This window comes from Anomaloglossus baeobatrachus, unplaced genomic scaffold (genome assembly GCF_048569485.1).
Source record: "Anomaloglossus baeobatrachus isolate aAnoBae1 unplaced genomic scaffold, aAnoBae1.hap1 Scaffold_412, whole genome shotgun sequence".
NCBI lineage: Eukaryota > Metazoa > Chordata > Amphibia > Anura > Aromobatidae > Anomaloglossus > Anomaloglossus baeobatrachus.
In genome coordinates this window covers 214,484-283,558 of record NW_027443456.1, presented here as the reverse complement: position 1 = coordinate 283,558, position 69,075 = coordinate 214,484, and the positions used below count along the sequence as shown (strand labels likewise).

The 69,075-nt window shown below is 45.6% G+C and overlaps 1 protein-coding gene across 1 annotated transcript; it reads right to left on the bottom strand.

The window, feature by feature from the left end:
• Positions 1-8,522: 8,522 nt before the first annotated feature.
• Positions 8,523-54,196, bottom strand: LOC142277656 (carbohydrate sulfotransferase 8-like). Its single transcript, XM_075332645.1, has 3 exons — positions 53,794-54,196; positions 26,293-26,330; positions 8,523-10,226 (listed from the first exon to the last, which is right to left on the bottom strand). The coding sequence occupies exons 1-3, from the start codon at positions 54,194-54,196 to the stop codon at positions 9,093-9,095; spliced, it is 1,575 nt and encodes a 524-aa protein (XP_075188760.1). The 3' UTR covers positions 8,523-9,092.
• Between the last annotated feature and the right edge of the window lie 14,879 nt (positions 54,197-69,075).

The following is a 69,075-nucleotide window of genomic DNA, read 5'->3' as shown; positions in this document are numbered from 1 at the left end:
ACGGGTTCTCCCGACATACACACAAAGCCGGGGAGCGGACTACCGTCGCTGAGGCATAGGCAGTCAAATTCTACAAAACGAGGTACAGGAGAAAGGCGGTAACCACCGAACTGGGTGGGGGACCAGACACAGCCAGCTGCGGGCACCGACCACCATCCTTTTGGTTTACCAGAGACTCCGGTGTATCTTTCATAGTGAGTACAACAGTGCCCTCGGGCCGCGCATCGCACCACACTAACGCACCTCGCAACCACCGGGCCCTGGGACCATCACCCCCTGCCCACGGAGGGGTCAACACCGGGCTGCACAACACCGTCCCCAGGAGCCTAGTTCATGGCAGCGGTGGTGCCCACATTCACCACAACCCGTGGGTGGCGTCACGAATTTAAATTCCTAAACACCACGGCCCCAGCCGTGAACCTCCCCACCGAAACCCCTCACGTAGCGCCAGCCTCCCTTCAGAGCGACGTGACCCCCGGGTCCGGAGGCGCTCGCCACCCACCAAACGAGCCCTCGGCTGCGGCTGAGCGCGGGGCGGTACACTCGCACATCGGAATGCTACAAGACAGGTATCATTTCTATTGTTGTGCTGAGATTTATACCACCATTTCCAGCAATAAAAACATCCTGACAATCTCACTGTAAGAACAGTAATTTAAGGCTGATAGCAGCGGAGATAATGAGCACTTACACATGTATCCATTCTATGCATCACATACAGTGACTTCTGACGTTTTCACACTGGAATCACGGTGGATTTTGGAATGTGCAGATTTCTGGTCGGTCCATGGCGTCTCTTCCCTCACGGGTGGCAGAGAAATTAATGTATACACTTGATAGGAGAACTATTCTTTCTTAAAGGGCATGTACACTTTTAGCATATTTATTGCTTCAATGCATCTAACACAAATGCAAAAGAAATTTAAAAATAGGTATTGATCATAAAATGTACTATTTTATGTATGCACGCTCTTATCCAACACCTACGTGTCTCTGTGGATACTGTATAGTGGAGTCTGACTCCGCAGTTATGCATTACACTTTTCCATCCGCTTTCTCTTCTAGGGTCAGTAATTTAGCAAAAAGGAGCAGTGCTCGGTGCTTGTAACTAGTCATGAGCGGGTACTACCATGCTCAGTACTCGTAACTAGTGATGAGCGGGCACTACCATGCTCAGTACTCGTAACTAGTGATGAGCGGGCACTACCATGCTCGGGTGCTCAGTACTCGTAACTAGTGATGAGCGGGCACTACCATGCTCGGGTGCTCAGTACTGGTAACTAGTGATGAGCGAGCACTACCATGCTCTGGTGCTCAGTACTGGTAACTAGTGATGAGCGGGCACTACCATGCTCTGGTGCTCAGTACTGGTGACGAGTAGTTGGACGGGCTCGACGCAAGTACCCGAGTATAATGGAAGTCAATGGGAACTAGAGCATTTTTCTCGATGATCTTACGGGCAAATGCTTACGTTTCTGTAAGGCCTGCAACACACATCCGTTTAAAACGTGCGTGTTTGGTCCGCTCCGTACATACCGGAGATACGACCAAACGTGCACATAAGTTTTTTTATGTTTAAAGGCACACGTGCGTGTTATCTGAACTTCCGTGTGTTCGTGTGCGTCCCACGTTTTTTGCTCCGTTTGGCACAGAAGCATGTTTGTTTTTGGGACGGAGCACGCACACACGGACATAATGTTAGCCTATGGGAGTCCAAATAAAACGTTCCTTGCACGGATGTGTGGTTATGTTGTCCGTGAGAAATGTCCGTGTGTGATGCAAAATGTCGGTACTACATGTCGGAAGACAGAGTAGCGGGATGAGAATGAACTCGGGTGAACTTCACCCGACTTCATTGTCATGCCGCGGCTCTGTCTGTGTGCCATGTACTGATTAGCGGTCACCTGTGAAGGATTCACCGGTGACCGCTAATCCCCCAAGTGACTGAAGTGTCCCCCCCTTTCTCATACTCACCGATCACCGGCGCTGCACGGCGTTAACACTGCTCCGGCGGCTTTTTCTAATTTGAAAAAGCTGGCCGCTCATTAAACAATCTCGTATTCCCTGCTTTCCCCGCCCACCGGCGCCTATGATTGGTTGCAGTGAGACACGCCCCCACACTGAGTGACAGGTGTCTCACTGCACCCAATCACAGCAGTCGGTGGGCGTGTCACTATGGAGTATAGAAAGAAATAAATAATTAAAAAAATGGCGTGCGGTCCCCCCAATTTTAATACCAGCCAGATAAAGCCATACGGCTGAAGGCTGGTATTCTCAGGATGGGGAGCTCCACGTTATGGGGAGCCCCCCAGCCTAACAATATCAGTCAGCAGCCGCCCAGAATTTCCACATACATTAGATGCGACTGTTCTGGGACAGTACCCGGCTCTTCCCGATTTGCCCTGGTGCGTTGGCAAATCGGAGTAATAAGGAGTTAATGGCAGCCCATAGCTGCCACTACATCCTAGATTAATCATGTCAGGCGTCTCCCCGAGATACCTTCCATGATTCATCTGTAAATTACAGTAAATAAACACACACACCTGAAAAATCCTTTATGAGAAATAAAAAACACAAACACATTCCCTGGTTCACCAATTTAATAAGCCCGAAAAAGCCCTCCATGTCCGTCGTAATCCAGGATGGTTCAGCGTCGCTTCCAGCTCTGCTGCATGAAGGTGACCGGAGCAGCAGAAGACACCGCCGCTCCGGTCAGCTCCACGCAGCAAATGAAGAGAGCCGCGTGATCAGCTGAGCTGTCACTGAGGTTACTCGCGGCCACCGCTGGATGCAGCGGTGGCCACGGGTAACCTCGGTGACAGCTCAGCTGATCGCGCTACTCACCGCCGCTCCTGTCAGCTCCACGCAGCAACTGAGGTGAGTAGCGCGATCAGCTGAGCTGTCACTGAGGTTACCCGCGGCCACCGCTGCATCCAGCGGTGGCCGCGAGTAACCTCAGTGACAGCTCAGCTGATCACGCGGCTCTCTTCATTTGCTGCGTGGAGCTGACCGGAGCGGCGGTGTCTTCTGCAGCTCCGGTCACCTTCATGCAGCAGAGCTGGAAGCGACGCTGAACCATCCTGGATTACGACGGACATGGAGGGCTTTTTCGGGCTTATTAAATTGGTGAACCAGGGAATGTGTTTGTGTTTTTTATTTCTCATAAAGGATTTTTCAGGTGTGTGTGTTTATTTACTGTAATTTACAGATCAAACATGGAAGGTATCTCGGGGAGACGCCTGACATGATTAATCTAGGTTTTAGTGGCAGCTATGGGCTGCCATTAACTCCTTATTACCCCGATTTGCCAACGCACCAGGGCAAATCAGGAAGAGCCGGGTACTGTCCCAGAACAGTCACATCTAATGTATGCAGCAATTCTGGGCGGCTGCTGGCTGATATTGTTAGGCTGGGGGGCTCCCCATAACGTGGGGCTCCCCATCCTGAGAATACCAGCCTTCAGCCGTATGGCTTTATCTTGCTGGTATTAAAATTGGGGGGGGACCACACGCCAGTTTTTTTAATTATTTATTTATTTTACTGCACAGTATAGACACGCCCACCGGCTGCTGTGATTGGGCGCAGTGACACAGCTGTCACTCAGCGTGTGGGCGTGTCTCACTGCAACCAATCATATTTGCCGGTGGGCGGGGAAAGCAGGGAATACGAGATTGATTAATGAGCGGCCGGCTTTTTCAAAAGAGAAAAAGCCACCGGAGTTTAGAGAACAGCCGTGCAGCGCCGCACCGGTGATCAGGGAACGGTGAGTATGAGAGAGGGGTACTCCATTCAGTCACTCAGGTGATTAGCGGTCACCGGTGAGTCCTTCACGAGTGACCGCTAATCAGGACGCGACACAGACAGAGCCGCGGTATGAGGATGAAGTCGGGTGAAGTTCACCCGAGTTCATTTTCAGCGCGCGACTCTGTCTGCTGTCAGCCGGCATGTATCAACGACATTTCACACGGACAACACACACACACACACGTCAGTTAAGTTTCACACGCACACGTGGTTACCATACGCCGGACACACAGCCACCACACGTGCGTTATTTACGGACCAAAAAACGGATTACGGACATGAAAAACGGCCCGTATTACACGTGCGAGGTTATCAAGGACATGTGTTTTAGGCCTCACACGTAGTTTTGCACAAACTTTGCCGATTGTCATAGCGGCATTGGATCCTGTTCAAATTGCAGATTCTGACACTCCAGATTATGGTTTCGCTGGTGTCTGGGATCAACACATACAGACTCGGGCGTCGACCTGCTGTGTGCTGGCTAGCTACAGGTAATCTCTGCTGGTCTGCTTGCTCCTTTAATCACATGTTGTGGGGAGGCCTATTACATCTGCTCCCCTCCTATTTTATGGTGGTGGAATCTGTGCCCACATGCCAGCTATAGTTTATTCTATGATGGTCTGTGACGTGTGGTTCCCAAGAGTGTCTGGTGAAAGTTGTGCCTATTGCTTGTTGTGGTTGTGGAGTTTAATCCCTGTTGTTATGTTTCTTCCTTCCTGCTCTTGTGTTTCCCGCCTGAACCTCTTATGGTCTTTCCCTTTGTATGTAGTGTGTGACAGAGTTTTGTTTTTTCCCTTATCTTTCTTCATCTATGGCTTTCAACAGACTCTTGTCCCGTCCCTCCCTGGTTGGAGTGGGAATCAGATCAGGTCTGGTCAGGAGCAGGGTCAGGAAGGAGACTCAGACATCTCCACCATCAGGAGTATCCCTGAGGCTAGGAATAGCATACGGCCATCTAGCCAAGAGCCCCTGTTCCCCAATATCCCAAAATCAGTGTGACCGTTTCTAATTGACTTTCATTATACTTGGTATACAAGTTGTGCCTGTCCAAGCTTCCAACTGCTCTTCACCAGTACCGAGCATGGTGGTGCCCGCTCATCACTAGTTACGAGTACTGAGCATGGTAGTGCCCGCTCATCACTAGTTACGAGTACTGAGCACCTGAGCATGGTAGTGCCTGCTCATCACTAGTTACGAGTACTGAGCACCCGAGCATGGTAGTGCCCGCTCATCACTAGTTACGAGTACTGAGCACCTGAGCATGGTAGTGCCCGCTCATCACTAGTTACGAGTACCGAGCACCTGAGCATGGTAGTGCCTGCTCATCACTAGTTACGAGTACTGAGCACCCGAGCATGGTAGTGCCTGCTCATCACTAGTTACGAGTACTGAGCACCCGAGCATGGTAGTGCCCGCTCATCACTAGTTACGAGTACTGAGCACCTGAGCATGGTAGTGCCCGCTCATCACTAGTTACGAGTACCGAGCACCTGAGCATGGTAGTGCCTGCTCATCACTAGTTACGAGTACTGAGCACCTGAGCATGGTAGTGCCTGCTCATCACTAGTTACGAGTACTGAGCACCCGAGCATGGTAGTGCCCGCTCATCACTAGTTACGAGTACTGAGCACCTGAGCATGGTAGTGCCCGCTCATTACTAGTTACGAGTACCGAGCACCCGAGCATGGTAGTACCCGCTCATCACTAGTTACGAGAACTGAGCACCTGAGCATGGTAGTGCCCGCTCATTACTAGTTACGAGTACCGAGCATGGTAGTGCCCGCTCATCACTAGTTATCACCTATTCTGTGCATAGCAAATATCTTGTTTTCACTGAACAACTCCTTTAATATTCCAAGTAGATTGGAAAAATATACATAAATATTGCGATTATGGACGTACCTTTAAGAAATTACATTCATTCCTTTCCACGGGATATAAACCACAGTAAAATCTCAGCTTAAAAAAAAACTGTCAAACAACTCCATAGAAAAATCTAGCCCTTTTATTGTATTTTTAGAAACACTTTTATTTTTTTATTTTTATTTTTTTTTTTTTGAAACCAGCAAAAATAATATCTATACAATAGAGAATCAAATATATTCTTTTAATCTCAGAATAGAAAGAACGGGTTGAGGGAATTCGGAAATGTGACTGTCACTGTAAATGTATCTGATGGGTCTGCCCCATGATTTATTTGCCTTAGTGCAATCTGATTGCAGGTTCAGGGGATGGTCCCATGTTCAGGTTTTTGAAGCCAAAGTAAAAAAAATAAATAAAAAATAGTATATATATATATATATATATATATATATATATATATATATATATATATATATACACACACTATTTTTTATTTGTTTTTCACTTTAACTTCAAAAATCTGATCTCCCACCCCCTTCATATCTCAACTGGAATATATATACACACACATATATATATTATATATATAAAATTATAATATACATACATACCAGTATGTGTGTGTATATATATATATATATATATTATATTTTTATATATATATATATATATATCTATCTAAATATAGAGATATACATATATATATATATAAACACATACACACACATACTGAGTGTGTGTGTGTATATATATATAAATAAATAAAATACACACACATACATACACCGGTATGTGTATATATATATATATATGTATATATATATATATATATATATATATATATAAATATAAATATATATTCCAGTTGAGATATGGAGGGGGTGGGAAATCAGTCATTCAGCTTTCTGCCATATATTAGTCACAAATATTTGCACAATGCATGGTTGTGGAAAATGGTGACTTTTAGGGCTTGGGTTGCTCTTATGTGGTCCAACAGATTCACTATAATGTATATCATGTAATCCAACTCTTAGGTGCAGATTTCATTTTTCTGGAGTACAGACCCCCCACCCCCTCAAAAGGTGCAACAAATATATTGCCAGGTGTGCACCTTTTAAAGGGGATGGATGGGGTTGGTTAGTGGAGACAATGATGTTACCACCCTATATAGCTATCAACACACAGTTCCTGATGATCGTAGACACATGGTGACGATGTCTGGGGTCATAACATCATCGACAATACGGCACTCGGTCTCCCACCCACAGACTTCTGGTTTAGGACTGATGTGAAAGACTCTGCTTAATAAATTTCCCCTTCAGTGTTTTCTGTATGATCCATTTGTCTTCAAAAACCTGAACATGACCCCCCCCCCCCAAAAAAAAAAATATCTGTACGGTGTCTTTAGAAGACTTGATTATGACTTGTTTCAACTTCTGGAGTTACCGGAATGGGTCATTTCTGAACTCCAAAACTTAGGGTAGCTTCAATTTTTATGGCAGTATTTGCAAGCAAAGTCAAAGCCAGACATGACTGTGAAAGGAATAGGAAACTTTCCCGTTCCTGCTGGATTTACTTCTGGTTTTGGCTCAATAATAATGCATCAATGTTTTCCCATTTAACCAATGCGTGTTGAAGGGATCATGTCACCAGATTTGGCAACCATAAGTTGTGGCCACCACCAGTGGGCTCCTATATACAGCATTCCGGCTGCTCTCTAACATAAAAGACACTTTTAGAATACTCAACTAGAGGGCGGTCTGGTCCAATGGGTGTCGCTGCTCTCCGGTCCGGCGCCTCCTCTCTGCAGTGATCTCCGTCCTCCTTCTAACCAGCCCAGGCCAGCATTGCGTTCCTGCACATATGCACTTTAATCTGCATGGCTCAGGGCAGGTCAAAGTACTGTAAAGCGCAGGCACAAGGAAATGACAAAGATTACCCGCGCATGCGCACTACAATACTTTGATCTGCTCTGAACAGGGCAGAACAAAGTGCACCTGCGCAAGAATGCAATGGAGGCATCTGTGGATAACGTTGGATGTGTCATGCACATGAGCCTCAGAAGAAAGAGGACGGTGATCGCCTCAGAGAGGAGGCGCCGGACCGGAGAGAGGAGGTGCCGGACCGGAGAGAAGTGACACCCATCGAACCGGACCGCCCCCAAGATGAGTATAATAAAAGTGTTTTTACGTTCTACAGAGTGGCCTGGGCTCTTATATAACGTATTCTAGAATGCTGTATATAAGAGCTCACTGGTGGTGGCCAAAGCTCGTAGTCACCAAAGCTCGTAGTCGCCAAATCTGGTGACAGGTTCCATTTAAAGGGAATTTGTCACCAGGTTTTTTGCTACACCATCTGAGAGCAGCATATTGTTGGGGTTGATACCGATTCCAGCGATGTGTTGCATGTATTGACACATCACAGGAAACAGGGAATCTTTGTGTACATCAGTGATCCTGAACCTGTGGGTTGCGAGCCCGTGTTGTGTGGGTTGCAAACTTGTGTTGTATGGCTCGCGTTGTCTGGCTCGTGAGCCCGTGTTGTGCGGCTCGCGAGCCCGTGATGTACATGCATCCAGATCTGCTCTTCTGTACGGGCAGACTCAGGAAAGTCACCATCTGTAGACCTTTTTTTCTTCGTAGCCATTTGCTAGACCTGGTGCTTATGTACCCAGCTGACAGACCTCTGCGAGCCACACATCATGGGCTCATGAGTCCTTCTCTTCGTAGCCGTTTGCTAGACCTGATGCTTATGTGCCAAGCTAGCAGACCTCCGTGAGCCACACAACATGGGTTCGCGAGCCACACATCACGAGCTCGCAAGCCTCTGATGTGTGGCTCACGGAGGTCTACTAGCTTGGCGCACAAGCACCAGGTCTAGCAAACGGCTATGAAGAGAAGGTCTACAGATGGTGACTTTTCTGAGTCTCCCTGTACAGAAGAGCAGCTCTGGATGCACATATGCCGGCCATGGGGGTGGAGAGATAAATATGGTAAGCTGGAGCTTGGGTGCTAACACCAGTTAGATGGGTGCTTGAAGCTGGATGAAAGAGTGCTTGATGGATGAATACTGAATAGGAGTAAAGTGGGAACACCTGAATGTAAGTATGCTGTCTGTAAGGCAGGGTGACACAAGGTCTTGGTGTTACGATGTCAGACAAAGCTTCACCCAAAAAAATAGTGGTAATGGGGGGCTCTAATAGGGGAGGATGGAGAAACTGGATGTCATCACCAGGAGAGCTTGAGATGTGGCTCGCGACCATCTGTCAGAGGTCAATGTGGCTCTGACAGGTTAGGGACCACTGCTGGCATCTTGGGTGGCAAAGTCCTGGTGATAAACCACCCTCAATCAGGTCACACATTATACCACAATACTGCTCCCAGTGGACGTTTCCTAGAAAACACATTCCCTCATTATCCACGTGATCAATACAAATCCTCAAACGGTTTGGAGTAATTGAACATTTGATAATCCATGTAATAAAAATCATAGGTGCGCTGTCTTTCCAGCGGGGACAATTGTGCAAAATATTGCTGTGTGATTTTACCAGTGGTCCTTTCCTCATTGGAATGTCTGTCTTTAAATCTGGGAAACGTCAAGTTTTGAGGAGCCCCTATGAGGTGCAGAAGAAAATTAGCATCATCTTCCATGCTCTCAAATTTACCAATGAAATCGTAGTCTATCAAGCACGGACTGCAAAGTTTACTAACGTGGTCCCAATGGATATCCATGCCCACCGGCCTGTGAACATCCAGCAGGTATTGGATAAACTCTTTGAAATGTACGCCGGAGCCTGTCCTCAATGCTTCCCTTGTGGCGTTTCGTCTGTATTTAGAAATGATCGCTTTTCCAAACACCGGATGGTAATAATTATTGGCGTGCTCAAACTTGTCCCGGAAAGCGGAGACCAACCTCTCGAAAGGTTCTCGGACAAAGATCATCTTCTTGTACGTGTTCAGCCGGTTGAAGATTCCTTTGCGGTCAAAACTGTCCAACCTTTTCAAGTAGTTCCCGTAGTGAACGGTATTGTGCGGAATATCCTTGGTGGAGGAAGCCAAGCCGTTAAGGACCATTAATACCCGTTTCCAGTTGGAACAACCGGCCTTTGGAACCTCGCAGTAGAGTATCTTGTGCTTGTCTTCTACGAAGATTCGGGAGACGTGATAAGGGGTGATAATCCGCCGGCTGCCGCTCTTGTACTTCAGGCAGATATCGTGCATAAGCTTTTTGCGTTGCCTTTGAACCTCGTACAGCTTTCTCCATTTGCCGTGGAGGTCCTCGTAATCCGGCGGCATGAGGTCCACGGCGGAACCGTTCAAGGGCATCAAGATGGGAGTCTCTTTCAATAGGAAATGCTTCCTCTTCTTCAAAAGCTTTTTCTCCGCGTAGATCATATTGTCTCGCCTTAGAAAGATGGTCTTTTTCTGCCTGCGACTTGTGCTGTGTAAACTAGCCGGGTACTGATAAGGAGGATACAGCGGCACGTCTTGGTTTATGTTCAGGAGCTGTTTGGCAGCGGCTTCTATTGAAGTCCCATATTGATTGTTGGATGTACAGTCCTGTGAACAGAATAGAGAATTATTCAGGATTCGGCGGCACAAAAGCTTACAAGACACACAGAAAAGAACATTGCTCATCTTCTCTGACAAATCTAAACACCGCTCCGGCAAGCGGAGTGTCAGAGCGCACCGTGTTGTTATTTGTGTATTCATGATACGGGGCAAACAAATAGCTATTTTTTTTGTTCATATAGAACTAAGCAGCTGCCGCCGATGACAGGATATGGAAAGACTGCATAAATAGACCAGGAGCGAACATACCCTGCAACAAAAGCTGCCAAAGCATATTATGATACGTAGGTATCCAGACTGCATCCAAACACATTGGGGGCTTATCTTTGTCAATGCGTCCTTAGAGACGGGGAAATCTGACCCTTAGGACCCACATCTAAACACATTAGGGGCTTATCTTTGTCAATGCGTCCTTAGAGACGGGGAAATCTGACCCTTAGGACCCACATCCAACACATTGGGGGCCTATCTTTGTCAATACATCCTCAGAGATGGGAAAATCTGACCCTTAGGACCCACATCTAAACACATTAGGGGCTTACCTTTGTCAATGCATCCTTGAAGAGGGGGAAATCTAACCTTTAGGACCCACATCCAAACACATTGGGGGCTTATCTTTGTCAATGCATCCTCGAAGAGGGGGAAATCTAACCCTTAGGACCCACATTCAAACACATTGGGGGCTTACCTTTGTCAATGCGTCATCAGAGAGGGGGAAATTGGACTCTTAGGACCCACATCCAACACATTTGGGGCCTATCTTTGTCAATACATCCTCGGAGATGGGAAAATCTGACCCTTAGGACCCACATCTAAACACATTAGGGGCTTATCTTTGTCAATGCGTCCTTAGAGACGGGGAAATCTGACCCTTAGGACCCACATCCAACACATTGGGGGCTTATCTTTGTCAATGCGTCATTGGAGAGGAGGAAATCTGACCCTTTGAACCCACATCCAAACACATTGGGGGCTTATCTTTGTCAATGCGTCCTTAGAGACGGGGAAATCTGACCCTTAGGACCCACATCCAACACATTGGGGGCTTATCTTTGTCAATGCTTCATTGGAGAGGAGGAAATCTGACCCTTTGAACCCACATCCAAACACATTGGGGGCTTATCTTTGTCAATGCATCCTCGGAGAGGGAGAAATCTAACCCTTAGGACCCAGATGTAAACACAATGGGGGCTTATATTTGTCAATGCATAATCGGAGAAGAGTAAATCTGACCCTTAGGGGTGCTTCACACACAGCGAGCTCACTGCCGAGATCGCTGCTGAGTCACGCTTTTTGTGACGCAGCAGTGACCTCATTAGCGATCTCGCTGTGTGTGACACTGAGCAGCGATCTGGCCCCTGCTGCGAGATCGCTGCTCGTTACACACAGCCCTGGTTCGTTTTCTTCAAAGCCGCTCTCCTGCTGTGACACACAGATCGCTGTGTGTGACAGCAAGAGAGCGACAAATGAAGCGAGCAGGGAGCAGGACCCGGCGTCTGACAGCTGAGGTAAGCTGTATCCAAGATAAACATCGGGTAACCAAGGTGGTTACCCGATATTTACCTTAGTTACCAGCCTCTGCAGCTCTCACGCTGCCTGTGCTGCCGGCTCCGGCTCTCTGCACATGTAGCTGCTGTACACATCGGGTTAATTAACCCGATGTGTACAGCAGCTAGGAGAGCAAGGAGCCAGCGCTAAGCAGTGTGCGCGGCTCCCTGCTCTCTGCACATGTAGCTGCATTACACATCGGGTTAATTAACCCGATGTGTACTGTAGCTAGGAGAGCAAGGAGCCAGCGCTCAGTGTGCGCGGCTCCCTGCTCCCTGCTCACACTGGTAACTAATGTAAACATCGGGTAACCATACCCGATGTTTACCTTAGTTACCAGTCTCCGCAGCTTCCAGACGACGGCTCCGTGCAAGCGCAGCGTCGCTTGCACGTCGCTGCTGGCTGGGGGCTGTTCACTGGTCGCTGGTGAGATCTGCCTGTTTGACAGCTCACCAGCGACCATGTAGCGATGCAGCAGCGATCCTGACCAGGTCAGATCGCTGGTCGGATCGCTGCTGCATCGCTAAGTGTGAAGGTACCCTTAGGACCCACATCCAACACATTGGGGGCTTATCTTTGGCAGTGCATCCTTGGAGAGGGGGAAATCTGACCCTTCGAACCCACATCCAAACAAATTGGGGGCTTATCTTTGTCAATGCATCCTCAGAGAGGAGGAAATCTGACCCTTAAGGCCCCGTCACACTAAGCAACATCGATAGCAACATCGCTGCTAACGAACAACTTTTGTGACGTTGCTAGCGATGTTGCGGTGTGTGACATCCAGCAACAACCTGGCCCCTGCTGTGAGGTCGTTGGTTGTTGCTGAATGTCCTGGGCCATTTTTTAGTTGTTGCTCTCCCGCTGTGAAGCACAGATCGCTGTGTGTGACAGCGAGACAGCAACAACTAAATGTGCAGGCAGCAGGAGCCGGCTTCTGCGGAGGCTGGTAACCAATGTAAACATCGGGTAACCAAGAAGCCCTGTCCTTGGTTACCCGATATTTACCTTCGTTACCGGCCTCCGCAGCTCTCACTGTCAGTGCCGGCTCCTGCTCTGTGCACATGTAGCTGCAGGACACATCGGGTTAATTAACCCGATGTGTGCTGTAACTAGGAGAGCAGGGAGCCAGCGCTAAGCATTGTGCGCGGCTCCCTGCTCTGTGCACATGTAGCTGCAGCACACATCGGGTAATTAACCCGATGTGTGCTGTAACTAGGAGAGCAGGGAGCCAGCGCTAAGCGGTGTGCGCTGCTCCCTGCTCTCTGCACGTGTAGCTGCGTGCACTGGTAACCAAGGTAAATATCGGGTTGCTTACCCGATATTTACCTTAGTTACCAAGCGCAGCATCTTCCACGCGGCGCTGCTGGCTGGGGGCTGGGACACTGGTTGCTGGTGAGCTCACCAGCAACTCGTGTAGCGACGCTCCAGCGATCCCTGCCAGGTCAGGTTGCTGGTGGGATCGCTGGAGCGTCGCAGTGTGACATCTCACCAGCAACCTCCTAGCAACTTACCAGCGATCCCTATCGGGTTGGATCATTGTTGGGATCGCTGGTAAGTTGTTTAGTGTGACTGGGCCTTTAGGACCCACATCCAAAAACATTGGGGGCTTATATTTCTCAATGCATCCTCAGAGAGGGGGAAATTAACCCTTCGGACCCACATATAAACACATTGAGGACTTCTCTTTATCAATGCATCCTTGGAGAGGGGAAAATCTGACCCTTAGGACCCACATCCAAACACATTGGGGGCTTATATTTGTCAATGCGTCATCGGAGAGGTGGAAATCTAACCCTTAGGACTCACACCAATCACACACACATGCACAGATGAGTGAGGCATGGTGCAATATTATCAAGGATAGGCAACAGCGGCTTACATGTCCTGCTGATTGCTGGAGCATCAGACACCCACCAGTCCCACACTAACGAGCTATCACTTTTTATGGAAATTCCCTTTAATTCAGATTATAAAAAGGATCCAACCACAGGTTAGCTGTAAATCATTGTTCACATCTTCTTCGGAGGCTGCATACTTTTTACTGGAAGAAATAGCGTAACCTAGTGTACAAAGAAAGAAAATCATGCTGGAAGCCTGACAGCCCGAACTAGTCAATGAAGTGTTTTTCATTTTTTTATCCAGTGCATTTCAATTCTGGGTGCAGGTTCACAGATTTCACCTTTAACAATGAAAAGAGTAAAATCGTCTCTAAATCCACGTGTAACGAGTGTTGATTTTGCTGCAGAATATCTGCAGACAAATCCACACAATAACATCCAAGCTACTGGTCCAGTCCTGTGCACAATGACTATTTTTTGCTTCCACTTTTGACTTATATATTTTGACTTATATTCGTATGAATATTTCATAGAATGGTAGAGTTGGAAGGGACCTCAAGGGCCATCGGGACCAACCCCCTGCGAGTGCAGGCTTTCCTGAATCATCCCATTCATATGTTTATCCAGCTTCCGCTTGAAGATTTCCATTGATGGAGAGATCACCACCTCCCGTGGTCGCCTGTTCCACTTCCTGACTGCCCTCACTACCTCCTGTGGTCGCCTGTTCCACTCCCTGACTGCCCTCACTGTCAGAAAGTTTTTCCTAATATCTAATCTGAATCTCCTTCCTTTTACTTTCCTCCCATTGCTTCTTGTACTTCCTTGTGCTAATGAGAATAGGGTGGTTCCCTCTGCTCTGGACTCCCTTTCAGATATTTGTAGACCGCTATTAAGCCTCCTCTCAGCCTTCTCTCTAGTTCTTTTAGCCGTTCTTCATATGACATGGTTTGCAGACCTTCTACCATATCGGTTGCTCTTCACTGGACTTGCTCCAATATATCGATGTCTTTCTTGAATTGGGGAGCTCAGACCTATACACAATATTCCAGGTGGGGTCTGACCAGGGCAGTATATGTGTATATTTACCAAAGGTCAAGTTATCATAGATCAGATCTTATCTGGTTGAAAGGAATTCCTGCTAATTTTTAGGTTTTTCACACTTATGGGCCTCATTGAGATGTCCGATATTCTCATAGGAGTAGTATCCATGGTTTTCACAGATAGCACTCGCAACTGTGATACGTCTATTGGGCCCTTTACATGTCCGTGATTTTTCACAGTATGAGAGGAGATCAGCGGAAAATCTGGGAGACATATCTGGGCAATGCAAGTGTCACGGGTGTGTCACGGTTGAAAGACAGCCTTATGGTGTCCAGCTGTAGAAAGTCGTAGAGTTTGCCTACACAAATTGCTCCCTGTGGTGTAAATCGTATCCTATGTATCTTCTCTGCTTAAAATTAATCCCTTTCCTTTTAGGACCCTGTAGATATCCTCACCTTTCAGCTGTTAATTATCATCACTTCCCCTTGTGTCCTTAAATACCCACATTTCCCCTTGGTGTTTGCTGGTGATAGATTTATATTCCTATACAGGCCTTGGATGCAATCAGTCAGCTTGTATTCATCTGAAGAAATGTTGTTTGTTGCTGTACCTCTCCTTGAGACATCTGGAGATAAGTTGTTTGTATATGTAGTGCCCCTGAAGCCATCAGGGAGCTACAAGGTACTGCATCCCCACCAGGATGCAGTACCTACCCCCAGGAACCCAGAAGACCAGTGCCGGTAACAACCAGACATTCCAGTAAATCCCTGTTTTTCCCAAATTCCCCACAGACTGGTATCAGGCTAGGGCTGGACCTATGATGGACACTTAGAGGTGGAGCTGATTCAGTCCATTAGACAACCAACTGGGAGGGGCAGACCGTGTACAGTGAGAAGAGACAGAGTGAGTCGGTGAAGGGGGAAGCAAGTGGGAGCTCTGACAGGAGTGTTATAGTGACCTGAGGGCTCAGGCAGTTGGTTGCCGGTGGAGTACTCTCGGAACCACGCACCAATGGGGTACAAAATCCTAGGTCAAGCAAACGCTCCAGGCAGACCTGATAAAATCTTCACAGTGAGGGGACCATCAAGGACCTCACTGACCTTGAAGTTCGGGACACAGTAGCAACAGGAGAAGCGGGGACAGGACCAGAGACGCCAACCTCACAGAGTTCACGCTACCGTCATACGGACTACCGTTGAGAGACTACCAGAAGGGGACCCCCAGCCGCTCCAAGCCACGGGTACCCACCAACCAAAGACAGGTGCAAGGGAAAGAAGCCACCAGGTCACTAAACCGGCACTGGGACTAAGGGGACCTGCGGTTGAGACCAGCCATCCTCGGGTGACCAGTTTCCAGCTTACTGTGAGTAAAGGAACCAGTTACACTGCAACCCCTTGTGTGGCCTACCTTCTTTCAACACCCATCTACATCACCTATCCTCTGGGGCCTGGTCCTGCTTGTGGAGGGGGCTTAACATCCAGGCTGTCACCAAAACCAGCCCCAATAGCAAGAACTGTGCAGTGGCAGCTCCATCCCCATAGCCGAAAACTGCAAGTGGCGTCATGTATAAACTTTCATTTAAACTCCCATGTAAAAAAGAACCCCTTTTAAAAAACACCCAGGGTACAGAACCGGGCAACGACCACTAAGTGACATCTTCCCAGTTATACACTGCCCGGGACCGAGTACCCCATAACCCTGGGTGACACATATACTTTCCCCTGGGTGTTTTCCCTGTGTGTTCTTTAGAGCTTAGTGGGGTTGACTAAGCGCTCATCCCATCCATTCCTTACCTAAGGCCCAGTTCAGGGTCAGCTAGGGCCAGGTATCCTGCTCGGCACATAGGTGCGAAACCTATATAGGGTGGTCACGAGAGCCAGCTAAAGTTTTTGGGAGGGGTCACCATCTTCCCTTTCCCTAGACATAGGGTTTCCCTTCTTTGTCGCCGTACGCGTGGTACTTTCCCCACACCTAGTGTGACAGCAAGGCTATAAATCGGTCCGCACTCGGGTAACATCTGGGTAAAGTCTGATTTTCATGGACTGCCAGAATGGAGAAGGTGAAGAAACCTTTTTTTCTCCACATTCCAGAAAATCTGGTGACACGGACCACACTCTGATCAATATACACTGTTTTGTCATGATTGACTCCTGGCTCAGCTGGAGCTGAGCCTTTTTTTTCGTTTCACTTCAGATGCAGGTCACGTTAGGGGTTAATCCTTCCTGCCTCGTTCTGGAGGTCAGGCTGCTTTATTAGGGCACTGCTTCTCTTGGACTTCGCCAGTGATACTTCTGGCTCTGCTGTGTTCTGCTCTTGAGTGACCTGTTGTCTGCCCTGCCCCCTCCTGACCTCCGGGTTCACCTGACCTGGTAACCTCCTCTGTTGTCTGTTTCCATCAGTGTCTCTCCCGCTGTCTCCCTGTTCGTTCCTTATCTGTTTACCTTTATTCTGTCTTGTCTTCCCACTCCCCCTCGCTTCTAGGCTCTGATTTCCCGGCTACTGACTATTGGCTTCCCTCTGACTACGTTTAGACTTTGCCCTTGTGTACTTACAAGACCTCATGTTGTGACACGGCTTTCTGACAATTCTACTGCCATCTGGTGGGCTTGACTAGTATTACCTCAGCTAGGGAATTCCCTGCTCATACGTTTCCTCCACTTTTACGCCCCCTAGTGGATTACCAGCTAACTACCTTCTCAGATAGTTTCAGGAATCCTCTCAGTCCCACATTACTGCGCTGTACTGCTATTGTACATCTTAGAGTACAGCGTGACAGTTTTTCTTGTATTTGGAGAAATGGATGTCTGAAAGTTAGGAAAGGGCCCAACCCCGAGACCCCCAACAATGCTTCCTGGAGTACCACCGCACCAGCAGTGCTTTTCCAGGCACAGAGGGACAAATACTGGAAAATCTTTTTGCCATAATCTTTTTTTATTATTTACAGCAAAGATGGAGCTTCAGCTGTACATTGCCAAGGCCAAAAACTACTACTCTAGCAGGATGCAGCCAAGCCCCCACTAGGTGGAGGCATCACGGGTGCAGGAGGAGCAAATCACACACACGCTTCCAAAACATGGAGGGGGCGATTGCTGGATGGTAAAACTGCACACTGATGGCTTGCATAGAGCGCTGTTCACACTTGCAAATGCACAGTCACAAACCCGCAGCCTATTAGGTGACGCCCATATTATTAGATCAGGCGGGCTGCCAAGCCGTACTCCATTTCTGCATCATACAGGGACAGGAACTCTAATATGCAAGGCGTAACAGAAAGGGGCCTAGCTGTATCCTGTACAAAAAATATGAGGGTTTTTGTTGGTATTATGGCCATAAGACGGAAGTCTACAACCCTCTTCACGGGAACCTCAAGCTTGTAGGTCCCTACCCTATATATAATGTAAGTATACATTATATAGGTAGTAATGATATGCAAGGCCTAATAGAGAGGGACCTGGTTGCATCCTGTAGAAAAAAATAATGAGGATTTTTGTTGGTATTATGGCCATAAGACGAAAGCCTACAACCCCCGTCACGGGAACCTCACGCTTGTACGTCCCTACACTATATATAATGTAAGTATACATTATATAGGTAGTAATGTACTAGGTAATGTACAGCTGCCGCTCCATCTTTGCTGTAAGTAATGATATTTATTCGGGGTTGGTTTTTTTTGCTTTTTTATATCAATCTTTTTTAGTATAACCCTTGCATTTCTAGTGGCTGATCTAGATGCACAGTGTAAGGTGCAGATTTTGTGCCCCCTCCATAGTGCCTCCTGGCAGATGCTCTTTATATGATTTATTCCATCTTGTATCAGATGTCTTCGTCGGGTGAACTGCGAACGTGGAGGTCACTAAAATGACATTACTAAAGATATTAAATAAGAAACCTGCAGCTGCAAAGAGCAGGATCTTGAAATTGTGCAACACGATAGCTCGGCGTAACCACATTTTTCTCTGCAGGTCTGTGAAATGAAGACTGATCTTTTGTGTGTGACCCTCGTGTCATCCTAACAAGAGTGGGCTTTTAACTTGCGCCGTTCAGCTGCACACGTGCCGCGCTCTCCAGCCGCTCGCTAACTGATAAAACGGACGAGGATTCGTGGGCCTGCAGGACCAGGCACAGATCCCTTCACCTTTTTTTTTCGGGTTTAACTCTTTGATCTGGCAATTCTTTTTATCTACCCGGCTGCTTTATATGTGGAAGGACAAGGCTGGAGAGTCTGGGTCATCTACGTTTGCAAACCGACACTATTAGAGAAGTGAGGATAGCTCAGTGTTTATATATGATACATAATATAGCACCAAGACAGTACTAGGCCAAATTGGACAAAAGGGGGGGGGCTGCAAAACCACCCCCAAAACTAAGAGTCTCGGGGTGTTCCTAAATTTTGCTAGGTTTGCTGAGTATTGTCAAATGCACAAGCCCTTAGAACAGTGATGGCTAACCTGTGACACGGAGCCATTTTTGCTGACATGCACGGCAGGGGGCCGCATCCCGATCTATAAGACAAGCCGTGGCCACCGGTCATTTAACTAGAACTGTATGTGCGACCTGTAAAATGACCGGCCCCGGGGGGAGCACATGCAGTTCTAGTGCAATCACCGGCGGCTTGTCTTATAGATCGGGATGTGGCCGCCGGTATTTTGTGTTGTGTATCTTTAATCAAGGTCCTAAGTGAGGCGTGCTTATGTACCACGCAGTACGTAACACACCTCTCTCTAACCCAGGGGTGTCAAACACGCGGGCTGCATGCGGCTCCTGAGGCAGCTTCTTGCGGTCAGCAGGCCCCCTGAGGATCGCGGCCCTATGTAGCCACCGGTTAATCACAGGCCAGCATGTGACGTCGTTTTATGACATCAGCTGCTGGCCTCTGATTGGCCGGCGGCTGCCATTGGTGAATCTCTGCAGAGCTTTCCTCTGAAGTAAAGCGCAGGTGGCTGCAGCACCAGACATAGGGCCGCGATCGTCAGGGGGACTGCGGGCCACAAGAAGCAGGACACCGAGGGAATGGAAGACAGGAGAGAAGAATCCTTGTTTGATGTGTGTATGTGAAAATGGCATAATGTGGCATAAATAGGGGAAATTACTACAGGATGGGGCAGTACTAAATGAAGCAGACAAGGATGGGCACAAGAATGGGCACATTACTACAGAAGACAAGGATGGGCACATTACTACAGAAGACAAGGATGGGCACATTAATACAGAAGACAAGGATGGGCACATTACTACAGTAAAGGGCATTGCTAAAATATGGGGACGAGGATGGGGGGATGTGGCACAAGAATGGACACATTACTACAGGATGGAGACAAAATGGGCACATTACTATAGGGGACAAGATGGGCACATTACTACAGGATGGAGACAAAATGGGCACATTACTATAGGGGACAAGATGGGCACATTACTACAGGATGGGGAAAATATGGGATCATTACTACAGGATGGGGACAGAATGGGCACATTACTACAGGATGGGGAAAAGGTGGGCACATTAATACAGGATTGAGAAACGATGGGATCATTACTACAGGATGGGGACAAAATGGGGTCATTACTACAGGATAGGGACAAAATGGTCATTGCTACAGGATGGGGCACATTACTACAGGATGGGGAAAAAATGGGGTCATTACTACAGGATGGGGACAAAATGGGCACATTACTACAGGATGGGGAAAAGATGGGCACATTACTACAGGGGACAAGGATAGGCCCATTACGACAGAGGACATGACTGCTGGGGGGGAGGAGAGAAGATAATGACTGCTGGTAGGGGAGAGGAGATAATCATTATTTATTTGCTCTCCCACCAGCAGTCATTATCTCCTCTCCCCCTGCCCCTCAGCAGTCAATATCAGATAACGTTTTGTAATTAAAGCTACAAATATCAAAAAATTATGAACTTTTCAAGAAGTGACACACTACCTAAGTTATGCTCATTTTTTTAATGAATTTTGACACGCCAAGCTCAAAAGATTGGCCATCACTGTCCTAGAGGGTTAGCAAGTTTGGATAACCCCTATCAAGGTATATAAGGGTCCCTGATGGTGACTCTCTTTAATTAGCCAGAGCAACACAAAAAAAAAATACAGTTTCCACTCTGGAGGGCTGTGAGCGTCCATGCACTTTATGGACATCAGGTAATGCTTTATTTTCGATCCACCATCCCAGATAGCAAGATATAAGCCTAGTAGAGAGAGGTTTACAGCGTCCTGAAATTAAAGAGAATCTTTCACCAGGTTTTTGCTCCCCCATCTGAGAACAGCCTAACGTAGGGACACAGACACTGATTCCAGTGATATGTCACTTACTGAGCTGTTTGCTGTCATTTTGATGCAATCAATATGGCCTCTGCTGCAGATGTAGCAGTTATACAGAGCTCATGGATATGCTGGACTACCTGCAGCATGCCAAGTAGTCCTGCAATGATAAAATCACAGTTTAATCAGCAGTAGATTATCAAAACTGCACTAAGCAGCCCAGTAAGTGGCACATCGCTGGAATCAGGATCTCTGTCCCTACATTATGGTGTAGTAGTAGATGCTGGAGAGACAAAAAGGCACAATATAGGGCCTTATCCCATTGGAATGGGATATAAAGTACAGGGTATTGCTCACCTGGGGTAGTTGTGTAAGCTGTTGTTTTCCAAATGGTGTTATGTTTGCATCAAGAATTTGTTGAAATTTCATTGAATCCATTCTTCCCTCTACCCGTGAAATGTTCCCTATTCTATTGGCTGCAACACAACCCCAAAGCATGAATGATCCACCCTCATGCTTTATGGTTGGCGAGATATTCTTTTCCTGAAATTCTGTTCCCTGTTTTCTCCACACATGCCTTTGATTATTGTGGCCAAAGAATTCTGTTTTAACCTTATCAGTCCACAGGACTTGTTTCCAAAATGCATCAGACTTGTTTAGATGTTCTTTTGCAGACTTATGATGCTGAATTTTATGGTGAGGACGTAGGAGAGGGTTTTCTTCTGATGACTCTTGTACAAAGACAATATTTGTGCTAGTGTCTCTGCTAAATCTTCCTGAAGGTCTTTTGCAGTCATGCAGGGGTTCTGATTTGCCTCAGCAATCTTACAAGCAGATCTCACAGAAGTTTTGCTTGGTCTAATCCTCCACTGTTCCTGGTAACGGACATTTCTTAATTACATTTCGAACTGAGGAAAGGCTTTGCTCTCTTCTTATAGCCTTCTCCAACTTTGTGGGCCTGCTCCAATTTCTGAGTGCTAGGCAGCTGCTAAGAAGAAGCCATGGCCGCTGTTTTTTGACACAAGGTTAGAGGTGGCCGGGTTCCTATAAAGCTGTGATATTTGCATCCTCCCACCTCTCCTAATGATGATAGTGAACACGTCATAACCCTAACAGGCTAATTGAGGTCTGAAACCTTGGTGAAAGTTATCTCAGCATGCAAATCTCCAAGGGTGCCCACACTTTTGCATTGGCCCATTGTCCTTTTTTTGTTAATTTTTAAATGTAAGCTCTTGGCTTGTAATTTGCAGGATTTTAATGCTCCTGATATTTTCTGCAAAGGACCCCAGCGGGAGAAGAGGGGTTAATGGCGGCTCAGTGAATCCTTATAGCGGCTCTAGACGTGTCTGTCCGCACTCGGAGCATCTGGTGTATAGTTCAGCACTGAGGAAAGTCTTGGAAAATGACATTTGCTGTGATAAGAGATGGCTGCGCTCCAGCTGGGCCGAGACTCAGCTGATGTCTACAAAATCTGTTATCATGCAAAATAAGCCGTTGTGTTCAGATCTGCACTGGTACAGCCAGACAATGGAGCGCTGACAAACCGCAAGCTGACGCTCCAAGAACAATAACACCGAAAACTCCCAAACAGGCCGGACCCGCAGCAGCCGCCAAAGGATGGAGCTGGAAAATACACAATGGCTGAAGGCGCCGGCTTATATGTAAAATATCTATCAAGGACATTCCCTAACTGTATAGAGTCCTCTCCTGTAGCTAAAAATATAAAATTGTGATATGCATTTGTATTCAGCCACTGTGTATATACATTACTGATCCTGTGTTATATCATGTATATACACAGTGACTGCCCCAGCAGAATAGTGAGTGCAGCTCTGGAGCATAATACAGGAGGTAACTCAGGATCAGTAATGTAATGTATGTACACACTGACTGCAGCAGCAGAATAGTGAGTGCAGCTCTGGAGTTATAATACAGGAGGTAACCCAGGATCAGTAATGTAATGTACGTACACAGTGACTGAACCAGCAAAATAGTGAGTGCAGCTCTGGAGTATAATACAGAAGGTAACTCAGGATCAGTACAGGATCAGTAATGTAATGTATGTACACAGTGACTGCCCCAGCAGAATAGTGAGTGCAGCTCTGGAGCATAATACAGGAGGTAACTCAGGATCAGTAATGTAATGTATGTACACAGTGACTGCAGCAGCAGAATAGTGAGTGCAGCTCTGGAGTTATAATACAGGAGGTAACCCAGGATCAGTAATGTAATGTACGTACACAGTGACTGAACCAGCAGAATAGTGAGTGCAGCTCTGGAGTATAATACAGAAGGTAACTCAGGATCAGTACAGGATCAGTAATGTAATGTATGTACACAGTGACTGCACCAGCAGAATAGTGAGTGCAGCTCTGGAGTATAATACAGAAGGTAACTCAGGATAAGTAATGTAATGTATATACACAGTGACTGCACAAGGAGAACAGTGAGAACAGCTCTGGAGCATAATACAAGTTGTAAGGTATTTTAATACATAGCTTCGCTCACCATTCTGCTGGTGCAGTCACTGTGTATATACATTACATTACTCATCCTGAGTTACCTCCTGTATTATACTCCAGAGCTGCACTCACTATTCTGCTGGTGCAGTCACTGTGTACGTACATTACATTACTGATGCAGAGTTTCCTCCTATATTATACTCCAGAGCTGCACTCACTATTCGGCTGCTGCAGTCACTGTGTACATACATTACATTACTGATCCTGAGTTACCTCCTGTATTATACTCCAGAGCTGCACTCACTATTCGGCTGCTGCAGTCACTGTGTACATACATAATATACCTCAGTATCAGTACAGGATAAGTAATTATGTGCACAGTGATTTAAATACTTTAGCAGGTGTATGTAATGTGATAACCGTATACAAGAGAAATTATAATCACACAGAATGCTAGACATTTTTATTAATATAAAAGTTAATTTATCCCCTTGCCCACACATGTATGAAGGTCATTGCTAAACCCTGGGGAGCAGCTCTGCTCTTTACCTGCAATGATCCCTTCATTATTAAAGAAGCTAAAATGTAGCTATTACCACATGCAGCCATATTTTTTTATAACTTATAAGTGTGTGATATCATGCAGTGGTGTATCATGCTATGGGGCCCGATGCCAGTGCTGGCAACTGCCCCTCCCCCGCTCGCTCTACTGCATCAGCATCCTCAATGCGATATAGTTGAAAGCAATAATTAAAGAGGGCCATCTCCACTCCCTCATCCATCATTCTCCCTTACTGTCTAATGTCTCTAAGAGCAGCGGGTGCGAGGATGTCACTACAGCACCCCACTATCACTACAGCGCCCCCACTATCAGTACAGCGCCCCCACTATCACTACAGAGCCCCCATTATCAGTACAGAGCCCCCACTATCAGTACAGAGCCCCCACTATCACTACTGCGCCCCCACTATCACTACAGAGCCCCCACTATCACTACAGCACCCCACTATCAGTACAGCGCCCCCACTATCAGTACAGCGCCCCCACTATCAGTACAGCGCCCCCACTATCAGTACAGAGCCCCCACTATCAGTACAGCGCCCCCACTGTGCTGAGATGAGAATTGCAGACCTCTCACCAAGGAGACCGGAACAGCGGGGGACAGCGGGAGGTGAGTATTTATTTATTCTTAGTCAGTGAGTATACTGGTGGCATTCTATATGGCGGATTATGGGGGTGCATTACATTATATGGAGGACTATAGGGTGTGCATCATAATATATGGAGGACTATGAGGGGTGCACTATATTATATGGAGGACTATGGGGGGGTGCATTATTATATATGGAGGACTATGGGGGGTGCATTATTATATATGGAGGACTATGGGGGCTGCATTATACTATATGGAGGGCTATGGGGGCTGCATTATACTATATGGAGGACTATGGGGGACTATGGGGGTTGCATAATTATATATGGAGGACTATGGGGGGTGCATTATTATATATGGAGGGCTATGGGGGCTGCATTATTATATATGGAGGGCTATGGGGGCTGTATTATACTATATGGAGGACTATGGGGGACTATGGGGGTTGCTTAATTATATATAGATGACTATGGGGGTGCATTATTCTATATGGAGAACTATGGGGGGTGCATTATTCTATATGAAGGACTATGGGGGGTGCATTATTATATATGGAGGACTATGGGGGCTGCATTATACTATATGGAGGGCTATGGGGGCTGCATTATACTATATGGGGGACTATGGGGGTTGCATAATTATATATGGAGGACTATGGGGGGTGCATTATTATATATGGAGGGCTATGGGGGCTGCATTATTATATATGGAGGGCTATGGGGGCTGCATTATACTATATGGAGGACTATGGGGGACTATGGGGGTTGCATAATTATATATGGATGACTATGGGGGTGCATTATTCTATATGGAGAACTATGGGGGGGGTGCATTATTCTATATGAAGGACTATGGAGGTGCATTATACTATATGGAGGGCTATGTGGGGGCTTTATGGAGGCCTATTTCAGGGCCATCATTCTGTGCGAAGGGCAAGTACGAATCTTCATACAATGTGGAGTGCTGTGGAAGCCTAGTCCCATTATACTGTATGGATGACTGTGTGGGGGATTATACTGTGTCACCATACTTTGCCAAGGTAGTTGAGTGGGGGGGGGGGAATACAGTAGGGTCACTATACTACACATGTAGAGGGTACTATGGAGGAACTCACTGCAGGGTATCATACAGTGTTTGAGGGGCACTTTTATTGGCATCATACATTAGGGGTGCAATGAAAAAGTAACCTAGGGGCTTCAATAGGAGGAAAATGACATGGGCTGCAAAGTTGTGAGATAAGCTCTTCTGTGACCCAGCCAATTTTTTTTTCCTTTTTTTGGGGGTGGGGGAATGTGGAGAGTTGGGGGGAAACAATTAGAATTTCTGCTATGGGGCGCCATCACTTCTGTGTTCACCCACCCTTAATGATATGAATAACTTGTGACATTGATGAAGGTTTACAGTATTTCAGAAGCTGCAGTTTGTATTTCAGCCACTAGATGGAGCAGTGTTTCTTTCACAAACTTTCATCATGTCCAACCAAAAAAAAGAAAATGAATTTGCAAATCAAAGAAGTTCATCATTCTTTCAGGAATTTAAAATCCCCCTGTGCTTATTTTTAAAACTGAAAACAACAGTTTATAAACCCTGGAACAGCAGCGATATAAACCAGCGGCAGAATGACTGATAAATCCATTCTATTGGCTGAAATGAATTACCGAAAACACCATACGCTGCCCCAACACACGCACTTCATCACAGAGAACAGTCGTCTAGCCGGAGAGTATTAGACATCAAACATACCTTCTTGGATTGGTGTAATGCAAATTCAAACTTTACGCCTGTAAGTGAAAGATACAGAAGAAATTAATGTCATTATACTTTTTTTTTTTTTTTTTTTAAATTTCATTAAATCGTATTGTTACATAATCTGCATTTTTGAGCCTGGATAGAAATTAATGCATAAAAGGAAAGAAAACTAAAACCATGATCAAGGCAGCCAATAAGGGAGCACCCAAAAAATGTTAACCGTGCTTAAGGCGGCCAATAAGGGAGCACCCAAAAAAAGGGGTCAACCATGCTCAAGGCGGCCAATAAGGGAGCACCCAAAAAAAAGGGGTCAACCGTGCTCAAGGCGGCCAATAAGGGAGCACCCAAAAATAGGTCAACCATGCTCAAAACGGCCAATAAGCGAGCACCCAAAAAAAAGGGGTCAACCATGCTCAAGGCGGCCAATAAGGGAGCACCCAAAAAAAAGTCAACTATGCTCAAGGCAGCCAATAAGGGAGCACCCAAAAAAAGGGGTCAACCATGCTCAATGCGGCCAATAAGGGAGCACCCAAAAAAGGTCAGCCATGCCCACGGCGGCCAATAAGGGAGCACCCAAAAAAAGGGGGTTTTGTATACACATTTAAAGCAGCTTTTAAAAGAAGAAAAGATGATTATTTTACTACCCGGAGTCCAAAATTTCACCCTTTCCTTAAGGGAACCTGTCAGGTCCAGTATGCATCCAGGACCACGAGCAGTTCTGGGTGCATAAAGAGATTATAAACATTTTTTTATAATATATATATATATATACATATATATATATATATATATATATATATATATATAAAATGTGTGTGTAAACCACAAGCCTAATCCTAGCAATTCCTTTAAATATCATCCGAAATCTAATAAAGCAAAGCGAGCGGCAGCCGCGGAGAATATTTGTATTTTCATGTCATTAATTTTATGACAGCAGCGAGGCTCAGCTGCAAGGACTGAACATTTACATTCATTGTCAGAAATATCAACATGTGCAAGATGGAAATTTCCATATGTAAATATGCATTATTTCACCAAATGGCTAAATGGATTAAAAGGGAAACTAAGCAAGCGCCACGTTCTGGGAGACGAAGCAAAAATCTGTCTTCAAGATTAAACACTCACCTGAGCGTTCTCACTGCAGCTGCGTACATATAGTACATGGGCAGGAAGGCTTCCATATGCGTTAAATAGGCAGACAGGGCAAGAAGGGTTTCCTACGCGTTAAATAGGCAATCAGGGCAGGAAGGCTTCCCAATGTGTTAAATAGACATGGCAGGAAGGCTTCCCGATGCGTTAAATAGGCAGGGCAGGAAGGCTTCCCAATGTGGTAGACAGGGCAGGAAGGCTTCCCGATGCATTAAATAAACAGACAGGACAGGAAGGCTTTCCGATGCGTTAAATAGGCAGACAGGGCAGGAAGGCTTCCCGATACATTAAGACCAGAACTACTGGACTCGTGACACCTATATAGAAATACATGGTGCAAAGTAGTCAAAATGACTACTTCAGTAGTTCTAGTGTTAAATAGACAGGGCAGGAAGGCTTCCCGATGCATTAAATAGACAGGAAGGCTTCCTGATGCGTTAAATAGACAGACAATCCAGGAAGGCTTCCCTACGCGTCAAATAGACAGACAGGGCAGGAAGGCTTCCCGATGCATTAAATAGATGGGACAGGAAGGCTTCCCGATGCATTAAATAGATGGGACAGGAAGGCTTCCCGATGCATTAAATAGACGGGGCAGGAAGGCTTCCCGATGCATTAAATAGACGGGGCAGGAAGGCTTCCCGATGCGTTAAATAGACAGACAGGCAAACACCCATCCATTCATTTGATAGAAGCAAAAGTGTGACATGTTGGCCAGTATACACCAGTGTAGACAGAGGATCCACCCCATAGTGATCGCCCCCAGTAATCAGGCTTGATTTATCGAACTATAAGGAGCTATGCACATTCATATCATCGAAAAGTCTTTTATTTGCACTTAATTTGTATCTACTCTATAGAAGTGTTAAAAGCATCCCGGCCCAGGGAAAAATAGAATAAAATCTGCGTGTCCCACTGATATTTAGTATTGCTTGCCAGATATTCTAGCACAGGATCAGGGTGATTAAAATTAAGGGAGTGAATACCTTTTCAAAACACCAAAAATTCAGGATATGCAGGCAGTCTGCGCCATTTTTATACCCACTGTATCCCTCGCCGGAGCACAGATTGTAAAAGGTGAAAGTCGGAGAAAGTGCTGCTGTAAAGAACTCATTACCTGGGAAATTTTTCACCTCGTGTAACATGCTAAGATCATCATTTCCTCGGTGCATATTCGCGGGGACAACATAAATTACCACTTCTCCTTTGCTCTCTGTGATCAGATTACCTCACATGGAAAATGAGGCAAAATGTATTTTTAGCAGAGCACAGACGCAGCATTTACACCGGGGAATAACCGCCTCATTGTCCGTCGCCTGTGATTTGTGAGATGAATACTTCCAGCTTGTGTTCATTGTGGACAGAGGGAGCGAAAAACTGGAAATGGACACTTCATGGAGAACCTCGGAGGCTACACACACTGTGCTGTGGGGGGGTAACACTCAGGAGGGTGGGCCTAAGAGTGGCTCCAGAAAAGTGAACGACCACTACTAGATATTGTTTTATGAGCCTATTGCCATTATTCTGTCAGCGTCACTGTCTCGTACCCCCGGTGTCAGCATCACTGTCCAGTAGCCCGGGGAATCAGCGTCATTATCTCATCCCCCCAAGTGTCCTCCCCCCAAACCCAAGGGCTATCAGTGTCATTATCTCGTCCCCCAAGTGTCGTCATCCTGAACCTTGGCCATCAGTGTCATTATCTCGTCCCCCAAGTGTCGTCATCCTTAACCCTGGCCATCAGTGTCATTATCTCGTCCCCCAAGTGTCGTCATCCTGAACCTTGGCCATATGTGTCATTATCTCGTCGCCCAAGTGTCGTCATCCTGAACCTTGGCCATCAGTGTCATTATCTCGTCCCCCAAGTGTCGTCATCCTGAACCTTGGCCATCAGTGTCATTATCTCGTCCCCCAAGTGTCGTCATCCTGAACCTTGGCCATCAGTGTCATTATCTCGTCACCCAAGTGTCGTCATCCTGAACCTTGGCCATCAGTGTCTTTGTCCCATACCCCGGGCGTCAACTTGTCAGTGTCATTATCCCGTACCCCCCCAAGTGTCGTTGTCCCGAATCCAAGGGGCATCAGTGTCATTATCCCGTACCCCCAAGTGTCGTTGTCCCAAACCTTGGCCATCAGTGTCATTGTCCCGTACCCCGAGTGTCAACTTTCACCCCCATACTTCCAAGAGTCAGTGTTGTCGTCTCATACCCCAGGTGTCAGCGTTATTATCCCGTACCCCCAAGTGTCAGTGTTGTCGTACCGAACCTTGGCCATCAGCGTTATTATCCAATACCCTAGGTGTCATATTTCGTCACAAACCGGGTGTCAGCGTCATCATCCCATACCCCCAAGTGTCAGTATCGTCATCCCATACCCCAGGGACATTAGCATCATTATCCCACACCCCCCAATTGTCAGTATTGTCGTCCCGAACCTTGGCCAACAGTGTCATTGTTCCGTACCCCAAGCGTCAACTTTCACCGTAACCCGGGTGTCAGCGTCATTATCCCGTACCCCCAAGTGTCAGTGTCATCGTTCTGAACCTTGGCCATCAGTGTCATTTTCCCGCATCCCGGGTGGCGGCATCATTATCCTGTACAACGAAGTGTCATTGCTGTTGTCCCATACCCCAGGGTCATCAGCGTCATTATCCCATACCCCCCAATTGTCAGTGTGGTCATCCCGAACCTTGGCCATGAGTGTCCAGTATCCCCGGCGTCAACTTTCACCGTACCGTGGGTGTCAGCGTCATTATCCCGTACACCCCAAGTTTCAGTCTTCTTGTCCCATACGATAGTTGTCAGTATTATTATCCCATACCCCCAAGTGTCAGTGTCATGGTCCTGTACAACCAAGTATCAGTGTCGTTGTCCCATACCTTGGCCATCAGGGTCATTATCCCGTAACCCCATCATGGCTCATCCTCACCTCCATACAAGGTGACCCACCCTGGTGCCTACACAGAAAAACTACTCTCCGATAGTAATAGTGCCACAGCTTTTATCATTACCCTGAGCAAAGTAATGTTGTACGCCAATGCCTCCCAACGGTGCCGCTTCATCTGTATGTTTGTGTCTAGAGCCGGGTAATTGAATCCCCAGATCTTACAAGTCTACGTCATATTACATGCCCCCCCCCCTTCAGAGGTTTAAGTGTTGAGCTTTGTACAGACAGGTGGGTGATTGCAGCCATATCCTATAATTACGTAGGGTCCAGACAATCACGTCCTCCCAATCACTCCATGATCTTCGGTGTAGACCAGTGTCAGGTTGTGATCTTCCCATCTCTGGTGCACACGCATCGCCCTTGATTGGAGAGCCCTCTCCGATACACCCTTAGATAGACGTCTTCCAAATATTTCCACCAGCCAGTGAGCGCTCACCAAAGACACGTCACCCCGGGCTGCCGGCGACTCGCCGAACAACAGCCGTAAGTGGCTCAACTCAGACAGTAAAATTACACAGCGAGGATCGCCACTAATCAAATCCCAGTTTAGTATTCCACGGAATCCTTGACATTCTCAGCATCCAAAATCCTTGAGATGGCGCACAACATGGCAGGGTATTGTAAATTATAGGATGAGCCGTACGGAATGTATGTCCCCGCCGGGCACCGGGAAGAGGCTCGTTCCTCGTAATGCCACCGCAATTATATCCAACCTGCAAACCCAAGAGTGCAAATTAATACAATGTCACTCGGATTTAGTGACGGGAAGGGGAAACTTGTAATTATGGATTTATAAATATTAGTTTACAAGGCGGACGGGAGCAGTTGTCCATAGCAGCCAATTAGCGGAGTATATTTATGCAGCCTATCACCAGAAAATGACAGCGGGGATCTAATTAGTTGCTAACAGCAACCAAGTATTTGCTTTTGGTTATAATATTGTGAGAGAATACAATCAGTTTTGTTCTTATAGAAACCATCATGTCTTAAGAGTAAGGGGAAGGGGGAAGATTCACATTTCTACCCACACCCCTGCGGCTCTTATTGGTGCATAATTCAGAGGAGGTATTTCTTTGTTTGAGGTACTATATAAACTGGTCACATGATGTCATAAAGCAGAAACTTTCAATACACTACAAAGCAGTGTGTGCTGTATTGCTTTCCTGAGCGCTACTAAAATAAATCTTACTAATTTGGAGTTCCAATGGCATAGAAGGAATGCATTTCGCTCACAATATAATTCTCCAGAGGCAAAACATGAAGATCCTGAACACTAGTGCAAAATCTTAAAGATTCCAGGATTTTAACATTGATGGCTTATCCTTAGGTGCAACACCTGTTAGTTGACTCGGTGTCGCAATCGGCGGCCAAAACTACTCGGTTGCACAGCGCCGTTAATTTTATATTGGCCATGGCTGGGTATTACACATCCTCTCCATATTGATTAAAATAGGAGGCGGATGTGCACTACCTTGCCATGGCTACTATTACAACAACAGAGCACTACAGTCATGGCCAAAAGTTTTGAGAATGCTACAAATATTAATTTTTACAAAGTCTACTGCTTAAGTTTTTCTAATGGCAATTTGATATACTCCAGAATGTCATAAAGAGTGATCAGCTTAACAGCAATTACTTGCAAAGTCAATATTGGCTAAGAAAATTAACTTTAACCCCCAAAACACATTTCAACATCATTGCATTCCTGCCTTAAAAGGAGCAGCTAACATTGTTTTAGTGATTGTTCCATTAACACAGGTGTGGGTGTTGATGAGGACAGGGCTGGCGATCAATCAGTCATGATTAAGTAAGAATGACACCACTGGACACTTTAAAAGGAGGCTGGTGCTTGGTATCATTGTTTCTCTTCAGTTAACCATGGTTATCTCTAAAGAAACACGTGCAGCCATCATTGCTCTGCACAAAAATGGCCTAACAGGGAAGAGTATCGCAGCTACAAAGATTGCACCTCAGTCAACAATCTATCGCATCATCAAGAACTTCAAGGAGAGAGATTCTATTGTTGCCAAAAAGGCTCCAGGGCGCCCAAGAAGGACCAACAAACGCCAGGACCGTATCTTAACACTGTTTCAGCTGCGGGATGGGACTACCAGCAGTGGCGAGCTAGCGCAGCAATGGCAGCAGGCTGGTGTGAGTGCTTCTGCACGCACTGTGAGGCGGAGACTCTGAGCAAGGCCTGGTTTCAAGGAGGGCAGCAAAGAAGCCACTTCTCTCCAGAAAAAACATCAGGGACCGACTGATATTCTGCAGAAGGTACAGGGAGTGGACTGCTGAGGACTGGGGTAAAGTCATTGTCTCAGATGAATCCCCTTTTCGATTGTTTGGGACATCTGGAAAACAGCTTATTAGGAGAAGAAGAGGTGAGCGCTAGCACCAGTCTTGTCTCATGCCAACTGTTAAGCATCCGGAAACCATTCATGTGTGGGGTTGCTTCTCAGCCAAGGGAATCGCACCACTCACAGTCTTGCCTAAAAACACAGCCTTGAATAAAGAATGGCACCAGAATGTCCTCCAAGAGCAACTTCCCCCAACCGTCCAAGAGCAGTTTGGCGCCCAACAATGCCTTTTCCAGCATGATGGAGCACCTTGCCATAAAGCAAAGGGGATCACTAAATGGCTCATGGAACAAAACATAGAGATTTTGGGTCCATGGCCTAGAAACTCCCCAGATCTTAATCCCATTGAGAACTTGTGGGCAATCATCAAGAGACGGGTGGACAAACAAAAACCAACAAATTCTGGCAAAATGCAAGCATTGCTTATGCAAGAATTTACAGCGATCAGTCAGGATTTGCTCCAGAAGATGATTGAGAGCTGCCAGGGAGAATTGCAGAGGTCCTGAAGAAGAAGGGTCAACACTGCAAATATTGACTTGCTGCATTAACTCATTCTAACTGTCAATAGAACCTTCTGGTCTCATAATATGATTGCAATTATATTTCTGTATGTGATGTAAACATCAGACAAACACAATTAAAAACCAGAGGGTAACAGATCATGTGAAAATAGCATTTTGGTGTCATTCTCAAAACTTTTGGCCATGACTGTACAGCTGCGGAACGGAGAAGTCCCATCTCCTGGCGGCACTGTGAACAAAAGGTTGGTGTGGGTGCTGGGTGTCACACCTTGGATAAGGATCCCAAGTATAAGCCATCAATGTTAAAGTCCCAGACAATCCCTTTAAGAAGACCTCCCCCTACCATGTGCTATTGTCTTGAGTATGAATATAATCTGGACCTTTTTTCCACTGCCCTTCTGATGTCAGATAGATGAAGCAGACTCCATGATCATGAGATATTGACAACTGAGAGTTCATTCAACGCGTTTCAAAGCCTACAGTATATTATACATATATAGATGAGGACCCTTTAGGGTCACAGTCATGCATCAAGTTCTAGTCAGAACTACCATCTTTGCACCCTCCACAGTTGTGCCCCCAACCAATGCTTTTCCAACTGTTGCAAAATTATAAAGTTACCAAATACATACAACTGCACTCTAGAATGCTAACAATGAATAAGGGAACTCTGGTATTGCATTACTTCTATAGCAATAGCAGCCATGTACTAGCTCAGAGACAACTGAAAACTAGAGCTAGTGCCTCCACATGGGTAAATATGATGAACAATGCAGATAAAAAATACATACAGCTGCACTCTAGAAGGCTAACAATGAATAAGGGAACTCTGGTATTGCATTACTGCTACAGGAATATTGGAAATAATTGATATTTAGCTTATGTATTGGCCAATGCATGTGAGCTCAGTAACCAGCGGCTAGGTACAGTATATCTTAACATACCAGGACACTAACTCAAATGCCTCTATCTGGGATAAAAACATTCGTATCTGGGCAGCAAGGCTCCAGTTCAGTTATAAAGGGGAATGAACACAGTCTGGTTATCAGAAAGACCCATTTGAATTAAGTTCCCTATATACAGAGATTACCTTGTCGCTGGTTACCGGGCTCACATGCATTGGCTAATACATAAGCTGAGTATCTCTTTTTTCAAATAACCCTATAGCAGTAATGCAATCCCAGAGGTCCCTTATTCATTGTTAGCCTTCTAGAGTGCAGCTGTATGTGTTTTGTACCTATATTGTGTTTTCAGCTAGCACCTGTTCACACCTGTTGGATGTGCTAATCAGTCTTTTTGATATATTTGTAGTGCATTTCTTTTTGATCGAGCACTCCACCCTGTAACCAGGCTGTGTTTATTCCCCTTTATAACAGGAGTCTAGGTTCCCAGACATGGAGGTTTTTAACCCAGATAGTGGCATTTCAAGTTAGGTTCCCGATATATACAGATTACCTTGCCGTGGTGACCGGGCTCACGTGCATTGGCCAAAACATGAGCCAAATATCTTTTTTTTTTTCAAATAACCCTATAGCATTAATGTAAGTTCCCTTATTCATGGTTAGCATTCTAGAGTGCAGCTGTATGTATTTTCAGATGGCACCTGTTCACACTTGTTGGATGTGTGAATCAGTCTTTTTGATATATTTTTAGTGAAAAACTATAACGGTCGTCCTGCATTGCCAGCCGATGCCTTCCAGGGCATGCTGGGAGTTGTAGTTTTGCAACAGCTAGAGAGGCACAGGTAGGAGAATGCTTCATATCACCACATATCTCCAGACTCGCTCGCAGTAATGGTAGTGACTGGGTCACAGCCATGGTCAATTGCCAGTGGCAATCCAGGGCCATTTGACCATTCATCATTCCTGGCAATGTGAACGTGCGGCATTACGGTCACACGCCTCGCCTTCGATTTTCAGTCTTTAGAACATATTAAACCCTTTTATTCAATGGACAGTATAGAAGTGAGTGCAGATTGTATTGTCACCCTGACTGTGCCCGATGTCGGGTATGTGTGCGGACGATGGACACCGGCTGATCCTCCCTTCAAACAAGAAGAAGCATTTTAGATGAAGGGCCTGTTGTTTCCCTCCCTCCCGATTCTCCCCGGGGAACCTTTGCTTTTTGGCTTCACTCTTTTTCATGGGTTTTTCTATGACAGCAGTTGTTCCATTAATATAATATTCATCCTCACACCAGAGAGCAGAGTACACGCTTTCCGAAAGGTGGCTAGTGTAAATTCTCTTTACAAGCAAGTCACCCGGTAATTAGAGCAGAATATAACATTTGCAGGTTTGGTATTTGCAGAGAAAACCCATTTCTTTGAGCAAACAAACTCGCTAAAAAGGACACGTCCCACAGATCTGGATAGAAAATGTCACCGAGTGAGCGGGACAATGCCACGAAAAAAAAGATACATTGTGCAGAATCGATAGCAGAGCACCAGGAAGATACATTGTGCAGAATCGATAGCAGAGCACCAAGAAGATACATTGTGCAGAATCGATAGCAGATCACCAGGAAGATACATTGTGCAGAATCGGTAGCAGAGCACCAGGAAGATACATTGTGCAGAATCGATAGCAGATCACCAGGAAGATACATTGTGCAGAATAGATAGCAGAGCACCAAGAAGATACATTGTGCAGAATCGATAGCAGATCACCAGGAAGATACATTGTGCAGAATCGATAGCAGAGCACCAGGAAGATACATTGTGCAGAATCGATAGCAGAGCACCAGGAAGATACATTGTGCAGAATCGATAGCAGAGCACCAGGAAGATACATTGTGCAGAATCGATAGCAGATCACCAGGAAGATACATTGTGCAGAATCGATAGCAGAGCACCAGGAAGATACATTGTGCAGAATCGATAGCAGAGCACCAGGAAGATACATTGTGCAGAATCGATAGCAGATCACCAGGAAGATACATTGTTCAGAATCGATAGCAGAACACCAGGAAGATACATTGTGCAGAATCGATAGCAGAGCACCAGGAAGATACATTGTGCAGAATCGATAGCAGAGCACCAGGAAGATACATTGTGCAGAATCGATAGCAGAGCACCAGGAAGATACATTGTGCAGAATCGATAGCAGAGCACCAGGAAGATACATTGTGCAGAATCGATAGCAGAGCACCAGGAAGATACATTGTGCAGAATCGATAGCAGAACACCAGGAAGATACATTGTGCAGAATCGATAGCAGAGCACCAGGAAGATACATTGTGCAGAATCGATAGCAGAGCACCAGGAAGATACATTGTGCAGAATCGATAGCAGAGCACCAGGAAGATACATTGTGCAGAATAGATAGCAGAGCACCAGGAAGATACATTGTGCAGAATCGATAGCAGAGCACCAAGAAGATACATTGTGCAGAATCGATAGCAGAGCACCAGGAAGATACATTGTGCAGAATCGATAGCAGATCACCAGGAAGATACATTGTTCAGAATCGATAGCAGAACACCAGGAAGATACATTGTGCAGAATCGATAGCAGAGCACCAGGAAGATACATTGTGCAGAATCGATAGCAGATCACCAGGAAGATACATTGTGCAGAATCGATAGCAGAACACCAGGAAGATACATTGTGCAGAATCGATAGCAGAGCACCAAGAAGATACATTGTGCAGAATCGATAGCAGAGCACCAAGAAGATACATTGTGCAGAATCGATAGCAGATCACCAGGAAGATACATTGTGCAGAATAGATAGCAGAGCACCAGGAAGATACATTGTGCAGAATCGATAGCAGAGCACCAAGAAGATACATTGTGCAGAATCGATAGCAGAGCACCAGGAAGATACATTGTGCAGAATCGATAGCAGATCACCAGGAAGATACATTGTGCAGATCTGATAGCAGAGCACCAGGAAGATACATTGTGCAGAATCGATAGCAGAGCACCAGGAAGATACATTGTGCAGAATCGATAGCAGAGCACCAAGAAGATACATTGTGCAGAATCGATAGCAGATCACCAGGAAGATACATTGTGCAGAATCGGTAGCAGAGCACCAGGAAGATACATTGTGCAGAATCGATAGCAGATCACCAGGAAGATACATTGTGCAGAATAGATAGCAGAGCACCAAGAAGATACATTGTGCAGAATCGATAGCAGATCACCAGGAAGATACATTGTGCAGAATCGATAGCAGAGCACCAGGAAGATACATTGTGCAGAATCGATAGCAGAGCACCAGGAAGATACATTGTGCAGAATCGATAGCAGAGCACCAGGAAGATACATTGTGCAGAATCGATAGCAGATCACCAGGAAGATACATTGTGCAGAATCGATAGCAGAGCACCAGGAAGATACATTGTGCAGAATCGATAGCAGAGCACCAGGAAGATACATTGTGCAGAATCGATAGCAGATCACCAGGAAGATACATTGTTCAGAATCGATAGCAGAACACCAGGAAGATACATTGTGCAGAATCGATAGCAGAGCACCAGGAAGATACATTGTGCAGAATCGATAGCAGAGCACCAGGAAGGTACATTGTGCAGAATCGATAGCAGAGCACCAGGAAGATACATTGTGCAGAATCGATAGCAGAGCACCAGGAAGATACATTGTGCAGAATCGATAGCAGAGCACCAGGAAGATACATTGTGCAGAATCGATAGCAGAACACCAGGAAGATACATTGTGCAGAATCGATAGCAGAGCACCAGGAAGATACATTGTGCAGAATCGATAGCAGAGCACCAGGAAGATACATTGTGCAGAATCGATAGCAGAGCACCAGGAAGATACATTGTGCAGAATAGATAGCAGAGCACCAGGAAGATACATTGTGCAGAATCGATAGCAGAGCACCAAGAAGATACATTGTGCAGAATCGATAGCAGAGCACCAGGAAGATACATTGTGCAGAATCGATAGCAGATCACCAGGAAGATACATTGTTCAGAATCGATAGCAGAACACCAGGAAGATACATTGTGCAGAATCGATAGCAGAGCACCAGGAAGATACATTGTGCAGAATCGATAGCAGATCACCAGGAAGATACATTGTGCAGAATCGATAGCATAACACCAGGAAGATACATTGTGCAGAATCGATAGCAGAGCACCAAGAAGATACATTGTGCAGAATCGATAGCAGAGCACCAAGAAGATACATTGTGCAGAATCGATAGCAGATCACCAGGAAGATACATTGTGCAGAATAGATAGCAGAGCACCAGGAAGATACATTGTGCAGAATCGATAGCAGAGCACCAAGAAGATACATTGTGCAGAATCGATAGCAGAGCACCAGGAAGATACATTGTGCAGAATCGATAGCAGATCACCAGGAAGATACATTGTGCAGATCTGATAGCAGAGCACCAGGAAGATACATTGTGCAGAATCGATAGCAGAGCACCAGGAAGATACATTGTGCAGAATCGATAGCAGAGCACCAGGAAGATACATTGTGCAGAATCGATAGCAGAGCACCAGGAAGATACATTGGCCGCTTCACTATTCTTTGAGCTTTGTCTGCCTGGTGTTATTTATAGTATGTCTGTCGTTCCTCAGTAGAGACTGGTTCTCCTGAATGAATGCCTGGGACACGTGGGGTTTTCCCCTCCAGCACTATTCCCTTGGTCCTGTAATTATTTATGTATGCCTACAATCGATTCCCCTACAGCATTTATAATAAAATATTTATATTTTCATGATATGGCTTGTGTGGGTATTGTTGCTATTTGGCAAAATGAAAGACTCTTTTTTCTTGGTTTCAATCATTGTTAGAGTTGTTGCCATTTTAATTATTAAGTGGCCCTCTTTTGATTTATTGTGCAGAATCGATAGCAGAGCACCAGGAAGATACATTGTGCAGAATCGATAGCAGAGCACCAGGAAGATACATTGTGCAGAATCGATAGCAGAGCACCAGGAAGATACATTGTGCAGAATCGATAGCAGATCACCAGGAAGATACATTGTGCAGAATCGATAGCAGAGCACCAAGAAGATACATTGTGCAGAATCGATAGCAGATCACCAGGAAGATACATTGTGCAGAATCGATAGCAGAGCACCAGGAAGATACATTGTGCAGAATCGATAGCAGAGCACCAGGAAGATAGATTGTGCAGAATCGATAGCAGAGCACCAGGAAGATACATTGTGCAGAATCGATAGCAGAGCACCAGGAAGATACATTGTGCAGAATCGATAGCAGAGCACCAGGAAGATACATTGTGCAGAATAGATAGCAGAGCACCAGGAAGATACATTGTGCAGAATCGTTAGCAGAGCACCAAGAAGATACATTGTGCAGAATCGATAGCAGATCACCAGGAAGATACATTGTGCAGAATCGATAGCAGAGCACCAGGAAGATACATTGTGCAGAATCGATAGCAGAGCACCAGGAAGATAGATTGTGCAGAATCGATAGCAGAGCACCAGGAAGATACATTGTGCAGAATCGATAGCAGAGCACCAGGAAGATACATTGTGCAGAATCGATAGCAGAGCACCAGGAAGATACATTGTGCAGAATAGATAGCAGAGCACCAGGAAGATACATTGTGCAGAATCGATAGCAGAGCACCAAGAAGATACATTGTGCAGAGTCGATAGCAGAGCACCAGGAAGATACATTGTGCAGAATCGATAGCAGAGCACCAGGAAGATACATTGTGCAGAATCGATAGCAGAGCACCAGGAAGATACATTGTGCAGAATCGATAGCAGAGCACCAGGAAGATACATTGTGCAGAATCGATAGCAGAGCACCAGGAAGATACATTGTGCAGAATCGATAGCAGAGCACCAGGAAGATACATTGTGCAGAATCGATAGCAGAGCACCAGGAAGATACATTGTGCAGAATCGATAGCAGATCACCAAGAAGATACAAAGTATACATTGTGCAGAATCCAATCTCAGCAGTTAGACACATGTATATATTCATGGCAGCTCGTCTGTACACAGATATATCATTACAGCCTTAAAATATACAGATAAATCATAATCTGCTACAGTATCACTAGCAAAAAAACCCCAAACCACTCAGTAACAAGATGAATGGATTTCTGCTGTATAGAGGCCGACTGGTACCTTGGACAGCGACTGCCAGATTGAATAGTCTCCCATTTCTTGCACCTCTCCTTTCTTCCCATCTCTCACGTTTCCGCACACAGGACACAATAATAGAGCACCGACTGTAAACACGATATTTATTATGACAGATAATTAATTGGTAACTGACTTTCCCAGCAATCCTCAGGAAGACATTGAGCAATGAAGCAACTGAGAAGTGGGTTAATAGTGATGTAATTTGTGCGACCAGAAGCTAATTATCAATACGAAGACATCTCCGGAGAGGACGAGAGAGCAGAGCACGGAGCGCCGGGCGTCAGACGGAGGACAGAGAGGGCACAGTGTCCTAGTGACCCGACTGTGCAAAGAGGAGAAGCAGCAGCAGCTACCGGGATACTGATCACTAAGAATGAAACACACATACTATACAAACACTGATCACAGAGCGCAGAATATGTGACGTTCATTTCTTCCCAGGGATCAGCAATTTCATATCATGTAATTATCAGAACTAATGTCAAATCTCTTCCACCTTCTCGTGTAGATTCAGATTATTCTGTTTTGATGTAGCTACAATACTGCACCTTATAGGCTTATACATGAGAATAATAGGAATTATGCTTAAATCAGTATTATAGTAGTTATATTCTTGTACATAGGGGCACTATTATAGTAGTTATATTCTTGTACATAGGGGCAGTATTATAGTAGTTATATTCTTGTACATAGGGGCAGTATTATAGTAGTTATATTCTTGTACATAGGAGCAGTATTATAGTAGTTATATTCTTGTACATAGGGGGCAGTATTATAGTAGTTATATTCTTGTACATAGGAGCAGTATTATAGTAGTTATATTCTTGTACATAGGGAGCAGTATTATAGTAGTTATATTCTTGTACATAGGGGGCAGTATTATAGTAGTTATATTCTTGTACATAGGGGCCGTATTATAGTAGTTATATTCTTGTACATAGGGGGCCGTATTATAGTAGTTATATTCTTGTACATAGGGGGCAGTATTATAGTAGTTATATTCTTATACATAGGGGCAGTATTATAGTAGTTATATTCTTGTACATAGGGGGCAGTATTATAGTAGTTATATTCTTGTACATAGGTGGCAGTATTATAGTAGTTATATTCTTGTACATAGGGGCAGTATTATAGTAGTTATATTCTTGTACATAGGGGGCAGTATTATAGTAGTTATATTCTTATACATAGGGGCATTATTATAGTAGTTATATTGTTGTACATAGGGGCAGTTTTATAGTAGTTATATTCTTGTACATAGGAGCAGTATTATAGTAGTTATATTCTTGTACATAGGGGGCAGTATTATAGTAGTTATATTCTTGTACATAGGAGCAGTATTATAGTAGTTATATTCTTGTACATAGGGGCAGTTTTATAGTAGTTATATTCTTGTACATAGGAGCAGTATTATAGTAGTTATATTCTTGTACATAGAAGGCAGTATTATAGTAGTTATATTCTTGTACATAGGGGCAGTATTATAGTAGTTATATTCTTGTACATAGGGGCAGTATTATAGTAGTTATATTCTTGTACATAGGAGCAGTATTATAGTAGTTATATTCTTGTACATAGGGGGCAGTATTATAGTAGTTACATTCTTGTACACAGGGGCAGTATTATAGTAGTTATATTCTTGTACATAGGGGCAGTATTATAGTAGTTATATTCTTGTACATAGGGGGCAGTATTATAGCAGTTATATTCTTGTACATAGGGGCAGTATTATAGTAGTTATATTCTTGTACACAGGGGCAGTATTATAGTAGTTATATTCTTGTACATAGGGGGCAGTATTATAGTAGTTATATTCTTGTACATAGGGGGCAGTATTATAGTAGTTATATTCTTGTACATAGGGGCATTATTATAGTAGTTATATTCTTGTACATAGGGAGAGTTTCACCCTCTTACTGACACAAACGTTGTCTTTTGGATGGATACCAGTGGCAGTCTTCATACACTGGATGTAGGAACATCACTCATTGGTAATGCAGTTCCTGTACACCTGATAAGCTTTCATCACATCAGGCCCAGTCTTATTAAGGCTATGTGCACAGGTTGAGTATTTGGTTGCAGACATTTCTGCGCCATTTCTGCATCGCATGGCTGGATAAACGAGGCGCAAAGTGCATTTTTTATGCGTTTTTTATTGCTTTCAGTGGTGAAAAATGCTGCAGAAATCCTGTACGAACTGACATGCTGCAGAATATTTTCTGCACCAAATCTGCATGGAAGAAAGACTCAACTTGTGCACTACACTTCAGATTTCTCATTGACTTGGCTGACATTAGGATTTGCATGCAAATGGGCATAAAAAAAATGCAATAAAACCGCACTGTGTGCACACAGCCTACATGCATTATAATTGTCATTCATTTACTATAGCTGTTCATGTATCTAGCAAAGACTATGGGGCAGGAGGGCTGCAGGGTCCTGGGATCTCCAGTCCATTGAATCTCAGACGTCCTGTGTATCCCGGTAATAAATGCAGCCAGTGTTGATATTGATTGAGCGTTGAACACTCCCAATAACACCGCTCCGGCTCCACAATGCACTGGGCACAGGACTTCCACTCTATAATGCAGAAATCATTGCAGGCGGCTTAACCAGTGACATTAGACTAAGCATAGACTCCAAAACAAAGCCATTACTATGTCGCCGAGTCCGTGCCACGAGGATTTGCATCTCATCAATTCTTATGCTCAGGACCCTTATTGAAACGTGTCGGAGCATAGAGCAGAACTGATTATGGAGATTAGCATCCGCAACAAGCACGTTAGAAACTGGCCCGAGCAGGGACAAAACAAGGCCACAGGATAGATTCTTCTTAAAGGGCACCCGTCAATTTTCTTTTTAATTGTATCAAACAAATCCAATGCACTAGCTGTTCTACATGAAGCAAACTGATCGCCAGGACCCTTTACAGATGTAGCCTGCTCCAAGCCAAAACATAAATCAGATGGAAGTGGCTAGCTTTACCAACTTGTGGGGCATAAAGGGAAAGTAGGGTTTTTATTTTTGAGAAAGTTCCAGCCCTACGTGAAATGTGTGAGTGATGATGTCTCCACCAAAATATGTGCTACAATGTCCTCCCTTATTTGACTATTGCTTGTCATATGTTCCCCGCTATGCCAAACTCATTGTGACAGTTTCACAATGACTTCCATTATACTTGATACACGAGTTGCACCCATCCGAGCATCTGACAGCTCATTACCAGTACCGAACACCCAAGCATGGTAGTGCCCGCTCATCACTAGTTACCAGTACAGAGCACCCGAGCATGGTAGTGCCCGCTCATCACTAGTTACCAGTACTGAGCACCTGAGCATGGTAGTGCCCGCTCATCACTAGTTACCAGTACTGAGCACCCGAGCATGGTAGTGCCCGCTCATCACTAGTTACCAGTACTGAGCACCTGAGCATGGTAGTGCCCGCTCATCACTAGTTACCAGTACTGAGCACCCGAGCATGGTAGTGCCCGCTCATCACTAGTTACCAGTACAGAGCACCCGAGCATGGTAGTGCCCGCTCATCACTAGTTACCAGTACTGAGCACCTGAGCATGGTAGTGCCCGCTCATCACTAGTTACCAGTACTGAGCACCCGAGCATGGTAGTGCCCGCTCATCACTAGTTACCAGTACTGAGCACCTGAGCATGGTAGTGCCCGCTCATCACTAGTTACCAGTACTGAGCACCCGAGCATGGTAGTGCCTGCTCATCACTAGTTACCAGTACAGAGCACCCGAGCATGGTAGTGCCCGCTCATCACTAGTTACCAGTACTGAGCACCTGAGCATGGTAGTGCCCGCTCATCACTAGTTACCAGTACTGAGCACCCGAGCATGGTAGTGCCCGCTCATCACTAGTTACCAGTACTGAGCACCTGAGCATGGTAGTGCCCGCTCATCACTAGTTACCAGTACTGAGCACCCGAGCATGGTAGTGCTCACTCATCACTAGTTACCAGTACTGAGCACCTGAGCATGGTAGTGCCCGCTCATCACTAGTTACCAGTACTGAGCACCCGAGCATGGTAGTGCCCGCTCATCACTAGTTACGAGTACTGAGCACCCGAGCATGGTAGTGTCCGCTTATCACTAGTTACCAGTACCGAGCACCCGAGCATGGTAGTGCCCGCTCATCACTAGTTACCAGTACTGAGCACCTGAGCATGGTAGTGCTCACTCATCACTAGTTACCAGTACCGAGCACCCGCGCATGGTAGTGCCCGCTCATCACTAGTTACCAGTACTGAGCACCTGAGCATGGTAGTGCTCACTCATCACTAGTTACCAGTACTGAGCACCTGAGCATGGTAGTGCCCGCTCATCACTAGTTACCAGTACTGAGCACCCGAGCATGGTAGTGCCCGCTCATCACTAGTTACGAGTACTGAGCACCCGAGCATGGTAGTGTCCGCTTATCACTAGTTACCAGTACCGAGCACCCGAGCATGGTAGTGCCCGCTCATCACTAGTTACCAGTACTGAGCACCTGAGCATGGTAGTGCTCACTCATCACTAGTTACCAGTACCGAGCACCCGCGCATGGTAGTGCCCGCTCATCACTAGTTACCAGTACTGAGCACCCAAGCATGGTAGTGCCCGCTTATCACTAGTTACCAGTACCGAGCACCCGCGCATGGTAGTGCCCGCTCATCACTAGTTACAAGTACTGAGCACCCGCACATGGTAGTGCCCGCTCATCACTAGTTACCAGTACCGAGCACCCGCGCATGGTAGTGCCCGCTCATCACTAGTTACCAGTACCGAGCACCCGAGCATGGTAGTGCCCGCTCATCACTAGTTACCAGTACCGAGCACCCGCGCATGGTAGTGCCCGCTCATCACTAGTTACCAGTACCGAGCACCCGAGCATGGTAGTGCCCGCTCATCACTAGTTACCAGTACTGAGCACCCGAGCATGGTAGTGCCCGCTCATCACTAGTTACCAGTACTGAGCACCCGAGCATGGTAGTGCCCGCTCATCACTAGTTACCAGTACTGAGCACCCGAGCATGGTAGTGCCCGCTCATCACTAGTTACGAGTACTGAGCACCCGAGCATGGTAGTGCCCGCTCATCACTAGTTACCAGTACTGAGCACCCGAGCATGGTAGTGCCCGCTCATCACTAGTTACCAGTACTGAGCACCCGAGCATGGTAGTGCCCGCTCATCACTAGTTACCAGTACTGAGCACCCGAGCATGGTAGTGCCCGCTCATCACTAGTTACCAGTACTGAGAACCCGAGCATGGTAGTGCCCGCTCATCACTAGTTACTAGTACTGAGAACCCGAGCATGGTAGTGCCCGCTCATCACTAGTTACCAGTACTGAGCACCTGAGCATGGTAGTGCCCGCTCATTACTAGTTACCAGTACTGAGCACCCGAGCATGGTAGTGCCCGCTCATCACTAGTTACCAGTACTGAGCACCCGAGCATGGTAGTGCCCACTCATCACTAGTTACCAGTACTGAGCACCTGAGCATGGTAGTGCCCGCTCATCACTAGTTACCAGTACTGAGCACCTGAGCATGGTAGTGCCCGCTCATCACTAGTTACCAATACCGAGCACCTGAGCAAGGTAGTACTCGCTCATCACTAGTTACCAGTACCGAGCACCCGAGCATGGTAGTACTCGCTCATCACTAGTTACCAGTACTGAGCACCCGAGCATGGTAGTGCCCACTCATCACTAGTTACCAGTACTGAGCACCTGAGCATGGTAGTGCCCGCTCATCACTAGTTACCAGTACTGAGCACCCGAGCATGGTAGTGCCCGCTCCTCACTAGTTACAAGTACCGAGCACCTGAGCATGGTAGTGGTCGCTCATTACTAGTTACGAGTACTGAGCACCCGAGCATGGTAGTGCCTGCTCATGACTAGTTACGAGTACCGAGCATGGTAGTGCTCACTCATCACTAGTTACCAGTAAGAGCACCCAAGCATGGTAGTGCCCGCTCATCACTAGTTATCAGTACCGAGCACCTGAGCATGGTAGTGCCCGCTCATCACTAGTTACGAGTACCGAGCATGGTAGTGCCTGCTCATCACTAGTTACCAGTATGAGCACCCGAGCATGGTAGTGCCCGCTCATCACTAGTTATCACCTATTCTGTGGATAGGAAATAATTTGTCTTCACCAAACAACGCCTTAATATGCCAAGTACATTGGACAAATATACATAAATGTTGCGAATACTGACATACCAGAGTTAATCTCTGCTGATCTGTTTGCTCCTTTGATCACATGTTGTGGGGAGACCTATCACATCTGCTCCCCTCCTACTTATGCTGGTTGAATCCTTCCACCCATGCCAGCTATAGTTTGTTCTATGTTGGTCTGTGAGGTATGGTGTCCCAGACTTACTGATGAAAGTTATGCTTTTTGCTTGGAGCGGTTGTGTGGTATACCCTTGTTGTTTTGTACTTTCTTCCTGCTCTTGTTTTCCTCCTGAATCTCTTGCCTTTACCCTTGTGTGTGCTGTGTGACCGAGTTTTGGTTTATTTGTGGGTTTCATCACACTCATGTCTCATCCCTCCCTGGGAGGAGGCTAAATCAGATCAGGCTGGTCAAGAGCCGGGCAAGGAAGGACTCCGGCATTTCCACCATCAGGAGTATCCCTGAGGTTAGGGATAGCATAGAGCCCCTAGCTTGAGGGCCAACTTAGGTACCACAAAAAAAGGAATTTATACATTTTATATTTACACTCCTGTCCTATCCCTCCCTTAGGGGAGGTGGAATCAGATCAGGACTGGTCAGGAGCAGAGCCAGGAAGGAGACTCAGGCATCTCCACCCTCAGGAGTATCCTTGAGGTAGGGATAGCATAGGGTCCCCTAACTTGAGGGACAACTTAGGAACCACAAAATAGCAATTTCTACATTTATTTTACATTTACACTCCTCAGGCGAGGGGGAATAAGATCAGGACTGGTCTGAAACAGGGCAAGAAAGGAGGCTCAGGCATCCCCACCATCAGGATATCTCTGAGGTTAGGGATAGAATCGGGCCACTAGCTTGAGGGACAACTTAGGAACCACAAAAAAAGTAATTTCTACATTTATTTTACATTTACACTCCTGTCCAGTCTATCCCTCAGGCGAGGGGGAATAAAATCAGGACTGGTCTGAAACAGGGCAAGAAAGGAGGCTCAGGCATCCCCATCATCAGGATATCTCTGAGGTTAGGGATAGCATAGGGCCCCCCTAGCTTGAGGGACAACTTAGGAACCACAAAAAAAGCAATTTCTACATTTATTTTATATTTATACTGCTGTCCCATCCCTCCCTTAGGGAAGGTGGAATCAGATGAGGACTGGTCAAGAGCAGGGCTGGGAAGGAGGCTCAGGAATAATCACCCTCAGGAGTATCCCTGAGGTAGGGATAGCATAGGGTCCCCTAGCTTCAGGGACAACTTAGGAACCACAAAAAAGAAATATCTACTTTTATTTGACATTTACACTCCTGTCCCATCCCTCCCTTCCAGGAAGGAGACTCAGGCATCTCCACCATCAGGAGTATCATCCCCAGTTCCCCAGTATCCCAGAGTCATCGTGACATCAAACAACAACAAAAACAAGGCATATATAAGATTTTCATGCAACGCTCCTAACAATGTTTACAACAAGCCGCCATCCCTTCCATTTGTTCTCCAGATGGCAGGCGCAGCATTCCCCATAATTAATATCATCACCAGTTAACCAGTTCTGTCGACCTGTCCGTCAGCTGGCACGCCATCGACTGTGCATTCATAAACAGCGGACTCTTGACTCAGCCGGGCTAATTGAGAGCCAGGAGCCGAGAGTCACGTCACGCCGAGAGTTTTGCAATATAATTGGAAAACAAATTAAAGAAATTGTGGGAGGTGTCGCTGCGGGGAATGGTGTAGATCATAGATTTTTAATAACTGCTCCAGCGCTATTTCATTATAAATAATGGATCTCCCCCACACTTTATTTGTCATTGAATAAATATGGCACTCGCCTCTGAATAATGCACTGAGGCTAATTATGAATTTTGATACGTAAATCAGCAGTACGGTGGAGCAGGGATATAACAAGACTGTGTCCTACAGCGATGGGTATTTATAGATTGGCGGCCCGAAAAAAAAAAAAAATCAGCCCGCAACGTCTGCTTTGTCATTTTGCCCCTGTGCAGCTTTTAACATGTGAAATTTATGGCGCCATATCTAGTTTTTGTCGAAACGTAACCTCATTTTGGAGATTCATCTCTTGCACTCGCTGCGCGGAGCGATTACACACAGTAATTATTCATGACGGTTTCAAAGAGAAAACTAATTTAATTTGTCTTTGGTTTCTCACGTTGGATGTGGGCAATAAGCACAACAGGGGTCCTGTACAAAAAGCACAAAGGCAAAAAGAAATGTAGACAATCAACGGAAAACAAAGGGATTGTCGTAAGATTTTGGAGGTCTATGGTGGTTGATTCCACCGTGTGCCTATCAAGCCTTCACTCTCAACAGGCAAGACATGCTGGGAGTTGTAGATTCACCATAGCCGATAGGACGAGGCTTGTGCGTTATGGTGGCACATCAGCATGACATTGGATGTGCGCCCAACTCAGAACCTACATCATCGCCAAGAAAAATTACACCCTTATATTAGGCAAAATAGCTGGAGATTGGACCATTATATGCAGAAAACATAAATGCAAATCACATCTGGACTTCACCAAGACAATGATATTGATCAATACACGTGACCAAACTGAGGTTAAGTCTAATTTTGGAAATATAGAGAGTCGAACCAAAACTTTGACCAATAGTGGGCACCCAACTTTGGGATATGACTTTTGAAGCTTGATGTACAATCTCTTAAAGAGAATCTGTCAGCAGGATTTTGCTACCTCATCTCAAGGCAGCATGAGTAGGCAAAGAGACCCTGAGTTTAATGATGTATCACTTAGATTAGTGGCTGCAGCTGTTCTGACACAGTGAAAGAATTGAGATTTTGCATGTGCAGAGCTCTGAGAGCTGCCCACACCAGGCTTTCAGTGCACATTTCCATAGACAGAAGCTACTAATAACAGAGGGGTGCAGAGTTGGACTAAGCTGCTGAGATCCACTAATGATAAAGATAAGAGGCTCAAGCTAACTTTACAGATAGTGGTCACTCACCCCAGGAGTGTCACGTGCTTTGGGACACAACTTTAGAAGCTTGATGTGCAGTCTCTTAAAGGGAATCTGTCAGCAGGTTTTTGCTACCTCATCTCAGGGCGGTAGGCAAAGAGGCACTTAGTTCAATGATTTATCACTTAGATTAGTGGCTGCAGCCATTCTTACACAGTGAAAGATTGGAGATTTTGCATGTAGCTGAGCTCTGAGAGCTTTCAGTGTACATTTCCATAAACAGAAGCTGCTAATCACAGAGGGGGCGGAGTTGGACTACAATTCAGGCTGCTGAGACCCACTAATGATAAAGATAAGAGGCTTAAACTAACATTGCAAATAAACAAAACAAAATTGAGCTAAGGGCTGAAATCTCTGCTTTAACACTTGCAGCATGCTGTCTTCAGCTTACATTGCAGAAATCTGTTGACAGAGTCCCTCTAATCTGCCTACTGTCCACCCTTGGTCACAGGGATCAGGTACCACTTCTCACTGCTGATATTGTGCTTTAGAAATGGAAGAAAAACAAGAATCGTTTCTGTCTGAGATTTTGCATGTAGCAGAGCTCTGGGAGCTGCCCCCTGCACACACCAGGTTTTCAGTGTACATTTCCATAGACAGAAGCTGCTAATCACAGAGTTGGACTAAGCTGCTGAGACCCACTAATGATAAATATAAGAGGCTTAAGCTAACATTGCAGGTAAGCAAAAAAAAAAAAGACTGAGATAAAAGATGCAGGCATGCGGTCTTCAGGTTACATTGCAGAAATCTGCTGACAGAGCCCCTCTAATCTGCCTATTGTCCTTGGTCACTGGGATCGGGTCAGACTTCTCGCTGCTGATATTGTGTTTTGGAAACGAAAGAAAAACAAGAATCATTTCTCGCTGAGATTGACATTTTGCATGTAGCAGAGCTCTGGGAGCTGCCCAATGCACACACCAGGCTTTCAATGCATATTTCCATAGACAAAAGCTGCTAATGACAGAGGGGGGGGCGGAGTTAGACTACAACTAACGCTGCTGAGACCCACTAATGATAACGATAAGAGGCTTAAACTAACATTACAGGTTAGTGGGATCGGGTCGGACTTCTCAATTCTGATATTGTGTTTTGGAAATGGAATGGAAGAAAAACAAGGATTGTTTCTCCTTGTAACAATTTATTTTATTTTTCACGTTACATGGAGCGAATGGACGTAGCCTCCGATTGCCAAGAAACTTTGTCCAGAGACGGCGGCTTCTTGCCTTGTCTTATCGGCGTAAAGTTATTTTAGTTTCCTAATTAGAGTCTGACATTTTCTACCCTTAATTTAAATTCAGCAAGAATCTGGTAAGGAAGGCGGAAATAACAGAGTCTGTTCTCTCGATTTCCCATCCTGTCTGCACCGGACTCGTCCATGGGAATATCATTAATTAACATCATTAGTTTGCAGATGCTGTCAGCATATTCTTATGGTTTCCACTTAAACACCTTTTACTTAGTCTCTATTGTCACATCTCATATTTGCATATAGACAGGCTCAACAGACTCTGTGACATTGACAAGGGCAGATCATTACCTGGATGTGAGAGCACCGGGGCCGGTGTGGCAAGAGAGCACCAACTACCTGCTGAGGTCATGGCAAGATATGATTGTCTACAGGTAAATGCCCAACGGAGGATTTCTGAAATAATAGAAGGGATACCTCATTCCAGAGCTTTATAAAAAATCAAGGTACCCCTCAGTGATCATGAGATCAGGGCTCTAGAACCCCAATCTTAGGGGTCACAGTTGTCACCATCATGAACAGGCCCGGGGGATCAGAGGGCCCGAGGACTCGGTCGCACACCGCCAATGGCGGCAGGCCACATTACCGCTATGGGGCCCGTAAGTCAGGGGGGCCCGATACCGCAGAGGATCGCACTCTCTCCCATCATTCATCTGTGTCTGCACTTTGACATGTCAGCACAGCGGAGCATGATGACGTCACTACTGCGCACGCTGTGCTGAGATTTGCAGAGCGGCAGAACAGTGGACGCGCTGAGGAGACCGGAGCAGCGGGGGAACGAGGAGAAGGACAAAAATGTATTTAAGCACAGTGACCAGACGACTATGGGGGTGCATTAAATGATATGGGGGTTGTAAGCTACTATATGGAGGCTACATAATGCTATATGGAGGACTATGGGGAGTGTATTACAATATATGGAGGACTATGGGGGTGCATTAAATGATATAAATGATTGCTGTATGCTACTATATGGGGGCTACATAATGCTATATGGGGGCTACATAATTCTATATGGAGGAATATCGGAGCTGCATAATTCCATATGGAGGATTATGGGGAGAGTATTATAATATATGGATGACCATGGGGGCTGCATTATACTATATGGAGAACTATGGGGAGTGTATTATAATATATGGAGGACCATGGGGGCTGCATTATACTATATGGAGAACTATGGGGAGTGTATTATAATATATGGAGGACCATGGGGGCTGCATTATACTATATGGAGAACTATGGGGAGTGTATTATAATATATGGAGGACCATGGGGGCTGCATTATACTATATGGAGGACTATGGGGCGTGTATTATAACATATGGAGGACTATGGGAGATGCATTATAATATCGGATATTATATCGGAGAATGGCAATGCTGAGCGCTGAGGGAAAGAACCAAGTGTCAGCATAATTATCCTGTACCCCGAGGTGGTGGGGGCCAGGTCCAAACTTTGCACCGGGGTCCATCGAACTCTAGTTACGCCACTGCACATGATGCAGTGCAGCCTGTTAACATAGGAGAAAAACACAGGATACATAAAAGCAATGGGTGATTTATCAAATCTGGTACAAGCGTTGCATGCCTGACGGTGATTGATCACTACCAAAGCTTCCATTGTACTAGTTTTGATCCATTTTACCCAGTGTCTTTATTTTGGTCTTGTGCCCCCTTGTGGCCATGTTCTAATCTTGCGTTCAGATTTTACATAGATGGAGACCATCTATGCTTCATCCCGTACACACACAGAAGAGATAAAATCGCATTTACAGTTCGCCATGTGACACCCACGACAGGTTTAGCGGAGAGATCCTCACTTCAGCATGATCTGGCGGCACTATAAAGCTGAAGGTCACAGTTACTGCATCTGGAACCTCCTGTCGGGAATATAAATGCATCTTGGTGTCCAGCGGGGAAATCAGATTAGACTGAAGCCTGCAGTAATTTGGAAGCTTTTTGTTTGTCTGAGGGCAAATTTAGCGTAATGACCCAGAAATCAATAGGTGAGATGTAGAGCCCCATTATAAGAGATCTGAAGCTAATGCATGGAATTCTCTAATAATCCAAGGCCTTAAGTGAAAAGCCGTTGTGAGCACGTTGTCCACAAGATATGCCAAAAATGTGCAGATGTGGTTCCCACCAATGGGACCTGCAAGTTTCTATCTTTGAGGAGAACAGGACCCGGTGCTGGTGGACAAAGTGGTCAGAATTCCTATTCCTTTGTATGGAATTTTTGACTAGTTCTCCACTGACCAGCAGTGAACGACAGAAACCATTGATGGAACCCAAATCCAGGCAATCTCCTAAAAATGTGCAGCAGCTGTGTGTCCCACCAATGGGACCTGCAAGTTTCTATCTTTGACGAGAACGGGGTCTGATGCTGGTGATTCGAATTCCTATTCCATTGTATGGAATTTTCGACTAGTTCTCAGTTGACCAGCAACGCTCGTCAGAACCCATCAGTGGACCCCAAATCCAGGGGATCTGTCATAAATGTCCAAGATGGAAATATCTCCTTAATACAGCCCTCATAAAGTAGTGACTGTCACACTGATTTGAGCAGTCGATCACCTGTGTCTTTTTGTGCAGCTGTTTCATAGAATTCCCCCCCCAAATTTAGAGATTGGGAACAGCATTGAGTCCACTGTGAGGGAGTGGAGTCTACCGTGAGGGAGTGGAGTCTACCGTGTGGGTGTAGAGTCTACCGTGTGGGTGTAGAGTCTACCGTGTGGGTGTAGAGTCTACCGTGTGGGTGTAGAGTCTACCGTGTGGGTGTAGAGTCTACCGTGTGGGTGTAGAGTCTACCGTGTGGGTGTAGAGTCTACCGTGTGGGTGTAGAGTCTACCGTGTGGGTGTAGAGTCTACCGTGTGGGTGTAGAGTCTACCGTGTGGGTGTAGAGTCTACCGTGTGGGTGTAGAGTCTACCGTGTGGGTGTAGAGTCTACCGTGTGGGTGTAGAGTCTACTGTGTGGGTGTAGAGTCTACCGTGTGGGTGTAGAGCCTACCGTGTGGGTCCACCGTGAGGGGCGTGGAGTCCACCGTGAGGGGCGTGGAGTCCACCGTGAGGGGCGTGGAGTCCACAGTGAGGGGCGTGGAGTCCACCGTGAGGGGCGTGGAGTCCACCGTGAGGGGCGTGGAGTCCACCGTGAGGGGCGTGGAGTCCACCGTGAGGGGCGTGGAGTCCACCGTGAGGGGCGTGGAGTCCACCGTGAGGGGCGTGGAGTCCACCGTGAGAGGCGTGGAGTCCACCGTGAGGGGCATGGAGTCCACCGTGAGGGGCATGGAGTCCACCGTGAGGGGCATGGAGTCCACCGTGAGGGGCATGGAGTCCACCGTGAGGGGCATGGAGTCCACCGTGAGGGGCATGGAGTCCACCGTGAGGGGCATGGAGTCCACCGTGAGGGGCATGGAGTCCACCGTGAGGGGGCATGGAGTCCACCGTGAGGGGCATGGAGACCACCGTGAGGGGCATGGAGTCCACCGTGAGAGGCATGGAGTCCACCGTGAGAGGCATGGAGTCCACCGTGAGAGGCATGGAGTCCACCGTGAGAGGCATGGAGTCCACCGTGAGAGGCATGGAGTCCACCGTGAGAGGCATGGAGTCCACCGTGAGAGGCATGGAGTCCACCGTGAGGGGCATGGAGTCCACCGTGAGGGGCATGGAGTCCACCGTGAGAGGCATGGAGTCCACCGTGAGAGGCATGGAGTCCACCGTGAGAGGCATGGAGTCCACCGTGAGAGGCATGGAGTCCACCGTGAGAGGCATGGAGTCCACCGTGAGGGCAGATGTCCAACATATCCACCATAATCAGCCAGATCTGTGTACACAGTGATGGGGAGGGATGGACCAATCAGTGGCTGGTGGGTGGAGCCTACAGCTCATGAATACGCCGGACTCCTGACTCTTTGCTAAAGTTTAGAATTAAAGTTTTAGAAATACAAATACACACAACTGAAATAATTGTGTTGGTCACTACTTTATGCTGCCTCCTACTACTAAAAAAGCGAAGTAAAACCTGATCTTCATTGTGTAGTGTGAACAGGTCCATAAAGAGACATAGGTAGTCCAGGTCACAATCCTGCATTTGTTCACTTTGCATTTTCCCAATGGCTCATTTTTTGGGGTTTGTGGTACAGGATAATCCCTATATAAACTATAATCACTTCAAGGACAGGACAATGTTAACTCCTTATGACTGGGAAGCTCCGAGGGCTTTTTCGCGGAAGCTAAGGAGGTGAAGGCAGACGTGAGCCTTCTATTCAGTTCCTTGCCTTCAGGATTTTCTTAGACTATGGAAAGTGGCTGAATCTTTACTGAAAAAAAAAAGAGAGGAATTTTTCGGGGAGAGCTGGATCCACTCGTCCGTATGTATAGAAAGACTTCAAGGTCTTTGCTCAATCTCCTTTCCTGTCTCAGAAGCTTCGGGGGATATTGCTCTCGTTCTGGATTTCAAGAAAGGTTAAACCACCTTGTCAAAATATTGAAGTTCAACATGGAAAATTTCAGAGGGTTTGGATCAGTGATAAATCAGGGGATTATCTGACTGTTAAGGGAGATGACACGGGCTGCCATTCATCCTCCTCCTCACCTAGGAAGGAGCATCGTCTCCCCGTCTTCAGTAATACAGACCCTTCTGCCATTCATCCTCCTCCTCACCTAGGAAGGAGCATCGTCTCCCCGTCTTCAGTAATACAGACCCTTCTGCCATTCATCCTCCTCCTCACCTAGGAAGGAGCATCGTCTCCCCGTCTTCAGTAATACAGACCCTTCTGCCATTCATCCTCCTCCTCACCTAGGAAGGAGCATCGTCTCCCCGTCTTCAGTAATACAGACCCTTCTCCATTCATCCTCCTCCTCACCTAGGAAGGAGCATCGTCTCCCCGTCTTTAGTAATACAGACCCTTCTGCCATTCATCCTCCTCCTCACCTAGGAAGGAGCATCGTCTCCCCGTTTTCAGTAATACAGACCCTTCTGCCATTCATCCTCCTCCTCACCTAGGAAGGAGCATCGTCTCCCCGTCTTCAGTAATACAGACCCTTCTGCCATTCCTCCTCCTCGTCACGTAGGAAGGAGCATCGTCTCCCCGTCTTCAGTAATACAGACCCTTCTGCCATTCATCCTCCTCCTCACCTAGGAAGGAGCATCGTCTCCCCGTCTTCAGTAATACAGACCATTCTGCCATTCATCCTCCTCCTCACCTAGGAAGGAGCATCGTCTCCCCGTCTTCAGTAATACAGACCATTCTGCCATTCATCCTCCTCCTCACCTAGGAAGGAGCATCGTCTCCCCGTCTTCAGTAATACAGACCCTTCTGCCATTCATCCTCCTCCTCACCTAGGAAGGAGCATCGTCTCCCCGTCTTCAGTAATACAGACCCTTCTGCCATTCATCCTCCTCCTCACCTAGGAAGGAGCATCGTCTCCCCGTCTTCAGTAATACAGACCCTTCTGCCATTCATCCTCCTCCTCACGTAGGAAGGAGCATCGTCTCCCCGTCTTCAGTAATACAGACCCTTCTGCCATTCATCCTCCTCCTCACCTAGGAAGGAGCATCGTCTCCCCGTCTTCAGTAATACAGACCCTTCTGCCATTCATCCTCCTCCTCACCTAGGAAGGAGCATCGTCTCCCCGTCTTCAGTAATACAGACCCTTCTGCCATTCATCCTCCTCCTCACCTAGGAAGGAGCATCGTCTCCCCGTCTTCAGTAATACAGACCCTTCTGCCATTCATCCTCCTCCTCACCTAGGAAGGAGCATCGTCTCCCCGTCTTCAGTAATACAGACCCTTCTGCCATTCATCCTCCTCCTCACCTAGGAAGGAGCATCGTCTCCCCGTCTTCAGTAATACAGACCCTTCTGCCATTCATCCTCCTCCTCACCTAGGCAGGAGCATCGTCTCCCCGTCTTTAGTAATACAGAACCTTCTGCCATTCATCCTCCTCCTCACCTAGGAAGGAGCATCGTCTCCCCGTTTTCAGTAATACAGACCCTTCTGCCATTCATCCTCCTCCTCACCTAGGAAGGAGCATCGTCTCCCCGTCTTCAGTAATACAGACCCTTCTGCCATTCATCCTCCTCCTCACGTAGGAAGGAGCATCGTCTCCCCGTCTTCAGTAATACAGACCCTTCTGCCATTCATCCTCCTCCTCACCTAGGAAGGAGCATCGTCTCCCCGTCTTCAGTAATACAGACCATTCTGCCATTCATCCTCCTCCTCACCTAGGAAGGAGCATCGTCTCCCCGTCTTCAGTAATACAGACCATTCTGCCATTCATCCTCCTCCTCACCTAGGAAGGAGCATCGTCTCCCCGTCTTCAGTAATACAGACCCTTCTGCCATTCATCCTCCTCCTCACCTAGGAAGGAGCATCGTCTCCCCGTCTTCAGTAATACAGACCCTTCTGCCATTCATCCTCCTCCTCACCTAGGAAGGAGCATCGTCTCCCCGTCTTCAGTAATACAGACCCTTCTGCCATTCATCCTCCTCCTCACGTAGGAAGGAGCATCGTCTCCCCGTCTTCAGTAATACAGACCCTTCTGCCATTCATCCTCCTCCTCACGTAGGAAGGAGCATCGTCTCCCCGTCTTCAGTAATACAGACCCTTCTGCCGTTCTCCGAGGATTACACCACGGGGCTCACATCTGAGGCTCGCAGCTCTTGTTTGTGAAGGGTCACTCAGCTGTAACCCTGCATTTGTTCACCATGTTCCATGGGTTATCCCTAGACATCTATAGTCATCCTAATAGCATTGCTGCTTCCCAAAAGCCCTTTTTCGGGTGTTTCCAGTGGCCGAGATTTGATGTTTTTCTGCCTGTTGTCCTGAAGAAGGGAGCTGCGACTCCTGAAACGCGTAGACCTGTGCATGATATTAAAAGAAGCATTAATCTCTTCTTGGATCCATTGAGTCCTTGGCGCGGATATTAGACCCTTCCTCTATTACTCTCTGTTATAGTCATCCTAATAGCATTGCTGCTTCCCAAAAGCCCTTTTTCGGGTGTTTCCAGTGGCCGTAGATGAGGTCTGTATTGGATCCATTTCATATCAAAGCGGATCTATTTAGAATGTATTGTTTAAATCAGTTAAGTTAATGTCAAAAAATAATCTTGCAATTTTCACACTGGAAACTAGGCCTAGTATTAATAATAATAATAATATTTATTCATTTATATAGCGCTATTAATTCCACAGCGCTTTACATACATTGGCAACACTGTCCCCCATTGGGGCTCACAATCTAAGGTCCCTATTAGTATATTTTTGAATTGTGGGAGGAAACCGGAGACCCCGGAGGAAACCCACGCAAACACGGGGAGAACATACAAACTCCTTGCAGATAGTGTCCTTGGTGGGATTTGAACCCAGGACCCCAGCGCTGCAAGACTGCAGTGCTAACCACCGAGCCACCGTGCCGCCCGATTCGTACTTCTGATTTTTCACATGCACAATAGCAGCAACAGAACAACTCAGACTCTATTGTTTGTATTAACTGAGCATGCCCAGATCAAATGTAATTTTAAAGCAAGGGGAGGAAGTGAGCTGTGATACCAGCTATTCTGAATAGTGGATTTTGTATTATCTACTGTATACAGAGGTGTTATCAGTCGTACAGGGGGAGGAGGTGAGCTGTGATATCACCTATTGTAATGGTGGATCCTGTGTTTTCTACTGTATATAGAGGTGTTATCCATCATAGTACAGGAAGAGGAGATGAGCTGTGACATCACCAATTGTGAATGGTGAATCCTCCGTTATCTACTATATATAGAGTTGTTATAAATCATTGTACAGGAGGAGGAGGTGAACTGTGACATCACTTGTGAATGGTGGATCCTGTGTTATCTACTGTATATAAAGGTATTATCAATCGTAGAAGAGGAGGTCAGCTGAGATATCATCTATTGTAATGATGGATTTTGTGTTAGACACTGTATATAGAGGTGTTATCAGTCATTGTACAGGAGGAGGTGAGCTGTGACGTCACCTATTGTGAATGGTGGATCCTGTGTTATCTACTACATATAGAGGTGTTATCAGTCATTGTACAGGAGGGAGGAGATGAGCTGTGACGTCACCTATTGTAATGGTGGATCCTCCGTTATCTACTGTATATAGAGTTGTTATAAATCATTGTACAGGAGGAGGTGGTGAACTGTGACATCAATTGTGAATGGTGGATCCTGTGTTATCTACTGTATACAGAGGTGTTATCAGTCGTACAGGGGGAGGTGGTGAGCTGTGATATGTGATATCACCTATTCTGAATAGTGGATTTTGTATTATCTACTGTATACAGAGGTGTTATCAGTCGTACAGGGGGAGGTGGTGAGCTGTGATATCACCTATTCTGAATAGTGGATTTTGTATTATCTACTGTATACAGAGGTGTTATCAGTCGTACAGGGGGAGGAGATGAGCTGTGACATCACCAATTGTGAATGGTGAATCCTCCGATATCTACTATATATATAGAGTTGTTATAAATCATTGTACAGGAGGAGGAGGTGAACTGTGACATCAATTGTGAATGGTGGATCCTGTGTTATCTACTGTATATAAAAGGTATTATCAATCGTACAAGAGGAAGAGGAGGTGAGCTGAGATATCATCTATTGTAATGATGGATTTTGTGTTAGACACTGTATATAGAGGTGTTATCAGTCATTGTACAGGAGGAGGAGGTGAGCTGTGACGTCACCTATTGTGAATGGTGGATCCTGTGTTATCTACTACATATAGAGGTGTTATCAGTCATTGTACAGGAGGGAGGAGATGAGCTGTGATAACTATTGTGAATGGTGGATCCTGTATGTTCTTCTATATTTGGAGGTATCATCAGTCATTGTACAGGAGGAGGTGAGCTGTGACATCACCTGTTGTGAATGGTGGATCCTGTGTTATCTATTGTATTTAGAGGTATTAGTAATTGTAAAGGAGGAGGAGGAGGTGAGCTGTAATATCACATTTTGAATGGTGGATCCTGTGTTATGTACTGTATATAGAGATGTCATCAGTCATTGTTCAGGAGGAGGAGGTGAGCTGTGATAACATCTATTGTGAATTAACGATCCTGTGTTATCTACTAAATATAGAGGTGTTATCAGTAATTGTACAGGAGGAGGAGGTGGTGAACTGTGACATCACTTTTTGTGAATGTTGGTTACTGTGTTATATTCGGTATATAGAGGTGTTACCTTAGACTGTAATGATAATAAAATCATGGAAAAGTCATCTTACAAAACTGGAAGTATGAATCTAGAATAAGTTCCATCAGACAAAATAAAAATGTCAAGATGTCTGTGTTTCTACATAGAAAAAGAATCACATTTTTAAATATACATTTGAGAAATAAACCTGAATTAATCAATAGGTAATGTGACAACACATTCATTTTAATATACAGTATGGTGCTAATATTTGGTCCCAGTGTAAGGGAGTCGGTTAAGCAGAAGAGGAGAGAACACATACAGCTAACCTCTCATAGTGTCTGCAAGAAAACATCGCCATCTACTGGCCGAAGGTAATAAAAGCAAACAGGAACTAAAACAGTGGAGAGTGTGTTTCCTGGACGGAAGAGTTTAAAAGAGATGTCTGGTTAGGTGACAATTATGTCACAGCTACTAAATATTAAAAGGCCTCTCAAGGCCAAAAGAGGGTTGGTGTCAGGACCCTGTTTCAGGAAGGTTGTGTGGCAGTGAAGCGGGTTAACAGCCCCATTTCTACAAAAGGGTCCTAGAGCAGAGAAGATCCCAGAGAAGGCCTGAGCTGAGAGGAAGATCTGTGACAAGAGCCGAGAGGAAAATCAGTGACCTAAGCCGAGAGGAAAATCAGTGACCTAAGCAGAGAGGAAAGTCGGTGACCTATGCCGAGAGGAAAATCGGCGACCTAAACAGAGCGCAAAATCGGCGACCTAAACCGAGGGGAAAATCGGCGTCCTAAACCGAGAGCAAAATCGGCGTCCTAAACCGAGAGCAAAATCGGCGTCCTAAACCGAGAGCAAAATCGGCGTCCTAAACCGAGAGCAAAATCGGCGTCCTAAACCGAGAGGAAAATCGGCGTCCTAAACAGAGAGGAAAATCGGCGTCCTAAACAGACGAAAATTGGCGTCCTAAACCGAGAGGAAAATCGGCGTCCTAAACAGAGAGGAAAATCGGCGTCCTAAACAGACGAAAATTGGCGTCCTAAACCGAGAGGAAAATCGGCGTCCTAAACAGACGAAAATCGGCGTCCTAAACCGAGAGGAAAATCGGCGTCCTAAACAGAGAGGAAAATTGGCGTACTAAACAGAGAGGAAAATTGGCGTACTAAACAGAGAGGAAAATCGGCGTACTAAACAGAGAGGAAAATTGGCGTACTAAACAGAGAGGAAAATCGGCGTACTAAACAGAGAGGAAAATCGGCGTACTAAACAGAGGAAAATTGGCGACCTAAACAGAGACGAAAATCGGCGTACTAAACAGAGAGGAAAAATTGGCGTACTAAACAGAGAGGAAAATTGGCGTACTAAACAGAGAGGAAAATCGGCATACTAAAGAGAGAGGAAAATCGGCGTAGTAAACAGAGGAAAATTAGCGACCTAAACAGAGAAGAAAATTGGCGACCTAAACAGAGACGAAAATCGGCGTACTAAACAGAGAGGAAAATCGGCGTATTAAGCCGAGAGGAAAATTGGTGACATAAGCGGAGTGGAAAATCGGTGACCTGCGCGGCTGCGCCAGTGGAAGATTTGGACCTGCGCCAGTAGGCATACCTGAGGAAGACCAGACTATGCTGGTGAAGGTCCAGAGCCAGGCTGATAGCAGATTTATCCTATGTGAAGGACTCTAATTTACCACGGTTACTTGTGTCATATCATTATCTCTCATAATCCTTAATTTGTATAATTATCAAACCGTTGATGGTTCAGTTACCGCTGACTCCTCATTGTCTGTGCCGTTGCATCCGACCACCCACTGACACTTGTGTAACGATACGCAGTTAGACATTATGTGGCAGTGTTACTTGGGCAGATAGCACAATACCCTGCGATGGCCTCAGCAGTCAGTGCCCGTCATCCAAAGAAATTTGGGGGGGGCTCAGAATAATCTGCATGATGAAGAATTAATGGTCCTAAAATGCATTTCCTTATCCTCTAAAATCATCCACAAGCCGTCCTGTTCTCGTCATTTACGCACTCGGCTACATCACTAATCCGGCATCAGTCAACCTAAATCTATAAACTTTTGCTGATCTCCTTTGTAGTGAGAAAAGTTTTCCGCAGCCTGGGCCGTGGCAGATTTAGATTTTAAGCCGAGGTCCTGACACGAGAACTACTTCCTATGCATACCCAGAGAAAGAGGATTTGCAGCTTTTGTAATGGGTCTCGTTGGGAGGCCTTTTGCAGTATTAAAATTAAAAAAAAAAGACATTTTTGGTTCTCAGCCCATGTTACGAAGAATAAAATTGTGCAAGTGCAGCTGGCTAGAGCGATAACCAGCTGTCAGGATCACGTATCCGGTGCCATCGCCTGCCTCGTTAATCTGGAGACCTAAACTGAAGCCGTCTCCAAATTATGCAAAAACAGGTACGACAACTAAAAAATAAATCCGCCACCGAGTTTACATGTGCAATGGTATCTCCGTCTGCAACCCACGAGTGCTCACGGGTTTGAATTTTGCGCCAAAGTGTCCCGGCTATTTTCGGCACGTGGTCACTTGTATGCCAAGAGCAGCTGCCTATGCAAATAGTATAGGCATGGCACAAGATTAGAGCAGCACGCCTCTTGGCTGCCCGATAGTTAGATGGCCTATCCCTAGGGGATACGCATTCCCACCGTGGGTGGATGTGAAACGTGCACTGATTCAGAGCAGAACAGATCTGCACACAGTGTAGTGGCTCTCGGGTGCTGTAGCTAAGCTCTAAATTACTTTACCAGAAGCTGAGATACATTACTGGAGGACGGTGTGAGAGAATACAAGCCATTTTGTTCTTATAGAAACCATCTGGTCTTAAAGCTGAATGAAGTCATAGGGCTCAGCTTACACTGATGGGCGGGGACGTTTCACATTTCTACACACACCCCAGCAGCTCTTATTGGTGCATGGTAATTTCTTTGTGTGAGGTACTATATAAAATGGTCACATGATGTAATAAAGCAAAAACTTTCAGCACACCACAGAGTAGTGTGCTGTAATTTCATTATGTGAGGTACTATATAAACTAGTCACATGATGTAATAAAGCAGAAACTTTCAGTACACCACAGAGCAGTGTGTGCTGTAATTTCTTTGTGTGAGGTACTATATAAACTGGTCACATGATGTAATAAAGCAGAAACTTTCAGTACACCATAGATGCTGTGTGCTGTATTGATTTCTCCAAGCGCTTGTAAAACAAATCTTATTAATTTGGAGTTCCAAGGGCATAGAAGTGCCACCACTGAGAGCTGCTTCCTACACAGAGTATATCCGTGTGCAGATGATGGCGTTTTGCATACACACTCACAATTTTCCCAGCGATCTGATCGTTCTCATGTACTGTAGGGAAGCTCTAAATTACAAGCTGATATATACCATAGTACTGGAGGACGCTGTGAGAGAATACAAGCCATTTTGTTCTTATAGAAACCATCTGGTCTTAAAGCTGAATGATGTCATAGGGTTCAGCTAACACTGATGGGCGGGGCCGTTTCAAATTTCTACACACACCCCAGCAGCTCTTATTGGTGCATGGTAATTTCTTTGTGTGAGGTGCTATATAAAATGGTCACATGTAATAAAGCAGAAACTTTCAGCACACCACAGAGCAGTGTGCTGTAATTTCTTTATGTGAGGTACTATATAAACTAGTCACATGATGTAATAAAGCAGAAACTTTCAGTACACCATAGATGGTGTGTGTTGTATTGATTTCTCCAAGCGCTTGTAAAACAAATCTTATTAATTTGGAGTTCCAAGGGCATAGAAGTGCTACCACCGAGAGCTGCTCCCTACACAGAGTATATCCGTCTGCAGATGATGGCGTTTTTCATACACACTCACAATTTTCCCAGCGATCTGATCGTTCTCATGTACTGTAGATAAGCTCCAAATTACTTTACTAGAAGCTGATATATAGTACTGGGGGATGGTGTGAGAGAGTACAAGCCATTTTGTTCTTATTGAAACCATCTGGTCTTAAAGTTGAATGATGTCAAAGGGTTCAGCTAACACTGATGGGCGGGGGAGTTTCACATTTCTACACACAACCCTGCAGCTCTTATTGGTGCATGGTAATTTCTTTGTGTGAGGTACTATATAAAATGGTTCATATGATGTAATAAAGTAGAAATTTTCAGCACACCATAGATGGTGTGTGCTGTCTTGAGTTCTCCAAGTGCTTGTAAAACAAATCTTATTAATGACAATGGACAACTCCTTTACACGGATAATCCAACACGTTTACTTCCATACTACTAAGAGGTGAGAGGTGCTAGTGTTGTGCCTGTCAGCTGCTAAACAGATCTTGTGTGCACCTGATACTAATAAAGGAGAATTCTTTGAGTACACCATACTAAGCAGTGTGTGCTGTATTGATTTCCCGAGCGCTCGTAAACCAAATCTTATTAATTTGGAGTTCAAAATACATAGAAAAATTGTATTTAGCTCACAATGGTTCTGCACCTTTAACTTCAGTGGAACTGAATTGCAGTAGAAATCATTGCTTGTAGACTGGGATGGCGGCTCTTTTTGGAAGGGAACGAAGGAAGCCATGTTTTTCAGATCCTGGAGAATTCCTTTACACGGATTATCCAACACTTTTACTTACATACTAGGAGGCGAGAGGTGCTAGTGTGTGCACCTGATATTAATAAAGGAGAATTCTTTGACTACACCATACTAAGCATGTGTGCTGTATTGCATTCCCGAGCGCTCGTAAAACAAATCTTATTTATTTGGAGTCCAAAAGGTATAAAAGGAGAGTATTTCGCTTAAAATGGTATTGCAGTTATTCAGCTTTAACTTCAGTAGAGCTGAACTGCAATAGAAAGCATAAATTGTGGACATGGATGGCGGCTTTTTTTTGGAAGGGGACAATGGAAGCCATGTTTTTGACATCTTGGACAACCCTTTTACACGGATTATCCAATGAGAGGTGCTAGTGTTCTGCCTGTCAGCAGCTTACCAGGTCTCGTATGTACATTCAGTGGAGCTGAATTGCAATAAAAAGCATGTGTGCTGTATTTATTCCCTGAGCGCTTGTAAAACAAATCTTATTTGTTTGGAGTTCAAAAGGCATAGGAGGAGTGTATTTTGCTCACAATGGTATTGCAGAGTTGCACCTTTAACTTCAGTGGAGCTGAACTGGAATAGAAAGCGTGTGTGCTGTATTGATTTCCTGAAAACTCATAAAACAAAGTTTATTTGTTTGGAGTTCAAAAGGCACAGAAAGAGTATATTTTTGCTCACAATGGTATTGCAGATCTGCACCTTTAACTTCAGTGGAGCTGAATTGCAATAGAAAGCATCACTTGTGGACAGGGATGGTGGCTTATTTGGAAGTGAACGAAGGAAGCCATGTTTTTTAAATCCTGGACAACCCCTTTACTACACGGATTATCCAAAGAGAGGTGCTAGTGTTCTGCCTGTTAGCTGCTTAACAGGTCTCGTATGCACCTTCAGTGGAGCTGAATTGCAATAGAAAGTGTGTGTGCTGTATTGATTTCCCGAGCGCTCGTAAAACAAATCCTATTTGTTTGGAGTTCAAAAGGCATAGGAGTGTATTTCGCTCACAATAGTATTGCAGTTCTGCACCTTTAACTTCAGTGGAGTTGAATTGCAATAGAAAGTGTGTGCACTGTATTGATTTCCCGAGCACTCGTAAAACAAATCCTATTTGTTTGGAGTTCAAAAGGCATAGGAGGAGTGTATTTCGCTCACAATGGTATCCTTTAACTTCAGTGAAGCTGAATTGCAATAGAGAGCATCACTTGTGGACAGGGATGGAGGCTTTTCTTGGAATGGGAAGAAGGAAGCCATGTTTTTCCATAATAGAAGGCGATAGGTGCTAGTGTTGTGCCTGTCACCTCCTTGCCAGGTCTCGTTTGCACCTGATAGATATCTATGGGAGCGCAGTATTTTTGCAGCGTTTTTGGAGCAGAAACTTTAAGTTTTTGAAGAGTTTTGAAATATTGAGGAGGATTTGGAGAGTTTCCGCTCAGTTTCTGCTCCAAATCCTCCTGATACCTGGCAATCAAGCAACAAACATATGCGATACCGAAGTGAAAGGCGATGGATAAACCCTTTAAGGTTTCATAAATAGATGGAAAAAGTGGAAAGATTTGTTTCTGTCATAAGCAATTAATCTAAAAAAAAAATCACTTTAATTCTCAAATCAGCCTGGATGGACCGGACGGTGCCAGCGCTCGATGTAATTAGTATAGCGCTCGTTTAGGGAAAGGCTCCAACACGTCCGAAAAAGATTTCCCGTGACCGTCTCCGAAATGGGTTCATTTGCCGACTGCCGAGGGATTTTATGAACAAACACAAAGCTTTCTACAGCAGGTTTGTTTCTGCGCATAAAATGCTGAAATGAAAGCTTTTTAGATGAAATTATTGCCGGCAGTTGGGTAATTACGGTGCAGCTTGTGTTCTACTACAGTACATTGAAATGCAGAACTCCAGACAGTATACTTTAGTAATAAAAAAAAATATATATAAAAAAAAAAAGCTCATTTATTTCTTATCTGCATAGAGGAAAGTCAGCCTTGTGATTCTCGGTGATCCGCACATTACAGAAACATTGCCTTGTTTAGTTATAAGACTTAAAATTAGACGTTAACCCCAGTTATTGTCCACCCAGGTGACCCCCAACGAGGGTAAATTATACCGTAAAGCTGGCAGGTTCCAGCCACCGCTCAGTAGAAACCTTCCCAAAAAGTGGAGGAAATATGTACGCTAGAAAAGCACATCTGAAAAGTACTCACTTAAGGGGCTGTCCAGTAGATATGAAAGATCTTTAGAAGTGAGTAACATATAAATATGTACAACTTGGGCAAATACTTGAATTAGGAAACACACTGATCTCAAGATATCAGCGACGGACAAGGGTCCTTCCGCAGGGCAATTCTACTTCTGATTTGTATAGGACATGGTTTCACGTGAGAGGGGGGAGGGCTACCTAGTATATTCCAATGTCTAAACCAGCCCCTGTGTCTATCATGGTTGTTTTATAGACCAAAAGGGCATTGGATGACTGCATATTTCAAAAGCTAAACCAGCCCAATCCTATGTCACAGCTGATTGATGGAGTAGGGACTATCTGCTCATATTACCGTAGTAGCTAAACCAGCCCCCTTCACTATTATGGTTGATTTGTAGACAGAGAAGGAAGCGAGCTGACTGCTCGTGTCAGTAGCTAAGCCAGCCCCCTTTCACCATCACAGCTGATTTATAAAGAAAAATGAAGGTTGGCGTAGATAATGAAATCGGCCAGTCAGCCGCCTCCCTTTACCCACAGATGGACTGCCCTCTTCACCATCATAGCTGATTTATTAAGAGAGAAGGGGGCTGGCTTAGATAATGAAATCAGTCAGTCAGCCGGCCCCCTTCACACACAAGTGTACTGCTCATTTCAGTAGCTAAGCCAGCCCCTTCACCATCACAGCTGATTTCTAAAGAGAGAAGGCGGTGGTGAAATAAACCAGTCAGCTGACCACCTTTACCCACAGATGGACTGCCCTCTTCACCATCATAGCTGATTTATTAAGAGAAGGGGGCTGGCTTAGGGAATGAAATCTGCCAGTACGCCGGCCTCCTTTACACACAGGTGGACTGCTCATTTCAGTAGCTAAGCCAGCCCCCTTCACCATCACAGCCGATTTATAGTCAGAGAAGCGGGCTGACTTAGATAATGAAATAGACCAGTCATCCGGCCCCCTTTACACATAGGTGGACTGGTCATTTAGGTAGCTAAGCCAGCCCCCTTCACTATCTCAGCTGATTTATAGACAGAGAATGAGGCTGACTTAGATAATGAAATCGGTCAGTCAGCCGGCCCCCTTTACCCACAGGTGGACTGCTCATTTCAGTAGCCAAACCAGCCCCCTTCACCATCACAGCTAATTTATAAAGAAAAATGAAGGTTGGCTTAGATAATGAAATAACCCAGTCAGCCGGCCCCCTTTTATACATAGGTGGACTGGTCATTTAGGTAGCTAAGCCAGCCCCCTTCACTATCACAGCTGATTTATAGACACAGAAGGGGGCTGGCTTAGATAATGAAATCGGCCAGTCAGCCGCCCCCTTTACCCACAGGTGGACTGCTCAGTTGCTAAGCCAGCCCCCGTCCCTATGACAGCTGATTTATAATCAGAGAAGGGGGCTGGCTTAGATAATGAAGTAGGCCAGTCAGACGGACACTTTTACACACAGCTCTGTTTCCTAATTCAATTTTATCGAAGTATTTTTCTTATTTTAAACACATATAAAGATACATTTTTCAGCTGGAAATGTGTCACAAAACACAATAAGCTCCCCCAGCACTAAAAACCACCACAGTAGTACATACGGTAGGATGATGCCCTCTACCCCTAGAAAATACAACAAATGCAAAATTAGCAAGACCTGTGATAAGTAACCAGTTACACAGAGGTTAATTAAAAAATGAAGCACAACGGTTACGACCCTCGGGGGCCACGTCTCCAGTTTTGAATGCAGCTAAGCAGAAAAATATTTTATATCTTTGTATCTTTTTATGATATAATAAAAAAGCCATAAAAAGAAACACAGACCTTTGTAGTAATGGAGGTGTAGCGTCTCCATCCCACACTGAGTGAGGTTATTGGTCTCAGTGACGGCATCAAAACAGAAGAGAAATATAAAGGTCTACAAAGGCTGGCAACAAACAGAACGAGAGAACCTTGAGATCAGCGGACCCAATAATGGCTGCTGGTTATTACATACATTTATTATACACTGCGCGGCTCCCTATACAGAGAGGGTTCAGTGACTGAGCAGCCGGCTGCACCGTGCTATATAGATGATCCATACGTGTGTGGGATATACATGGGTATACTTATATTAGTGATAATAGACAAAGGAGGAGGAAATAAGGCAAACAAGGTCAGATAAACCTAAAAAGAAGCCTTATTTGCTTGCACAATAAATGTTCCCTGTGTTGGGTGATAAAATTACACTCCTTAATATACACCAAGAAGGAAAATTAGTGGAATTGTGAAAAAAAAAAAAAAACAGGATCGAGACGTTACTGATCTGGAAGTGATGAAACAATGGTGCCAAAATATTCAAAACATCTGGTTTATTCTGGAACAT

Excerpts from the sequence above, each read along its gene's own strand:
- LOC142277656 (XM_075332645.1), bottom strand. The coding sequence starts at position 54,196 with ATGCCCCTCACGGTGGACTCCATGCCCCTCACGGTGGACTCCATGCCC. Across the intron at positions 26,331-53,793 it reads CCTCACGGTGGACCCACACG|GCGTAAAGTTTGAATTTGCA; the intron begins GTAGGCTCTACA and ends TTTCACTTACAG. Across the intron at positions 10,227-26,292 it reads CATTACACCAATCCAAGAAG|GACTGTACATCCAACAATCA; the intron begins GTATGTTTGATG and ends TTCTGTTCACAG.